The sequence below is a fragment of the Coenobita brevimanus genome, chromosome 3 (genome assembly GCF_032717465.1).
Source record: "Coenobita brevimanus isolate Jiangsu-jjx chromosome 3, ASM3271746v2, whole genome shotgun sequence".
Taxonomy (NCBI): Eukaryota; Metazoa; Arthropoda; class Malacostraca; order Decapoda; family Coenobitidae; genus Coenobita; species Coenobita brevimanus.
Window position 1 is genome coordinate 10,469,245 of NC_136956.1, and position 72,089 is coordinate 10,541,333.

A 72,089-nucleotide genomic window follows, 5' to 3' on the forward strand; every position below is an offset into this window, starting at 1 on the left:
CATCGATTTGAGTGTTTGATGATATCTCTCCAACGCTCCTTGGGTCTGGGGATGGTAAGCTGAAGACGTGATCTGGGTGATGCCCAACTCTTTCAGAGACTGCTTGAAAACGTTTGACATGAAATTACTTCCCCGGTCGGACTGTACCTCCTTGGGCAGACCAAACTTTGTGAAGAACCCTAGCATTTCCTTAACCACGTTCTTTGCTGAGATATTTCTAAGTGGAATGGCTTCAGGATAACGAGTAGCCATATCAATCAGGGTCAACACATAAGAAAATCCTGAAGAAGTCTTAGGAAGAGGGCCCACAATATCCACCAACACACGGGTGAAAGGCGCCTCAAAAGGAGGAATGGGAACTAGAGGTGCAACCTTTTCGGTCTGATTACACTTCCCCACAACTTGACAGGTGTGACAAGACTTACAATACCAGGAAACATCCCTGAAGATACCTGGCCAGTAGAAGTGTTTCAAAATGCGTGCCACAGTCTTCCTCACTCCAAGGTGTCCTGCCAAACTGGAATCATGAGCCACTCTAATGATATCCTGCCTACAAACACGAGGGATGACAACTTGATGTACAACCTCCCATTCACAGTCGGCTGATGCTGTTGGGGGTCTCCACTTCCTCATAAGTACTCCTGACTTTACATAATAACAAGTAGAAGCACCGGCTGACTCTTCTTCACTGTAAGCAGAGTTAGCTAGACCTTTCAACTCAGGGTCAGCAACCTGCAACTCAACCAACTCTTGACGAGACAAACTATCAACACTACGGGGTACTGCCTCATCTGGTGAGTGGTCCAAATTAGCAAGAAAAGTGTCAGCTAGGATAACATCATCATCATCATTATCCTCTAAATCACCAGTAACTTTAGACTTAGCCCTAGTGACAGCACATACAGGGAACACATCAGGGTCATCACAATCCTGGGCCGCAGCCACTGGCTCACTAGACAACTGAGGAGCTGGACTCACTTGACTTCCACCAATATCATTTCCAAGTAAGAAAGTTACACCTGACATTGGGAGTGTCTCAACCAACCCAACCATAACAGAACCATTAACAAAACCAGACTCTAAATTCACTCTGCACAGAGGGACAGAGAAGTAATTATTCCCTACACCTTGTAAGATTACAGTTTCATCAGAGGAATTAACATTAGAGCCTAGAACACTGGTCAGCATAAGGGATTGGCAAGCACCTGTATCACGATATATTTTAACTGATTTCCTGTCATTACTGTCCAGAGGACTGACAAAACCATCAGACAGGAAATTAGCACATGAACTCTTGAGAGTGTCACCCACGTTACTGCTCAAAAGAGGAGCTCCATCATGAGAATTTAAGTTACCCCTCAAAGCAGGTTCAGTTAACTCAGTTAAAGAATTCTGGGAACTCTCAAGAGTGGACACTAGACCAATTGACTGAATATTTAAAGACTCCTTTTTGTTCACATCACGCTGTCTCCTGAAACATCTCTCCGTAGTATGACCAAGCTTACTACAATAAGTACATTTACTTTTCTGAAATCTAGAGGTGAAGCTGGTATTTACTTCCTGAGAAACATCATCTTTGTTCTCTTTCCTGTTACCTGTACTCTGAGTAGAGGCAACGTACTTACGCTCAGCTTTCCCTTTTTCTTTAGAATATCTCTTGTGAGTGAGAACATATTCATCAGCTAAAACTGCAGCATCAGACAAATTATCTATTCTTTTCTCATCAAGATATAGGCTTACATCTTTATAAATACACCTTTTGAAGTCCTCCAGCAAAATCATCTGCTTAAATTTGTCAAAATCAGAATCCACATTCTTAGAATTTAACCACTGCTCTAACAGATCTTCTTTGATTTTTGCATACTCAACATGGGATTGCTTATCTTGCTTATAAGTTGTCCTAAATTTTACTCTATAGGCTTCAGGAACAAGCTCGTAGGCCTTAAGAATCAAGCTCTTAACAACATCATAATTATCACATTGATCCTGAGGCAAAGATGCATAAGTTACTTGAGCTTTACTGGTGAGAACAGTTTGAAGGAGAACTGGCCAATACTTTTTTGGCCAATTAAAACCTGTAGCTACCCTCTCAAACAACTGAAAATACTTTGTTAAATCAGATTCATTAAAAGGAGGGACAAGTTTAACATTTTTAGCCACATCAAAATCTTCAGAGCTAGATGATCCAGTTCCACCTTGTTTCATGCGATACTCATGGTCTGCCTGAATCCTAGCAAGTTCAATTTGTGCCTGAGCCTGTACCTGTGCCTCTTGGATACGAGCATTTGCCTGAAATTCAGCCTCCTTAGCTTTTGCCTCCTGCAGGGCTAGCTGTAACTTAGCTAATTCAATCTGCGATTGCTCATTTGGAGAAGTTACATTAAACAAGCTTTCATTAATCATGTCAACAATTTGATCTTTAGAATGATGAGAGCGAACAGCAATTCCCAATTGTTGAGCAACAAGCTTAAGTTCATTCTTTGTTCTGTTCTCTACATCACACACTGTTTGCACATTTGGCAAAAAATCTTTGGCTTCATTCAAGTGTAGTAATAGTAGACATCATGAATAAATCACAGTCACAAAATATCAAGCAATATCCTTATGATAATATCCTGAATATCCTGATATGAGGTCGCCAAATTTATGTTACGGAACAGAGAAAGATAACGTACACTTTAAGTGAGAATACTAAGAGTCACTACTGTCCCGTAAAGTTCCAGGTTCAAAACAAAAGAGTTAGGTAAAATTACAAGTTAAAGTTTAATGCTCAAACTAACAACAAAACATTCAGGACTCATAAGGATAATGTAATGGCAAATAAACAGGTTAAATATATGGTTAACTGCAATAGCCTCTATTAACACGAAATTAGCAAGGGTAAATTTATCTAAGTCAGTCCTGATAAAATGAAAATACACCAGGTAATGCTCAGTTAATGCAAGATAAATTATTACAGATACAAAATAATATTAAAACTGATGGACATAAAGATCCCTACATGAATTACAAAAACTTCACTAGGCCTACAAGTTAAACTTATGCTACACAGTACAAGAAAAAATGCAACAACACTCATACTCAAATCACACAGCTGCTAGATGGTTGGAGACTTCCTGAGAAATTCACAATATTAATAACTGTACAGGGGAGGACAGAGATGTGAACAAAATGAGGAGCAGATCTAAGTGGCAATGATGCAGAGACTGAGCTCATTATATAGGGGCCGGCAGAGCTTGATACAACTTGTAAGAAGGACGCGCAAATGAAGCGATGGGGACAAACAGTTGACAATCCCGCACTGAATAACAGAAAGGACGACTTACTCTACTATAACGGTAGAAGGGGGGGACTGAGGCAGAACACGCTCGTGATCAAACATGCAGCATACTGTGCGTTAAAATTACACAAAGGATGATGAAATCATAGGCTATGTAACACCTCCCCACAAAGAAAAGGAAATTTCTTATTACTCTAAAACAATCTGTCTAAAGTCTAGATAAGCAATCTGCAATAACATTTTCTTTCCCCTTGACATGTTGTATGTCTAATGAATACTCCTGAAGAAGTAGACTCCATCTTGTCAATCTCTGATTTTTATCTTTAAACTTACTAAGGAATTTCAGTGGGTTATGATCGGTATAAATGACTATGGGGTCAAAACCAGAACACAAATAAAATGAAAAATGCTGTAAACCCAAAATCAAGGCCAAAAGCTCTTTCTCAATAGTTGAGTAGTTCTTTTGAGGTGGAGTGAACTTCTTACTGTAATAAGATACAGGATGTTCAATACCCTGATCATCCTCTTGCAGCAAAACAGCCCCAGCTCCTGTATCACTTGCGTCAACAGCCATCTTAAAAGGCTTAGCAAAATTTGGAGTAGCGAGCACTGGCTGACTTAATAGAATAGCTTTAAGTTTGTTGAAAGAGGATTCACAGTTATCGGTCCAGACAAATTTAACTCCCTTTTTCAGTAGGTCTGTAAGTGGTGACACAAGAATAACATTGTTAAGAACAAATCTCCTGTAATAACCTACCATTCCCAAAAATCTTTGTAGCTCCTTCCTACTTTTAGGTCTGGGAAGATCACTTATAACCTGAACCTTAGCTCCTGGTGGTGCAACATGTCCATCACCAATTACATACCCAAGGTACTGAACTTTAGCTTGACCAAACTCACACTTTGATAAATTAGCTACAAGATTAGCCTGAACCAAACGCTCAAGAAATTTACTGACATGGCATAGGTGATCTTTCCAGTTGTCACTGAAGATTAATACATCATCAATATAAACAACACACCCTGCCAAACCCTCTGTTACAACATTCATGAACTTCTGAAATGTGGCTGGTGCATTCTTCATACCATACGGCATTACAGAACATGCAAAAGCCTTTCCTAGTGTTACAAAACATGAGATCTCCCTAGCACGTTCAGTCATAGGTACTTGCCAGTATCCCTTTAACAAATCAAACTTACTTATGTACCTAGCCTTTCCGATCTTGTCTATGCAATCCTCCACGCGAGGGAGAGGGTAAGTGTCTGTTTTGGTTATCTGATTAACACGTCTGTAGTCGATGCAAAGCCGCTGTGACCCACCCGGCTTAGGGACCAGAGTGACAGGAGAACTCCACTCGCTCTGACAGGGCTCAATCATCTTGTGGTCCAACAGGTAGCCAAGCTCCTTCTGGATGAGAGGAACTTTCACTGGGTTCACACAGTAAGGAGGCAGTTTAATTGGCTTTGCGTCTCCAACATCGACATCATGCATCAACACAGTGGTTCTTCCTGGAGTGGCACGGAACACTTGCGGGTACTCCTGCAGTAATGCCGAAAACTCCTGCCTTTCCTTGGGAGGTAGATGAGAAAGCTTAGTCTGGAGATCATTCATGATATCAGGATTCTTCCCCAAACTATCATTCAGGCTCATACTGCATGGGAGAGCTTCACTTGCAGACTCGGGTGGAACAGCTACAGTGCAGACTGGATTATTTTCGTCCCGCCTGTGATATAACTTTAGCATGTTGATGTGACATAGTTGCTTGCTCTTTCTACGATCTGGTGTGGTGATGACATACCTGACATCACTGAGTTTCTTCTCCACGAAATAAGGGCCACTAAACTTGGCTTGAAGAGGTTGCCCATGAACTGGTAGCAGAATCAAAACCTGATCTCCTGGCTGAAAGTGGCGTAACCTGGACTTCTTATCATACCAAGTCTTCATCTTTTCCTGAGCAGCTCCTAAATTCTCTCTCGCCAGCTGTAAAGCAGTGGACAGCCGTTCTTTGAACTTCATCACATACTCCAGCAGGTTGACGTCATCTTCCTCCGACAGCCAGCATTCCTTGAGTAACTTAAGGGGTCCTCTTACTTCATGGCCAAACAGTAGTTCAAAAGGTGAGAAGCCCAGTGATTCATTTGGAGATTCTCTTGCGGCAAATACAACAAATGGAAGACCTTTGTCCCAGTCTTTCTGATGTTCCAAACAGTATTTCTTGAGCATCGATTTGAGTGTTTGATGATATCTCTCCAACGCTCCTTGGGTCTGGGGATGGTAAGCTGAAGACGTGATCTGGGTGATGCCCAACTCTTTCAGAGACTGCTTGAAAACGTTTGACATGAAATTACTTCCCCAGTCGGACTGTACCTCCTTGGGCAGACCAAACTTTGTGAAGAACCCTAGCATTTCCTTAACCACGTTCTTTGCTGAGATATTTCTAAGTGGAATGGCTTCAGGATAACGAGTAGCCATATCAATCAGGGTCAACACATAAGAAAATCCTGAAGAAGTCTTAGGAAGAGGGCCCACAATATCCACCAACACACGGGTGAAAGGCGCCTCAAAAGGAGGAATGGGAACTAGAGGTGCAACCTTTTCGGTCTGATTACACTTCCCCACAACTTGACAGGTGTGACAAGACTTACAATACCAGGAAACATCCCTGAAGATACCTGGCCAGTAGAAGTGTTTCAAAATGCGTGCCACAGTCTTCCTCACTCCAAGGTGTCCTGCCAAACTGGAATCATGAGCCACTCTAATGATATCCTGCCTACAAACACGAGGGATGACAACTTGATGTACAACCTCCCATTCACAGTCGGCTGATGCTGTTGGGGGTCTCCACTTCCTCATAAGTACTCCTGACTTTACATAATAACAAGTAGAAGCACCGGCTGACTCTTCTTCACTGTAAGCAGAGTTAGCTAGACCTTTCAACTCAGGGTCAGCAACCTGCAACTCAACCAACTCTTGACGAGACAAACTATCAACACTACGGGGTACTGCCTCATCTGGTGAGTGGTCCAAATTAGCAAGAAAAGTGTCAGCTAGGATAACATCATCATCATCATTATCCTCTAAATCACCAGTAACTTTAGACTTAGCCCTAGTGACAGCACATACAGGGAACACATCAGGGACATCACAATCCTGGGCCGCAGCCACTGGCTCACTAGACAACTGAGGAGCTGGACTCACTTGACTTCCACCAATATCATTTCCAAGTAAGAAAGTTACACCTGACATTGGGAGTGTCTCAACCAACCCAACCATAACAGAACCATTAACAAAACCAGACTCTAAATTCACTCTGCACAGAGGGACAGAGAAGTAATTATTCCCTACACCTTGTAAGATTACAGTTTCATCAGAGGAATTAACATTAGAGCCTAGAACACTGGTCAGCATAAGGGATTGGCAAGCACCTGTATCACGATATATTTTAACTGATTTCCTGTCATTACTGTCCAGAGGACTGACAAAACCATCAGACAGGAAATTAGCACATGAACTCTTGAGAGTGTCACCCACGTTACTGCTCAAAAGAGGAGCTCCATCATGAGAATTTAAGTTACCCCTCAAAGCAGGTTCAGTTAACTCAGTTAAAGAATTCTGGGAACTCTCAAGAGTGGACACTAGACCAATTGACTGAATATTTAAAGACTCCTTTTTGTTCACATCACGCTGTCTCCTGAAACATCTCTCCGTAGTATGACCAAGCTTACTACAATAAGTACATTTACTTTTCTGAAATCTAGAGGTGAAGCTGGTATTTACTTCCTGAGAAACATCATCTTTGTTCTCTTTCCTGTTACCTGTACTCTGAGTAGAGGCAACGTACTTACGCTCAGCTTTCCTTTTTCTTTAGAATATCTCTTGTGAGTGAGAACATATTCATCAGCTAAAACTGCAGCATCAGACAAATTATCTATTCTTTTCTCATCAAGATATAGGCTTACATCTTTATAAATACACCTTTTGAAGTCCTCCAGCAAAATCATCTGCTTAAATTTGTCAAAATCAGAATCCACATTCTTAGAATTTAACCACTGCTCTAACAGATCTTCTTTGATTTTTGCATACTCAACATGGGATTGCTTATCTTGCTTATAAGTTGTCCTAAATTTTACTCTATAGGCTTCAGGAACAAGCTCGTAGGCCTTAAGAATCAAGCTCTTAACAACATCATAATTATCACATTGATCCTGAGGCAAAGATGCATAAGTTACTTGAGCTTTACTGGTGAGAACAGTTTGAAGGAGAACTGGCCAATACTTTTTTGGCCAATTAAAACCTGTAGCTACCCTCTCAAACAACTGAAAATACTTTGTTAAATCAGATTCATTAAAAGGAGGGACAAGTTTAACATTTTTAGCCACATCAAAATCTTCAGAGCTAGATGATCCAGTTCCACCTTGTTTCATGCGATACTCATGGTCTGCCTGAATCCTAGCAAGTTCAATTTGTGCCTGAGCCTGTACCTGTGCCTCTTGGATACGAGCATTTGCCTGAAATTCAGCCTCCTTAGCTTTTGCCTCCTGCAGGGCTAGCTGTAACTTAGCTAATTCAATCTGCGATTGCTCATTTGGAGAAGTTACATTAAACAAGCTTTCATTAATCATGTCAACAATTTGATCTTTAGAATGATGAGAGCGAACAGCAATTCCCAATTGTTGAGCAACAAGCTTAAGTTCATTCTTTGTTCTGTTCTCTACATCACACACTGTTTGCACATTTGGCAAAAAATCTTTGGCTTCATTCAAGTGTAGTAATAGTAGACATCATGAATAAATCACAGTCACAAAATATCAAGCAATATCCTTATGATAATATCCTGAATATCCTGATATGAGGTCGCCAAATTTATGTTACGGAACAGAGAAAGATAACGTACACTTTAAGTGAGAATACTAAGAGTCACTACTGTCCCGTAAAGTTCCAGGTTCAAAACAAAAGAGTTAGGTAAAATTACAAGTTAAAGTTTAATGCTCAAACTAACAACAAAACATTCAGGACTCATAAGGATAATGTAATGGCAAATAAACAGGTTAAATATATGGTTAACTGCAATAGCCTCTATTAACACGAAATTAGCAAGGGTAAATTTATCTAAGTCAGTCCTGATAAAATGAAAATACACCAGGTAATGCTCAGTTAATGCAAGATAAATTATTACAGATACAAAATAATATTAAAACTGATGGACATAAAGATCCCTACATGAATTACAAAAACTTCACTAGGCCTACAAGTTAAACTTATGCTACACAGTACAAGAAAAAATGCAACAACACTCATACTCAAATCACACAGCTGCTAGATGGTTGGAGACTTCCTGAGAAATTCACAATATTAATAACTGTACAGGGGAGGACAGAGATGTGAACAAAATGAGGAGCAGATCTAAGTGGCAATGATGCAGAGACTGAGCTCATTATATAGGGGCCGGCAGAGCTTGATACAACTTGTAAGAAGGACGCGCAAATGAAGCGATGGGGACAAACAGTTGACAATCCCGCACTGAATAACAGAAAGGACGACTTACTCTACTATAACGGTAGAAGGGGGGGACTGAGGCAGAACACGCTCGTGATCAAACATGCAGCATACTGTGCGTTAAAATTACACAAAGGATGATGAAATCATAGGCTATGTAACACCTCCCCACAAAGAAAAGGAAATTTCTTATTACTCTAAAACAATCTGTCTAAAGTCTAGATAAGCAATCTGCAATAACATTTTCTTTCCCCTTGACATGTTGTATGTCTAATGAATACTCCTGAAGAAGTAGACTCCATCTTGTCAATCTCTGATTTTTATCTTTAAACTTACTAAGGAATTTCAGTGGGTTATGATCGGTATAAATGACTATGGGGTCAAAACCAGAACACAAATAAAATGAAAAATGCTGTAAACCCAAAATCAAGGCCAAAAGCTCTTTCTCAATAGTTGAGTAGTTCTTTTGAGGTGGAGTGAACTTCTTACTGTAATAAGATACAGGATGTTCAATACCCTGATCATCCTCTTGCAGCAAAACAGCCCCAGCTCCTGTATCACTTGCGTCAACAGCCATCTTAAAAGGCTTAGCAAAATTTGGAGTAGCGAGCACTGGCTGACTTAATAGAATAGCTTTAAGTTTGTTGAAAGAGGATTCACAGTTATCGGTCCAGACAAATTTAACTCCCTTTTTCAGTAGGTCTGTAAGTGGTGACACAAGAATAAAAAAGTTAAGAACAAATCTCCTGTAATAACCTACCATTCCCAAAAATCTTTGTAGCTCCTTCCTACTTTTAGGTCTGGGAAGATCACTTATAACCTGAACCTTAGCTCCTGGTGGTGCAACATGTCCATCACCAATTACATACCCAAGGTACTGAACTTTAGCTTGACCAAACTCACACTTTGATAAATTAGCTACAAGATTAGCCTGAACCAAACGCTCAAGAAATTTACTGACATGGCATAGGTGATCTTTCCAGTTGTCACTGAAGATTAATACATCATCAATATAAACAACACACCCTGCCAAACCCTCTGTTACAACATTCATGAACTTCTGAAATGTGGCTGGTGCATTCTTCATACCATACGGCATTACAGAACATGCAAAAGCCTTTCCTAGTGTTACAAAACATGAGATCTCCCTAGCACGTTCAGTCATAGGTACTTGCCAGTATCCCTTTAACAAATCAAACTTACTTATGTACCTAGCCTTTCCGATCTTGTCTATGCAATCCTCCACGCGAGGGAGAGGGTAAGTGTCTGTTTTGGTTATCTGATTAACACGTCTGTAGTCGATGCAAAGCCGCTGTGACCCACCCGGCTTAGGGACCAGAGTGACAGGAGAACTCCACTCGCTCTGACAGGGCTCAATCATCTTGTGGTCCAACAGGTAGCCAAGCTCCTTCTGGATGAGAGGAACTTTCACTGGGTTCACACGGTAAGGAGGCAGTTTAATTGGCTTTGCGTCTCCAACATCGACATCATGCATCAACACAGTGGTTCTTCCTGGAGTGGCACGGAACACTTGCGGGTACTCCTGCAGTAATGCCGAAAACTCCTGCCTTTCCTTGGGAGGTAGATGAGAAAGCTTAGTCTGGAGATCATTCATGATATCAGGATTCTTCCCCAAACTATCATTCAGGCTCATACTGCATGGGAGAGCTTCACTTGCAGACTCGGGTGGAACAGCTACAGTGCAGACTGGATTATTTTCGTCCCGCCTGTGATATAACTTTAGCATGTTGATGTGACATAGTTGCTTGCTCTTTCTACGATCTGGTGTGGTGATGACATACCTGACATCACTGAGTTTCTTCTCCACGAAATAAGGGCCACTAAACTTGGCTTGAAGAGGTTGCCCATGAACTGGTAGCAGAATCAAAACCTGATCTCCTGGCTGAAAGTGGCGTAACCTGGACTTCTTATCATACCAAGTCTTCATCTTTTCCTGAGCAGCTCCTAAATTCTCTCTCGCCAGCTGTAAAGCAGTGGACAGCCGTTCTTTGAACTTCATCACATACTCCAGCAGGTTGACGTCATCTTCCTCCGACAGCCAGCATTCCTTGAGTAACTTAAGGGGTCCTCTTACTTCATGGCCAAACAGTAGTTCAAAAGGTGAGAAGCCCAGTGATTCATTTGGAGATTCTCTTGCGGCAAATACAACAAATGGAAGACCTTTGTCCCAGTCTTTCTGATGTTCCAAACAGTATTTCTTGAGCATCGATTTGAGTGTTTGATGATATCTCTCCAACGCTCCTTGGGTCTGGGGATGGTAAGCTGAAGACGTGATCTGGGTGATGCCCAACTCTTTCAGAGACTGCTTGAAAACGTTTGACATGAAATTACTTCCCGGTCGGACTGTACCTCCTTGGGCAGACCAAACTTTGTGAAGAACCCTAGCATTTCCTTAACCACGTTCTTTGCTGAGATATTTCTAAGTGGAATGGCTTCAGGATAACGAGTAGCCATATCAATCAGGGTCAACACATAAGAAAATCCTGAAGAAGTCTTAGGAAGAGGGCCCACAATATCCACCAACACACGGGTGAAAGGCGCCTCAAAAGGAGGAATGGGAACTAGAGGTGCAACCTTTTCGGTCTGATTACACTTCCCCACAACTTGACAGGTGTGACAAGACTTACAATACCAGGAAACATCCCTGAAGATACCTGGCCAGTAGAAGTGTTTCAAAATGCGTGCCACAGTCTTCCTCACTCCAAGGTGTCCTGCCAAACTGGAATCATGAGCCACTCTAATGATATCCTGCCTACAAACACGAGGGATGACAACTTGATGTACAACCTCCCATTCACAGTCGGCTGATGCTGTTGGGGGTCTCCACTTCCTCATAAGTACTCCTGACTTTACATAATAACAAGTAGAAGCACCGGCTGACTCTTCTTCACTGTAAGCAGAGTTAGCTAGACCTTTCAACTCAGGGTCAGCAACCTGCAACTCAACCAACTCTTGACGAGACAAACTATCAACACTACGGGGTACTGCCTCATCTGGTGAGTGGTCCAAATTAGCAAGAAAAGTGTCAGCTAGGATAACATCATCATCATCATTATCCTCTAAATCACCAGTAACTTTAGACTTAGCCCTAGTGACAGCACATACAGGGAACACATCAGGGACATCACAATCCTGGGCCGCAGCCACTGGCTCACTAGACAACTGAGGAGCTGGACTCACTTGACTTCCACCAATATCATTTCCAAGTAAGAAAGTTACACCTGACATTGGGAGTGTCTCAACCAACCCAACCATAACAGAACCATTAACAAAACCAGACTCTAAATTCACTCTGCACAGAGGGACAGAGAAGTAATTATTCCCTACACCTTGTAAGATTACAGTTTCATCAGAGGAATTAACATTAGAGCCTAGAACACTGGTCAGCATAAGGGATTGGCAAGCACCTGTATCACGATATATTTTAACTGATTTCCTGTCATTACTGTCCAGAGGACTGACAAAACCATCAGACAGGAAATTAGCACATGAACTCTTGAGAGTGTCACCCACGTTACTGCTCAAAAGAGGAGCTCCATCATGAGAATTTAAGTTACCCCTCAAAGCAGGTTCAGTTAACTCAGTTAAAGAATTCTGGGAACTCTCAAGAGTGGACACTAGACCAATTGACTGAATATTTAAAGACTCCTTTTTGTTCACATCACGCTGTCTCCTGAAACATCTCTCCGTAGTATGACCAAGCTTACTACAATAAGTACATTTACTTTTCTGAAATCTAGAGGTGAAGCTGGTATTTACTTCCTGAGAAACATCATCTTTGTTCTCTTTCCTGTTACCTGTACTCTGAGTAGAGGCAACGTACTTACGCTCAGCTTTCCCTTTTTCTTTAGAATATCTCTTGTGAGTGAGAACATATTCATCAGCTAAAACTGCAGCATCAGACAAATTATCTATTCTTTTCTCATCAAGATATAGGCTTACATCTTTATAAATACACCTTTTGAAGTCCTCCAGCAAAATCATCTGCTTAAATTTGTCAAAATCAGAATCCACATTCTTAGAATTTAACCACTGCTCTAACAGATCTTCTTTGATTTTTGCATACTCAACATGGGATTGCTTATCTTGCTTATAAGTTGTCCTAAATTTTACTCTATAGGCTTCAGGAACAAGCTCGTAGGCCTTAAGAATCAAGCTCTTAACAACATCATAATTATCACATTGATCCTGAGGCAAAGATGCATAAGTTACTTGAGCTTTACTGGTGAGAACAGTTTGAAGGAGAACTGGCCAATACTTTTTGGCCAATTAAAACCTGTAGCTACCCTCTCAAACAACTGAAAATACTTTGTTAAATCAGATTCATTAAAAGGAGGGACAAGTTTAACATTTTTAGCCACATCAAAATCTTCAGAGCTAGATGATCCAGTTCCACCTTGTTTCATGCGATACTCATGGTCTGCCTGAATCCTAGCAAGTTCAATTTGTGCCTGAGCCTGTACCTGTGCCTCTTGGATACGAGCATTTGCCTGAAATTCAGCCTCCTTAGCTTTTGCCTCCTGCAGGGCTAGCTGTAACTTAGCTAATTCAATCTGCGATTGCTCATTTGGAGAAGTTACATTAAACAAGCTTTCATTAATCATGTCAACAATTTGATCTTTAGAATGATGAGAGCGAACAGCAATTCCCAATTGTTGAGCAACAAGCTTAAGTTCATTCTTTGTTCTGTTCTCTACATCACACACTGTTTGCACATTTGGCAAAAAATCTTTGGCTTCATTCAAGTGTAGTAATAGTAGACATCATGAATAAATCACAGTCACAAAATATCAAGCAATATCCTTATGATAATATCCTGAATATCCTGATATGAGGTCGCCAAATTTATGTTACGGAACAGAGAAAGATAACGTACACTTTAAGTGAGAATACTAAGAGTCACTACTGTCCCGTAAAGTTCCAGGTTCAAAACAAAAGAGTTAGGTAAAATTACAAGTTAAAGTTTAATGCTCAAACTAACAACAAAACATTCAGGACTCATAAGGATAATGTAATGGCAAATAAACAGGTTAAATATATGGTTAACTGCAATAGCCTCTATTAACACGAAATTAGCAAGGGTAAATTTATCTAAGTCAGTCCTGATAAAATGAAAATACACCAGGTAATGCTCAGTTAATGCAAGATAAATTATTACAGATACAAAATAATATTAAAACTGATGGACATAAAGATCCCTACATGAATTACAAAAACTTCACTAGGCCTACAAGTTAAACTTATGCTACACAGTACAAGAAAAAATGCAACAACACTCATACTCAAATCACACAGCTGCTAGATGGTTGGAGACTTCCTGAGAAATTCACAATATTAATAACTGTACAGGGGAGGACAGAGATGTGAACAAAATGAGGAGCAGATCTAAGTGGCAATGATGCAGAGACTGAGCTCATTATATAGGGGCCGGCAGAGCTTGATACAACTTGTAAGAAGGACGCGCAAATGAAGCGATGGGGACAAACAGTTGACAATCCCGCACTGAATAACAGAAAGGACGACTTACTCTACTATAACGGTAGAAGGGGGGGACTGAGGCAGAACACGCTCGTGATCAAACATGCAGCATACTGTGCGTTAAAATTACACAAAGGATGATGAAATCATAGGCTATGTAACACCTCCCCACAAAGAAAAGGAAATTTCTTATTACTCTAAAACAATCTGTCTAAAGTCTAGATAAGCAATCTGCAATAACATTTTCTTTCCCCTTGACATGTTGTATGTCTAATGAATACTCCTGAAGAAGTAGACTCCATCTTGTCAATCTCTGATTTTTATCTTTAAACTTACTAAGGAATTTCAGTGGGTTATGATCGGTATAAATGACTATGGGGTCAAAACCAGAACACAAATAAAATGAAAAATGCTGTAAACCCAAAATCAAGGCCAAAAGCTCTTTCTCAATAGTTGAGTAGTTCTTTTGAGGTGGAGTGAACTTCTTACTGTAATAAGATACAGGATGTTCAATACCCTGATCATCCTCTTGCAGCAAAACAGCCCCAGCTCCTGTATCACTTGCGTCAACAGCCATCTTAAAAGGCTTAGCAAAATTTGGAGTAGCGAGCACTGGCTGACTTAATAGAATAGCTTTAAGTTTGTTGAAAGAGGATTCACAGTTATCGGTCCAGACAAATTTAACTCCCTTTTTCAGTAGGTCTGTAAGTGGTGACACAAGAATAAAAAAGTTAAGAACAAATCTCGTGTAATAACCTACCATTCCCAAAAATCTTTGTAGCTCCTTCCTACTTTTAGGTCTGGGAAGATCACTTATAACCTGAACCTTAGCTCCTGGTGGTGCAACATGTCCATCACCAATTACATACCCAAGGTACTGAACTTTAGCTTGACCAAACTCACACTTTGATAAATTAGCTACAAGATTAGCCTGAACCAAACGCTCAAGAAATTTACTGACATGGCATAGGTGATCTTTCCAGTTGTCACTGAAGATTAATACATCATCAATATAAACAACACACCCTGCCAAACCCTCTGTTACAACATTCATGAGCTTCTGAAATGTGGCTGGTGCATTCTTCATACCATACGGCATTACAGAACATGCAAAAGCCTTTCCTAGTGTTACAAAACATGAGATCTCCCTAGCACGTTCAGTCATAGGTACTTGCCAGTATCCCTTTAACAAATCAAACTTACTTATGTACCTAGCCTTTCCGATCTTGTCTATGCAATCCTCCACGCGAGGGAGAGGGTAAGTGTCTGTTTTGGTTATCTGATTAACACGTCTGTAGTCGATGCAAAGCCGCTGTGACCCACCCGGCTTAGGGACCAGAGTGACAGGAGAACTCCACTCGCTCTGACAGGGCTCAATCATCTTGTGGTCCAACAGGTAGCCAAGCTCCTTCTGGATGAGAGGAACTTTCACTGGGTTCACACGGTAAGGAGGCAGTTTAATTGGCTTTGCGTCTCCAACATCGACATCATGCATCAACACAGTGGTTCTTCCTGGAGTGGCACGGAACACTTGCGGGTACTCCTGCAGTAATGCCGAAAACTCCTGCCTTTCCTTGGGAGGTAGATGAGAAAGCTTAGTCTGGAGATCATTCATGATATCAGGATTCTTCCCCAAACTATCATTCAGGCTCATACTGCATGGGAGAGCTTCACTTGCAGACTCGGGTGGAACAGCTACAGTGCAGACTGGATTATTTTCGTCCCGCCTGTGATATAACTTTAGCATGTTGATGTGACATAGTTGCTTGCTCTTTCTACGATCTGGTGTGGTGATGACATACCTGACATCACTGAGTTTCTTCTCCACGAAATAAGGGCCACTAAACTTGGCTTGAAGAGGTTGCCCATGAACTGGTAGCAGAATCAAAACCTGATCTCCTGGCTGAAAGTGGCGTAACCTGGACTTCTTATCATACCAAGTCTTCATCTTTTCCTGAGCAGCTCCTAAATTCTCTCTCGCTAGCTGTAAAGCAGTGGACAGCCGTTCTTTGAACTTCATCACATACTCCAGCAGGTTGACGTCATCTTCCTCCGACAGCCAGCATTCCTTGAGTAACTTAAGGGGTCCTCTTACTTCATGGCCAAACAGTAGTTCAAAAGGTGAGAAGCCCAGTGATTCATTTGGAGATTCTCTTGCGGCAAATACAACAAATGGAAGACCTTTGTCCCAGTCTTTCTGATGTTCCAAACAGTATTTCTTGAGCATCGATTTGAGTGTTTGATGATATCTCTCCAACGCTCCTTGGGTCTGGGGATGGTAAGCTGAAGACGTGATCTGGGTGATGCCCAACTCTTTCAGAGACTGCTTGAAAACGTTTGACATGAAATTACTTCCCCGGTCGGACTGTACCTCCTTGGGCAGACCAAACTTTGTGAAGAACCCTAGCATTTCCTTAACCACGTTCTTTGCTGAGATATTTCTAAGTGGAATGGCTTCAGGATAACGAGTAGCCATATCAATCAGGGTCAACACATAAGAAAATCCTGAAGAAGTCTTAGGAAGAGGGCCCACAATATCCACCAACACACGGGTGAAAGGCGCCTCAAAAGGAGGAATGGGAACTAGAGGTGCAACCTTTTCGGTCTGATTACACTTCCCACAACTTGACAGGTGTGACAAGACTTACAATACCAGGAAACATCCCTGAAGATACCTGGCCAGTAGAAGTGTTTCAAAATGCGTGCCACAGTCTTCCTCACTCCAAGGTGTCCTGCCAAACTGGAATCATGAGCCACTCTAATGATATCCTGCCTACAAACACGAGGGATGACAACTTGATGTACAACCTCCCATTCACAGTCGGCTGATGCTGTTGGGGGTCTCCACTTCCTCATAAGTACTCCTGACTTTACATAATAACAAGTAGAAGCACCGGCTGACTCTTCTTCACTGTAAGCAGAGTTAGCTAGACCTTTCAACTCAGGGTCAGCAACCTGCAACTCAACCAACTCTTGACGAGACAAACTATCAACACTACGGGGTACTGCCTCATCTGGTGAGTGGTCCAAATTAGCAAGAAAAGTGTCAGCTAGGATAACATCATCATCATCATTATCCTCTAAATCACCAGTAACTTTAGACTTAGCCCTAGTGACAGCACATACAGGGAACACATCAGGGACATCACAATCCTGGGCCGCAGCCACTGGCTCACTAGACAACTGAGGAGCTGGACTCACTTGACTTCCACCAATATCATTTCCAAGTAAGAAAGTTACACCTGACATTGGGAGTGTCTCAACCAACCCAACCATAACAGAACCATTAACAAAACCAGACTCTAAATTCACTCTGCACAGAGGGACAGAGAAGTAATTATTCCCTACACCTTGTAAGATTACAGTTTCATCAGAGGAATTAACATTAGAGCCTAGAACACTGGTCAGCATAAGGGATTGGCAAGCACCTGTATCACGATATATTTTAACTGATTTCCTGTCATTACTGTCCAGAGGACTGACAAAACCATCAGACAGGAAATTAGCACATGAACTCTTGAGAGTGTCACCCACGTTACTGCTCAAAAGAGGAGCTCCATCATGAGAATTTAAGTTACCCCTCAAAGCAGGTTCAGTTAACTCAGTTAAAGAATTCTGGGAACTCTCAAGAGTGGACACTAGACCAATTGACTGAATATTTAAAGACTCCTTTTTGTTCACATCACGCTGTCTCCTGAAACATCTCTCCGTAGTATGACCAAGCTTACTACAATAAGTACATTTACTTTTCTGAAATCTAGAGGTGAAGCTGGTATTTACTTCCTGAGAAACATCATCTTTGTTCTCTTTCCTGTTACCTGTACTCTGAGTAGAGGCAACGTACTTACTCTCAGCTTTCCCTTTTTCTTTAGAATATCTCTTGTGAGTGAGAACATATTCATCAGCTAAAACTGCAGCATCAGACAAATTATCTATTCTTTTCTCATCAAGATATAGGCTTACATCTTTATAAATACACCTTTTGAAGTCCTCCAGCAAAATCATCTGCTTAAATTTGTCAAAATCAGAATCCACATTCTTAGAATTTAACCACTGCTCTAACAGATCTTCTTTGATTTTTGCATACTCAACATGGGATTGCTTATCTTGCTTATAAGTTGTCCTAAATTTTACTCTATAGGCTTCAGGAACAAGCTCATAGGCCTTAAGAATCAAGCTCTTAACAACATCATAATTATCACATTGATCCTGAGGCAAAGATGCATAAGTTACTTGAGCTTTACCGGTGAGAACAGTTTGAAGGAGAACTGGCCAATACTTTTTTGGCCAATTAAAACCTGTAGCTACCCTCTCAAACAACTGAAAATACTTTGTTAAATCAGATTCATTAAAAGGAGGGACAAGTTTAACATTTTTAGCCACATCAAAATCTTCAGAGCTAGATGATCCAGTTCCACCTTGTTTCATGCGATACTCATGGTCTGCCTGAATCCTAGCAAGTTCAATTTGTGCCTGAGCCTGTACCTGTGCCTCTTGGATACGAGCATTTGCCTGAAATTCAGCCTCCTTAGCTTTTGCCTCCTGCAGGGCTAGCTGTAACTTAGCTAATTCAATCTGCGATTGCTCATTTGGAGGAGTTACATTAAACAAGCTTTCATTAATCATGTCAACAATTTGATCTTTAGAATGATGAGAGCGAACAGCAATTCCTAATTGTTGAGCAACAAGCTTAAGTTCATTCTTTGTTCTGTTCTCTACATCACACACTGTTTGCACATTTGACAAAAAATCTTTGGCTTCATTCAAGTGTAGTAATAGTAGACATCATGAATAAATCACAGTCACAAAATATCAAGCAATATCCTTATGATAATATCCTGAATATCCTGATATGAGGTCGCCAAATTTATGTTACGGAACAGAGAAAGATAACGTACACTTTAAGTGAGAATACTAAGAGTCACTACTGTCCCGTAAAGTTCCAGGTTCAAAACAAAAGAGTTAGGTAAAATTACAAGTTAAAGTTTAATGCTCAAACTAACAACAAAACATTCAGGACTCATAAGGATAATGTAATGGCAAATAAACAGGTTAAATATATGGTTAACTGCAATAGCCTCTATTAACACGAAATTAGCAAGAGTAAATTTATCTAAATCAGTCCTGATAAAATGAAAATACACCAGGTAATGCTCAGTTAATGCAAGATAAATTATTACAGATACAAAATAATATTAAAACTGATGGACATAAAGATCCCTACATGAATTACAAAAACTTCACTAGGCCTACAAATTAAACTTATGCTACACAGTACAAGAAAAAATGCAACAACACTCATACTCAAATCACACAGCTGCTAGATGGTTGGAGACTTCCTGAGAAATTCACAATATTAATAACTGTACAGGGGAGGACAGAGATGTGAACAAAATGAGGAGCAGATCTAAGTGGCAATGATGCAGAGACTGAGCTCATTATATAGGGGCCGGCAGAGCTTGATACAACTTGTAAGAAGGACGCGCAAATGAAGCGATGGGGACAAACAGTTGACAATCCCGCACTGAATAACAGAAAGGACGACTTACTCTACTATAACGGTAGAAGGGGGGGACTGAGGCAGAACACGCTCGTGATCAAACATGCAGCATACTGTGCGTTAAAATTACACAAAGGATGATGAAATCATAGCCTATGTGATAATATATATATATATATATATATATATATATATATATATATATATATGTGTGTGTGTGTGTGTGTGTGTGTGTGTGTGTGGAAAGAGGTGTGGAAATGTCGTAGTGAAAGCAGAAAGAAATGTGATGATGTGAAGGATGTAGGTGGTAGATTACTAACCCATGGAGATGAAGTAAGGACCAGATGGAAGGGATATTTTGAAAGCCTGATGAATGGGAATAGAGAGAGCAGAGCGGCTGTGAACATGATTGGTTTTAGGGGTGTGCAGAGAAGGAATTCAGTGCCAGGAGACGTGACACTCGCACAGGTGAAGAGTGATGTGAAGCAGCTGAAAAATGGGAAAGCAGCTGGGGTTGATAAGGTGTATCAGAGATGCTTAAGTGTAGTGGAGAGAGTGGAATGAAGTGCTTGTTGGAGATATGTAAGAAGGCATGGATGAGTGACTGTGCCTGCAGGGTGGAAAAAGGCTGTGATTGTACACCTGTAAAAAAATAAAGGTGAGCGAAATGAGTGCAAGAATTATCGTGGCATTAGTTTATTGAGTGTAGTAGGGAAGGTATATGAAAGAATTATTATACAGAGAAAGTAAGAGAGACATCAGAAGTCCTAGTGAGTGATGAACAGGGTGGCTTTAGGAGTGGCAGAGAATGTGTGGATCAAATATTTGCAGTGAGACAGATAGCAGAGAAGGCTTGTGAGAAGGACCATAAGGTGTTTATGGCATTCATGGATCTGGAAAATGCATACGACAAAGTAGACAGAGAGGGATTGTGGAAAGTTCTGGGCATGTACGGTGTAGATGGTAAGCTTGTTAGGTGCTGTCAAGAGTTTTTATGATGGTAGTGAAGCATGTGTAAGGGTTAATGGGCATCTGAGTGAATGGTTCACGATCGGTGTGGATGTGCGACAAAGTTATATGATGTCCCCATGGTTGTTCAGTATATATATATATATATATATATATATATATATATATATATATTATATATATATATATATATATATATATATATATATATTTTGAGTAGACTGTAGCACCAGTCGAACAGGGCAGTACTCTCGAGGTGGATGGCAAGCTGGTGATAGGGAGAGCTGGAGCTCCCGTTTCACCAGCCCTCGGGACTTGATCCTGACCATCCCCCTTTGCTGAATATTTTCAGTGCATTCATTTACACAGAGAGCAGGCCAGTATGCCCTCATAATACCTCTACCTTCAACTGTATACACCACACTACATGCGCATAACATATCACACCTTCTATTCACTGTCTTTAGTAATGGCTGCTGCAATGTTACTATCAAATGAGGTGGTACCTCGGATTGCCACCACCGGCAGGGTAGGGCTGGCGGCACAGGGTCCTCCCGGTCGCCATCAAGTGACTGTGCCGGCAGCGACTGTTGCTATTTCCGGGAATGCTCATCAGCGAAGAAGTGAAAGTGCGGCCTTATTCTTCACCAACATCCGCGGCCTAACCATAAATTTAAACTCAGCTCATTTTTTCCTTCAGTCCAAATCCCCTTTGGCCCTTTTCCTCACAGAACCACAAATCTCACCCTCTACCGATATATCTCCATTTTGTTTTCCCGGTTACCATCTCCTTACAAACTTCCGTAACAAGGGCGGCACCTGTTCTTATATCAAATCCCATTATGCAGTTGACACTATTTTAAACTTCACTTCATCCAGTTTTGATTACTTATTATATCAACTAAATTGTCAAAATATTACTAAATATATTTGTGTAGTTTATCATTCCCCCAATGATTCTTCGGAACCCAGTGTATTTGATTCCATATCCACACAGTTGAGTAACCATAACCTTGCCCTTAGCACCGAAATTACCATTTTGGGTGATTTTAACAAATATAATGTTGAATGGTTATTGCATTCTGCCAGGACTGACGACGCTAGTCTAGAGTGCGAGCTGTTTGCAGAATCGTTTAATCTCACTCAGCTGGTAAAGCAACCAACCAGAATACCTGATAATCCTGACCATAATGCCCATCTCTTGGATTTATTCTTGACAAGTAATCCAGATCAATACAAGATAGAGGTACTGTCACCACTTGGATCCTCTGACCACAATCTCATCAAAGCCTCATTAGTTAACCCTCCCACACCTCCCCGTTCTGAACCTGTCAGGGTGACCCGATGGCACTTTGATAGGGCAAACTGGGATGGATTTAGAATTATGTTGCTGACATTCCATGGCAGTCTTTCCTCTCTAGTGATCCCAATTCTACCCAGTCCCACATTTGCGACTTAATGCTAGCTGGTATGGATTTATTCATACCAAGTCAACAGTTCACTAAAAGATCGAACTCTCCAAAATGGTTTGATGGCAACTGTGCCAGAGCAACAGCCCAAAAGTCATTAGCATATAACTCTTACTTACAATCAAAAACATCTGAATCACTCTCCCAATTTAAAGTTGCTAGAAATCATGCAAAAGCTGTATTAAATCTAGCCAAACCAAACTTTCTTCAAAAGCAAGCATCAAAACTACTTAACAACCCTAATGACAATAGAATATTCTGGTCAACTCTTAATTCATTCAATAATAACTTTAACAAGTCATCTTCCATTCCCCCACTAAAATCTGCAGATGGCAACATTACAAATGACCCTCGTGGGAAAGTGGTTATTTTTGCCAGTACATTTGCCAGGAACTCTACCACAGACGATACAAGCCAGAATGTCCCAGTACTAGATCTTGCTTCTCCCAAAATTGCCCCACTTAAAACACAGACAAGATACGTAAAATCCATCCTAGACAATTTACCTACCAACAAAGCTCCAGGCCCAGTTGGAATTTCGCCAGTTGTTTTGAAAAAGTGTAGCTAAATTATTCAGACTATGCATACGTACTTCTTTATTCCCAAATTCATGGAAGGAAGCCAATATCCACCCAATTCCGAAGAAAGGAAGTTCGTCTGACCCCTCTGATTACAGACCAATAGCTGTCACATCGTCTCTTGGTAAGGTATTTGAAACTTTAATTAATAAGCTCAATGTTAAACATCTTAAATCCAACAACTTAATTAGTGATAGACAATATGGTTTTGCCACGAAAGATCCACCATTGACATACTCAATCTCCTAACTCATACCATCCATCAACCAATTGATCTACATGGAGAAACTCATGCAGTAGCTCTTGATATTTCTAAAGTTTTCGACAGAGTATGGCATCGTTCCCTGCTGTCCAAACTCCCTTGCTATGGACTAACGTCTTTTGTTCCTTTGATTTCTTCATATCTTAGTGACAGGAAAATCAGAGTAAAAGTAGATAATGTATATTCCAATTTCCACTCAATTAACGTCGGCGTGCTGCAGGGATCAGTTCTGGTGCCAACCCTTATTCATAATAATGATCTCTTATCCGTCACCCACAATCCCATTCACTCATACACAGATGACTCAACACTACATAGTTCATTCACATCAGACACCCATTTACAAAGTCTAATATCTCTACCTCTCAACTCAGTACAGCCATCTCCATAAATCAAGACCTATCTACGATCAGTGAATGGGGACAAAACAACCTTGTCTCTTTTAATGCTAGTAAAACTAAATATATACAATTTACTAATAGACAGATATTGCCAGATTCGTACATTACCTTCGGTGCTACTAATATTCCCATCTCCAAAAGTATTGAAATTCATGGTGTCTCACTTAACAATGCCCTCAGCTGGACCTCTCATGTCAGATCACTTGCTTAAACCGCCTCAAAGAACCTTGGATTATTGTACAGAGTCCACAACTTCTTCGCTGATGAGCAGTTAGCTATAATTTATAAGAGTCATGTGCGCTCCCAGCTTGAATATTGCTCACCTTTGTGGAATGGATGTGGAGAGGTTGCATTAAAACAACTAGACAAAATTCAGAACAAAGCTGTTAGAATTATTAACAACCCTGCCATTAAAATAAACTACCTCCCCTGCAAGTAAGAAGGAATGTTGCCTCCCTTGCATTATTTTACAGATACTTTTTTGGCAAATGCTCAGACAAAGTTATGTCCCTGGTGCCACCTCTCCATGCCTTCCCTCGTGCTACACGGGCATCTGGTAGTGCTCATGACTGGAATGTCACTCTGCCATATTGCAGAACTTCTGCCTATTGGACTTCTTTCATTCCCCGAACTGCATCGCTCTGGAACTTGCATCCCCAGAGTTGTTTCCCTCCAAATTTCAACCCACAGCTGTTTAAGTCTAACTGTTACAGATACTTTATAAACAGAGGTCACCAGTAATCTGGCGTACAGATTATTATTTTTATTCATTTGTTTTTCCTTCCTCCGTTCTGTTATTAACCCATCACATCCTGAGCTATTTCACACCTCCGATCTCCCCCAATCCTGAAGTATTTTCGAAAAAAAAAATTTTGGCTAAAACCTTCGCTTTTGGTGAGAAACATCGAAAATTTATAGAGAAATCGCTCACCTGAGGTTTAAAATACTCGATACAGGTAGCAGTACCTCCTTACCTTACTGAGTTTTCTAACAGGCTGGCACCAAAGAAAACGAGTTCTTTGGGAGGGAAACTGTTTCACAGCACTCCTAAACGGTATTTATTTATTTATTTGGTATGAATTTATATGTAGTATGAGAGTACATTGGTTTTCAAACAGTAATATAGGCATTATACGCATTGTTTCACTCACTAAATCATCACCATACCAGACCTTTTTTGGCAACATTACCTGATCATCACTTCTGACTGTTCTTCCTCTAATGCTATGTAAACTTTGTCCTCCACATTGTCATCGATTGGGGAAACACTCTGGCCCTGAATGTCTTTTTTGGTGAGGTCACTGGTAACAGGTGAATTGCCGAGACAATGGCGTGCAGGGGGGGGGAGGTTATGCGGTGTAAGGCATTGTCCCTGCCTGGCATCTTGCAGAGGAATAGAGGAAGGTGTCCCGTGTATACGTACAAAAAATCATGCGTGAAAATTGAAAATTATGCAAATTTTGAACCTTGCAATTGCCGACGTACCAGTACGTCAACAGGACTAATTGTGACAAAATGTTGTGACATACCCATACATTGATGGGATGCTTTGGGTTAATATATATATATATATATGGGGTGATGAGAATAGTAAAAACATGAGTAATGGAGAGAGGGATGGCGTTGGTAATGAATGGTGATGGATGTAATATCTCAAATTTGTTGTAAGCTGATGATGCAGTACTGCTTGGAAGTACTGGACAAGAACTTGGTAGGCTAGTGCAGAGTTTTGCTGATGTCTGTGAGCATCGTGCCTTGAGAGTATATGTAGAAAAGAGTAAAGTGATGGTTATTGAGAGAGAGGGTGACTCCCAGTGTGATGTTACAGTGAATGGAGAGAGACTGGAAATGGTGAGAGAGTTCAAGTACCTGGATACAGTGATAGAAAAGAAAGGAAAATGTGCAAAACAAGTGGAAAGTAGAGTGATACAAGGAAGAAAAGTAGCTGGTGCAATGAAGGCCTTGATAAGAAACAGAGGCTCGAGTGTTGCAGCTGCACGAGGCTTACATGAGGGAGTGTTGGTGCCAACGTTAACATACGGATGTGAGACTATGGTGTGGCATGAAAATGAAAAGTCAAGAGTAAGAACAGTGGAGATGGGGCTGCTGAGGAATGTATGTGGAGTACAGAGGGTGGATACGATACGAAATAATGTGATTCGTAAAACATGTGGAGTGAGGAAGTCTATGGACCAGAATCGAAGAGAGTGTACTGAGATGGTATGGTCATGTGGAGAGAATGGATAACAATAGAGTGGTGAAAAAGGTATATCTAAGCGAATTTGAAGGAGGGAGGAGGCGAGGTAGGCCAAGGAGAAAGTGGAGAGATATGGTGGATGAGTGTGTGAGAAAGAGAGGTTTGGAAGTTGGTGAGGTTAGGGAACTGACAAGAGATTGAGCTGCCTGGATGAATGTTGTGAGAAGTGCATGATCAGGGATTTTGGCACCCCTTTTTAACGTGGCAGCTTCCGGATTGACTCAACTGGATACGTTTATGTGAAGCTGCAGAATGTGGTGAATGATTTTGGCGTATCCGATGGAGCCAGGATTCCGGGGGCTGGAATGATGAGTGAATGGAAGCGTGGCCCATTGGATTGGGCAAATTTGGGCTGTCTGGACATTGCTACTCCTAACCCTGCCCTTGGGTGGGAAAGGAGGTCCGGATGATGATATATAAATATAAATATATATATATATATATATATATATATATATAGATAGATAGATAGATAGATAGATATATATATATATATATATATATATATATATATATATATATATATATATATATATATATGTGTGTGTGTGTGTGTGTGTGCTGCATTGTTTGTTTGTTTGTTTGCTTGTCCTTTAATCACGCCCAAACCATGGGCCAGAGACCCCAGACCCATATATATTCTGAATCAGGGTGACCCAAGGATGAATACAGGGGGATCAAAATTCAGATCTGGGTCATTTGAGGTCAGCAGTCGAGTGTTTGCCTTTTTGGCCTGGCCAATGCCAGGTACCCCTGCAGCCCAATTTTTGGCATGGAGACTCACATGATCTTCAGTTCGGATATAAGCCATGTGGGGTTGACGTCCGAGGTCATTTGATATCACTGGTCGGTCATTTGAGTTCACCAGTAATAGTAAACAAGTGCACACAAATACTGTGCGTTAGTCTGCAAAAGTTGAAATAGAAAATTCCTGGACCTCTTATAATCCCTCTTCAAAAGCATGACAGGTACAGTACATGGTCTTTCAGGAGTAGAAAGAAAGATTCAACTAGAACAAAAAGGATTAGAGTGTTCGCCTTTTTGGCTCGGCAACGCCGGGTACCCCTGCTAGTATATATATTAGATAGATAGATAGATAGATATTATGGTGGTCATTGAATTTCACTTTGGAAAAAGTTATGCTTGTACAATGCTAATCTGTTAATATTCATGTGAAAACTCTTGTGTGTAAATATCAGTGAAATCCATAAACATTTACCCATTGCACATCAGGTCATAAGAGTCCACCCCATTGACGCACACAGATCCCCCTCGCAATGGAGTATTAGCTGCTCAGTGGTGGGGTTTCATGGTTATAGGCCACTCATTGTTGCCCAGTTCCTACCAGGGTTGACTTTCATATGTCCCAGAATCGGCAGCAGTGGTCCTCGCCCACTTGTAGGTGGAACTGGACTTGTTCCTCATTCTTGGTCAAGGTGCCACTGTACTCTTGGACTAGTGCCACACCTCACTCGGCATGATCGTTTGTGACATGGAGTTGCTGGACTGTCTCAACTGCCTTCATTATGTCTTCTTCCTCCTTCTTAGTCTCCCGTGGCCATTCTTATTTCCAGTCGATTCTCATGTGTTCAAAGAACTTGGTGTTTGCTATCACAAAGTCTTACAAGGAGACTCCAGCTGTCATGTGCTGTAAGACTGTGGCTTGATCAGTGGGTCATCAGCTCCAGGGCTGGCCTTCATTGCCTCGACCATATGCTGCTTGGTTTCAGTGGGAACTCTTTCATTGAAAAAAGCCAAGGCGACAGCCTCCTCTCCTCCAGGAGATACCTCAGATGATATGCAGATTTGGAAAATGCAGCCTTCCCAACAGCTGCAGCGACTTTACTATAGCTGTTCAATTTCTGGAGCATCTGATGATCATTCCGAGGTGCGCAGGCGGCGAGGAGAGATCCAGTCCAGGTTTTGGTGTAGACACAGACCGTTAACACAGCCATGCTCCAAAGGCCCTTCTCTTTTGATGTTAGCTGGAATTGTCCATGGAACATCCAAACTAAGTATGTAAATCACCTTGGCAATCCATCAGGCCTGGGACATTGGACCCAGAGCATGGAACCAGATTCATCATGGAGGAATGCCACCAAGGAACATAACTATTAGTTCCAGCAACTCTTGATAGTTGTCCCTTGCAAAATTCTTCTTCTTCAGTGAAAGTAGACCAGATCAGCATTATGTCCTTGACGTCCATGAGGACTTGTGCCACCTTAGGGTCCATGACACCACTTTGGAAGTTTTGTTGGTCAACAGACTTCCATTGGGCCTAGAATCATTTGAAAATTTCAATTTCAGGACTAGATATAGGGCTCATTCCTGTCGTTAACACTGCCTGAATGAAGAACTCCACGACATGATGGTGCTTGGCGAAGTGGACCAGGTCCTTCCCAAACTCTTGTTTGAGGAGGACACAAGCCTAAGATTTCTGGATGGTGTTGGATGCTGTCATGTCGAATCCCAACTTTACAATTCTCTTGGTGAGGCCACATTCTTCCACAACTTTGGCAACGGCTTTTGCAGTTTTGCAACCAGTTCCCTTTGGCAGTTTAGTGACGTGGAGCATCCACAAGAAGCCACCTCTAGATGCAATGATTGGAAGGCAATCGATGTGCTCTTTGGTTGTCAGATCCTGTATGAGTTTGCCATCCCAGCAGACAACAAGTGGCCCCTCTGGCTTGAACTCCTCTTTCAAAATTCGGAAACTCCTCGTCGTCATGGCCAAGGGCACGTGCTACATCCGTAAGAATATAGGCAGCGTCTTGGTCAGTGACTCTAATGCGGTCAAGAGAAGCAACAACATCGGGCGTGACAAATGTCTTTGTTCCTTTCTTCACCCGCATTAGAAGACTTCCACTACCGAAGCTGTCATAACTGCCCTCAGTGCTGGTAGATGCAGCCGCTGATCGAGTAGGACTGCTTTCTCCGCAACGTTGTTGGACTCCAACTGGACAGTGGCTGAAGACGTTGATGCCTCCTCTTGCCAGTGACGAAATTGTTCCTCGAGTCGCTGCTGCCTCTCTGCGCTCGTTTGAGCTGCAAGTTCAGAGTCCACTAAATCCAACTAACCACGTAGACCCAGCTCATGCCGAGCAAGGATGAAGGCTTTGTCCTCAGTGTTGGTCATCATGTGGATGGCGTCTGTGTGAGTGATATCGAACAAATCCTTCAGCTGACCCAAAAAAAATTTTTATCGATGTATTTGGGTCTCTGATCATCACGTCCTGCCTTTCTTCTGCGGTTTATAATCCATGTAGAGCTTCTCCACCATGGTGATAACGCTGTCCTTGCGTGAGGTGGGGATCCGGGTCAGTTCCCATACTCTATCATCACATTCATCACTGATGCTCTGTCGTGGCATATCGTCGTTTGGGGAAGAGATAGTTGCTGAAGCATGACGCCAAGAACATTTCCTTGAGAAGGGAGTTTGGAAAAAGTGATCTTGAACAATGGGGCCACAAGAAAGCCCTTTTTCTATTTTGTCAACCTCGACATTGATCGATTCTGGGAAAGAAAAAAAACGGATAATTAGTGGTCAGATAACTAATAACATTATATTCGAACAGTAAAGGAGTGCATGATACCAGAAATGTATTGTCTATGAGTTGTGTGTGCATGCGCGCTTGGTTAATTTTCTGCCCAATGTGCAATGGTTAGATGTTGACCGATTATGCTGAAAATTCGGTTGAAATATATTTCCTGGAGGAGTAATCGATTCTCTGTGTAGGTACAAGAAAATCTGCGAATGTAAATTTCCCCCAGGAGCTGAGAACCACCATATATATATATATATATATATATATATATATATATATATATATATATATATACGGTATTCATATTTCATGGTTGTGATTCAGCCTAGGAAGCAATTGTTTCTAACAGACATATTTAAAGGGACAGAAGGGCTTCGTAGCACCACCTCTTTGGTTATATATTTTACATGTTACACCTCTGTGCCCTAATGTAAGTTACGGATTCACCCTCTTTTGATATTAACACTATAAACAACATAAAAGAGAATATTAAGGTGTAATGAGCAAAATAAATCGCACAGGAGGAGATGTTGCCAGGCTTCCTTTGCCACTTAGAATTCGGCCTAGTATCCGATTGATGAGTAGATCTCTCTCTCTCTCTCTCTCTCTCTCTCTCTCTCTCTCTCTCTCTCTCTCTCTCTCTCTCTCTCTCTCTCTCTCTCTCTCTCTCTCTCTCTCTCGACCGTCTAGAGCCAAAGTTATATATATTAATAAATCTAGTACCGAAAGATGACCACACCCAAATTTCTGAGGTCTGCATATCATCAAATGCCGCTGTGAACTGGCTTGGTTTTCGTTACCCAGTCAACACACAAGTCCAGCGTTGTGTCCGTCTGCATGATTCATTTTCTAGGTTGCAGCTACCTCAACTATGCCATTTCCATCCTAACTTGCCCTACATTTTCGTCTACATGTAGCTTGTTTCATGTACGTCACTGGCAGAAAAAAGACAGTACCACGGCTCTGCTGTACTCTTCTCCATTGCACTTCTTCGTGACTTGTATCATGTTCTAATGTTACTCTCCTGTTACAACACAGCTTTCAGTATGGAGAGATGGTAATATGAGGCAAAGTTAAAGTGAATAGAGTGTAAGAAGTCTGATATCAAATGGTGAGCCACATCCGATTATTTTTTTATTTTATTTTTTATTTTTTTTAGTTTGAATACTGGCTGTGATCTGGCTTGGTTTTCATTTTCCAGTCAATAGACAAGACCAGCCTTCTGTGTGTGTGTGTGTGTGTGTGTGTGTGTGTGTGTGTGTGTGTGTGTGTGTGTGTGTGTTTGCAAGCCTCCCAGCATGGCATAAAATAAAAAATTCATAAGATTTGGCTCAAAATTGGCAACAAGCATTAAATAGTATAACAAAAAGAAAAACGATAAAATTCATAAAAATTTATTGCAAACAGTGTAAACCCACAATGGTGAAAGCAAAGAGCGATCTTGCAGTTTAGCGTCCCAAACTCCAGGTGTCACACCGCTTGATATGGTAGCATTGGCGACGATTATGGCGTACTACAACGATTACTTCCATATGAATACTGATATTTCTTTAAATTCTCCTGGATTTCCTTAGAAATATTGGTTGTGGAACAGATAGCCGTAAACCAGTGTTCTGGACAAACGGTCCAACGGTGGGGAAGGGGACCATGATAACAAGGACACACTTTACACAACACATCCAGATCAATTCACAGAGGGGACGCTTATTACAAGGGGACATGCACACTACATAATCGCTGCTGACCCATAGTTTTAACGTGGAAAAAATTCACCGACGATTGAGATGACTGCTCTCACGTTTTATTCGGCTCACAAAACAAACTTGTCTTTTGAGAAGAAACTGATTGTTAATCTGGAAGATAGTTGCAGAACAAAACTTCTGCAGCTTGGATCCCGTTCACTTCATGTTCATAATGCATTCAAAAAATTACTCACAAAGTTGGATATATACTATCGTGGACCTAAGTCCTGACGCAGGTGTTGAAAACAAGAGTTAGGTCTCTATTAGTAACACTGTAATTCCCCACATCTCCTCTTCCCTCCCCCTCTTGCACTCGTCCCTCGCCACCAGAAACCCCTCCCCTTGTTAGTGGAGTCACCCCCGCCCCCAACTCTCTGTCTGTCTGTCTGTCTGTCTGTCTGTCTGTCTCTCTCTCTCTCTCTCTCTCTCTCTCTCTCTCTCTCTCTCTCTCTCTCAAGTAAGAATTGCAGAGTAAACTATTCTGGAAAGGGATATCGTTACGGAACAGGATAATTTCTAAATCGCACAGGAGAGGCCCGGAGTCGATCCTCAGCTAGGCCATGAACGGGGATTATTTATAGCCACCTCATAATCGCAGCGGATTATTCGATGAACAGATTCGTTCCCACACCATTAAACTTAACACCAACCAATGAGACAATTCAAGGAACTAACATCTTAATGGATCATTAGGTAAGGTATAGATGTAATGGCTAAGGAACATCGTAAATATTTAATATAAAGGGAATCATCAAATACGAGCAATTTAATGTTGTCCATTATAACTGAGAACTTTAATATAGCATTATTGTATGGGAATTTTCACCACACCACCTTTCACCCAAACAGTCCATAAGACAAAAACTTGAAAGATCGTATATATTTTTGGAACAAGGTTGTCTTCCAAAGAGATTAGATTTACACTTTTGGACACTGGTATGGTAGAGCTGTGTTAAACATGCAGCTGAAAGGTTCCAGGTTCGATTATTCCCTTGTGCGGCAGTGCGATGATATTTTTGGTTTACTCTTTAACATACGCTAAATCTAAGGGCACTATAGACATAACCGTATGAATAAACGTTGGCATATATTTCTGGCAAGCTTTTTTGTTCCTAAATATTATTATATCTATTTTGCATTAGTATGCTCCTTTATCAATTGGCTAATTATATTTCTCGACACCCTTACATGCTGTGAATATGGTATGCAAATGCTGGAGTTTGTTACATATTATCGAATCCTCCATTCTTTCTCTGATGAGAGTACGATAACAGCTCGGTTAAATCAAGCTTTGGGATTCACCCCCCCCCCCCTCCCACACCATCCCACCCCACTATAACTCCCAAACAATCGTTCGGGTAGCATTGTTTCAGCTTTGTCTTGTTCAGGGTCATCAGTTTCTACAGTAACGTTTAACCCATCATCTGATAATGCACAATTTGTCTTCTCAAGACGAAAGAAAACTTATTCTACATAAAATCGTATGGCGGTAACGGTAAATAACGAATTTGCGGTAATGGTATATGCTGTGTTTATTACCTTCGCCAAGGAGGTTATGTTTTCACCCCTGTCCGTTTGTTAGTTGGTTTGTGAGCAAGATTACGCAAATACTACCGGACGGATTTCCACGAAATTTGGTAGAAGAATGGGCCTTGGCCCAGAATACACAGCATTAAAATTTGGTGCGGATCAGGATAAAGGTGTGGATCCAGATTTTTTTTTTTTTTTCACTTTCTTTAACATTGCGAGATTGGGCGTTTTTCGACATTTTCGTAAATTTTCCAGTGAATATTACATGGATCTTGATGAAAAAAAAAAAATCAGGTATATTTATAATGTTGGTATCTACGAATGTGTACTGTTTGGCAAGGATCCATATAAAATTCCGGATCTAGCGGATTGAAATAGGCCTATGCTTTTATAGGGGGGTAGTCTTTTTCCATATTGGATTACACTTGACTGAATTAAAAAGGAACTGCATGTTGGGCCCTGGCGGAGGTATGCGCTCTACTGAGTGCCATTCTATTTATAATTAGTATTATTTTTAATATTTTTGTATTATTTATTTATTTATTTAATATTTTCATTTTTATATTATTATTATTATTATTATTGTTATTATCATTATCATTATTATTATTATTGTTATTATTATCATCATCATCATTATCATCATTAACAGTAGTGAAAGTAGTTGTAGTAGTAGTAGTACTAATAGTGGTAGTAGTAGTACTTGTTGTTGTTGATACAGTAGTATCATTATTCAATTCTGCCTCCCTTTAACGATTATTCGGGCACACATCATTATACAGAGGCAAGGAAACTTGCCAGTTATGTAATACATTTGTTTCATAAACATGGGCACCTAGATTATTCCTCCGTATTCTGCTGATTGTCGTAGAGTTGTTCTTTCCTTTCATCCTTCGTCTGGTTTTGTCTTACAGATTTCTGATGCCTCATGTTCTTTTATTTAATAATTCCCTTCCACTGTCCTGTTAAAATACCCCAGTTTCATGCTGGATTAGTCTTTTCACCCACGTCATCACCAACATTTATGTTGTTATGCTATCACAAAGCTGAATTGATTTTGTTGTAATTGTAATATATTCAATCCAACAATTATTACCTTTTATTGAAATGCAGTTCCGTACTTCCTTTTTTTTTTTTTCTTTTAATTATCAAATTGTAACACAAACTGGCTTGGGGATAAAGTATATGGTGAATGAAAGAAGGAAATGAGTGATGTCAGGGGAACATTAAAAAAAAAAAAAAAAAAAAAAAAAAAAACACTGGCTGACGACTCCATCTCTATAGCCATAAATTTTGGTGTATTTTTACAGTACCTGTAAATAGTAATCTTGGGGTAAACGAAACCCCGGTGACGATAACCATTTTTTTATTGCTGTTACACGACAGGTTCAGCCCTACTTGGACCCTCTTCGCGTGTGTATACGAAAGCGTGAGAAGTGTGTGTGTGTGTGTGTGTGTGTGTGTGTGTAATTCACCGGGTCGGTCAGGATCACTTGATGGTCGTGATCGTCAGCTTTTACCCTCCCGGAAGGGAGCTGGGAGCTCATATAGTACGATCTAAGGGCAAGGCTGTGACCTCCACACACGCACACACCCGTCCCCTTGCTCAAGGGGGACAGTAACCACCCACTTCGTCAGTGAAACTTTTTCGCAACCTGAGCGAAGGCGCGAACTCCCGTCCACCAGTTGGCAAGCGAGAGCGTTACCACTGCACCAGCGAGCGGTGTGTGTTCTTACCTAATTGTTTTTACCTAATTGTATCTTTACAGGAATGAGTCAAGCTCGTACTGTCCCGTGTCTTAAACCATATTTATCGTACCATCCATCAATCAATTGATCTTTTTGGAGAAACTCATGCAGTAGCTCTTGATATCTCTAAAGCTTTCGACAGAGTATGGCACCGTTCCCTGCTGTCCAAACTCCCTTGCTATGGACTAACGTCTTTTGTTCCTTTGATTTCTTCTTATCTTAGTGACAGGAAAATAAGAGTAAAAGTAGATGATGTATATTCGAATTTCCACTCAATTAACGCCGGCGTGCCACAGGGATCAGTTCTGGCGCCAATCCTATTTCTGGTTCATATTAATGATCTCTTATCTGTCACTCACAATCCCATTCACTCATATGCAGATGACTCAACACTACATAGTTCATTCACACTCAGACATCCATTTACAAAGTCTAATATCTCTACCTCTCAACTCAATACAGCCATCTCCATAAATCAAGATCTATCTACAATCAGTGAATGGGGACAAAACAACCTTGTCTCTTTTAATGCTAGTAAAACTAAATATATACAGTTTACTAATAGACAGATATTGCCAGATTCGTACATTACCTTCAGTGCTACTAATATTCCCATCTCCAAAAGTATTGAAATTCTTGGTGTCTCACTTAACAGTGCCCTCAGCTGGACCTCTCATGTCAGATCACTTGCTACAACCGCCTCAAAGAAACTTGGATTATTGTACAGAGTCCGTAACTTCTTCGCCGATGAGCAGTTAGCTATAATTTATAAGAGTCATGTGCGCTCTCAGCTTGAATATTGCTCACCCTTGTGGAATGGTTGTGGAGAGGTTGCATTAAGACAACTAGACAAAATTCAGAATAAAGCTGTTAGAATCATTAACAACCCTGCCATTACATATAAACTACCTCCCTGCAAGTAAGAAGGAATGTTGCCTCCCTTGCATTATTTTACAGATGTTTTTTGGCAAATGCTCAGACGAAGTTGCGTCCATGGTGCCACCTCTCCATGCCTTCCCTCGTGCTACACGGGCATCTGGTAACGCTCATGACTGGAATGTCACTCAACCACATTGCAGAACTTCTGCCTATCAGAATTCTTTCATTCCCCGAACTGCATCTCTCTGGAACTCGCTTCCCCAGAGTTGTTTTCCTCCAAATTTCAACCTACAACTGTTCAAGTCTAATTCTTACAGATATTTTATGAACAGAGGACACCAGTAATCTGGTGTATGGATTTTTTTTTTTTCTCCATTTGTTTTTCCTTCCTCCGTTCTGTTATTATAAAAAAAAAAAAAAAAAAAAAAAAAAAACATATCCTTAAATTTGTGAATTGTTTTGGCACACACTATTTCATTCGGTAGTGCATTCCATTCATCAATTGCTCTGTTTGGGAAAAAGAATTTCCTTACGTCTTCATCACCTCTCTTCTTATGCAGTTTTTTGCAGTGTCCTCTTGCTGATGCTTCTCCATATGTTAAGTAATCATTTATGTCTACTTTCTCCTTTCCTGATATGCATTTATATAACATTATCATGTCACCTCTTTTCCTTCTCTCCTGTAGTGTTGGTAGATTCAGTTTATTTAGTCTTTCTTCGTAGCTTAGGTCCCTTAAGCTTGGTATCCATCTTGTAGCGGCCCTTTGATCTTTTTCAATCTTGTCTATATTCTTTTTGAGATGAGGACTCCAGACTACTGATGCATACTCCAGGGTTGGTCTAATGAATGTGTGTGTGTGTGTGTGTACATATACAGTATCTCTCTCTCTCTCTCTCTCTCTCTCTCTCTCTAACAAATTAGGCTTTTGGACTGCGGGTTTACAGTAGATTTTACAATATACTGGCTCATATCATTATTACTGCATTGAGATATGAAATTACATAAGTATAGTTAAGTCTGAACTGAATTTGACTTTGGTAATATAATATTTGGTAAACATTCATCTTCGAACTGATTATGAAACTTTATATTCTTCTAGGTTTTAGCAGAATGACAAAATATGTAAACGTGAAAAATGTAACATACTTCTAATTTAACGGTACGATATTTCATTTTTAAGAAAAGGCTTTGGCAAAAACTCATAAAAGATACACTACATTCGATAAGAGAGAGAGAGAGAGAGAGAGAGAAAGGGGGGGGGCGGGTTATGGTGTAACTTGTGGCCTCGTGGGGGGCTAAACTATGGAAGCGGCTTATATAGCGTGGGAGGAACATGTCATAAAACACAAGAATCGTGCACTTTGTGACACCTTTTTGAAATTTGGCATGATGATAGGACAGATCATGAGATTTCAAAAACCACTGGCTACTAGTTGGCGCACCCCCTGGTGGCCGGTAGCTGCAAAATTCAAAATGGCCACCAGCAGGTACGAAACGGAGAATATCTCAGCTTCTACTGATCGTATATCTAAGTGTAATACCACTTTTCTCATGTTTCCGAGTACACAGAATCCATTTTTAGAGAGTATTTTAAGATTTGAGGTGAAGTTAAAAGTTGCTAGTTTGTATTCCAAAACGTTTTTCGCTGATGTATATGGTTATGTGAAATTCTTATGTTGCGTTTTTTGTCTCATGTTGTCTTACGTAATGTTCTTTGCAATGTGATTCAGTCTGTTAATAATTCTATTTCTGTTTCAGACCACAGTCTATGAAGATGAATACTCATCCACTCGAGTTGAGGAAGAAAACGGATTGGTCACTTTGTTGCTTCTGTCAGTCTGAAACATCTGAGAAGCTGAAACATCCGTATTAAATAACGGTTATCATCAAGATTATGAAACTATTGAAAAAGATGTTATTGTTTTATTGATAATAACGTGCCGCTTCCACATGGTATGACACGGAAGTGTCTTATAGCAGATGGTGAAGAATGCACTTCAGAGTCAATCTTAACAAGGAAGCAGTGTATCGTAAGTATCATAAGACATGTCGTGACAAGATACGACCTCACATTGTTCAGCCCGTATTGAAAAAAAGGGCTAGTGATGAGATGGAGGCTTCTTGCTCCACATTTAGCCCAAAGAAAACGTGAAAAAGTTTCCTTGCAAACTCTGATAGGAAGCGGCCACAGTGCGTTTATTGCATTTGCCACTAGTTCCAGGAAGACAACAGTGAGTATATCTGCAAAGCTGTGACTGATAGTGTCAGTGATAAATTGAAAGTGATGGCAGAGGAAGCTCAAAACTGGGCAGTTTATGCCCGAGTAAATGAAGCATTTGATGCTAACGCTGGTGATGTATACTATCACAAATCTTGCTACCGCAAGCTGGCTAATGAAGCCAGGCTGCCAAGTTGAAAACGTCAAAGGCGACTACAACTTCAACTCTACCATATGATCCACTTGTTACAGCAGAACTCATAGCATATATGCAAAGCAATGAAAGTGTGATGAAGTTATCAGACCTTAGGAAGCTCTACAGCCAACGGCTGCAGCAGGTTGGGTCTGATTGGCTCAAGGTGGAAATACACCCAACTAGATTTAAAGAAAATGGGTGGTGAATGGCAGGCCTTCACAAAAGGTAGAGACGTGCTGCTGTCAACTAAAGCAAAAACAGGTTCACTGTTGTCAGAATCTGTGGCCCAGGATATCTCCGAAGATGAAGCAAAGAAGATAGTGGATGTTGGGCTTCTCTTGCGAAAGCACGTACTTTCATCTCAGTCCCCTTTTATGGGATCACTCTCCTCTACATGCTTGAGTGAGCTAGTGCCCAAGTCCCTGTTGACTCTTCTGCAAATCTTGCTCAGTATCCAAAATACAGAAGACTATTAATGCCAGGACATGTGTGGCTTGCACTATTTGCCACCTGATGTTACGTAATTTAGTAAAACGCACTACCAAAGCACAGATGCTCTATCAGACGCGAGAAAGAGAAACACCATTGCCTCTATATATGGGTTTAAAGCTACATGCTCCTGATCGCTTGAAAGGTCTTATCAAGGAGTTCTATCAACTGGGTCTTACAGTTTCCTATGATCGCATTATGGATGTTAGAAGATTTGCACAGACAGTGTCAAAGAGGTTCAAAGATGAGGGTGTTGTTTTCTCTACAAACTGCAAACGTGACGTTTTCTCAACAGCAACTGTCGACAATATTGATGTCTCTGGAAGGAGGTATATGCATGGTACACCCATCACACTGATTGGTCATTTGAGCGAGGACAATACTGGAACTGATCCTCTACTGCTAACTTTGGATGTTAAAGAGGACACTCCAACTGAACTATCCGATGAATCTGCAATGGTTCCTTTTGTTGAGGACCTTGGGGAAAATATAATACTTGAATCTGTTTAAGAAGGTGGTGGACTTCCAAATAAAACCGCACGTGTGGGTGTGCAGGAGGAAGAATGGTTGAACCATGTGTTAAGCATTAACAAGAATGATAGGGCTGACGACAAATGGCAGCTGGATGAAGTACCTGTCACATTTTCAGGCTTCTTTTCAAAACACCAGGACCCAGCAGATGTCACGCCCCATTCAGTTATTGGGGTATTCCCTGTATTCAGCAAGGAAAAAGCCGACAGACTGAGTATGCAGAAACATGGCATGTTTGTCGTCAAGAAGGCTTTTGGTTTTGTAATTCCTGGACAAATACCAGTAGCCTACTCCAAGGTGACTGCCCATTGTATGCCCGGCAGAATACATGTCAGATGCTTTTCCCAGAAGAGATAGGCGAGCAACACATGGTCTGCATGTTTGGCTTTCTGCACCTAGAAATGTGCACACAAGAAGCTGGAGGCAAATTGTAAGGAGGTTCTGGCTGAGAGCGCATGTTCCACCTGGCAAAGATATTTACTTGTGGAGTGGCAGCGTCTCTGCTTGGTGGAAAACATGTGAAAAGGACACATCGGGCATACCTTCTTACATTGGCTATGACAAGTAATGTCAACAACCCCTATGAGTTATTTGAAATGTGGGAGCATAGGCTTCTTTCAACCTTTCCAACAGCATGTTATTGGGATAAAACTTTCCGGGATTTTCTCTTGACAATGTGCCGATTTATGTTCGCAACCACCGTCTTGGACACTGATCTGGTACACTGGATGCTATTGATGATCTGTGCCCATACTTCTTCGCTTTAGGTCACACAAATTATTCTCGCTGGGTCCCCGTATTTCTGAGGGATATGTCTCAGCTTCCTAATCACCGTCCAGCTGTCCATGCTAAATTCATGGAGGGCCACTTTGTGGTCCAGTGAAGTGAGAAAAAGTTCAGTCTCATAGGTCTGGACCTAAGCCAGGAGCACAGCATCAGAATGCTCAAAGAAGACAGTGGTCCCAAAGGTCTTTATGGTCAAACTGAAGAGAAATTGGTCACTGAGCTCTCAAGGGCTGAAGTTCTGCACGTCAATACTGAGTTGGAATGTGCAAGCATCCATACAACACAAGCGGAGACCACTGAACATCCCGAGAGTTGTGTATCTGAACAGCAACGGTTTCTCAACCAACTCAACTAGTTCCTTTGCCTAGTGGATCAGGAAGTCATCATCAACCCTTACGAAGTGACAGACCGTCATCTGATGACACTGGACACAGGTGAATATATGGATCCTGAAGTGAGCAAATGCCTTCAGGAGTTGCCGACCACTGGGAAAGCGATGTATTCAGAATTTATAAAGGAGTGAACTGAGGACTGTACCACACCACTGTCTGATGTCATCCCTTAGCCAAACCTCTGTACCTTCCTTCATCCACCCCCAGTGAACAAAGATAAGGCACAGACAAACTGGCATGACGTAAAGCATCTGCAGCCATTGTGACACAAATGTTTGTTTCTCTACAAGCTCGCCCTGATTCAAACATGGATAAGTTTTTCATGCACGAAAGTGCAAGAAAGCCACCTTCTCTATCCAGGAAAGGTAAGCTGAGAACAGGTATTAAATCCCAGATCCTTGGATGCTTGCCTGGTATGCCTGCACGTGGAAGAAATCCAGCAGTCAAACAAACTTCAGTAGTCATCGCAGACATACCCGCTGTAGTTCATGTCGTGAAACCACAGCGAGTCAATGTGTATAGAGAATATGCGACAATGCCTTTCATAGAGAATCAAATGAACACCTCTTCCACAAGAAATGATACAGTCTGGGATCGAGATCCTCAGGATAGTCTAAAAGATCAAGCACGAATGAAACGCCTTGGCAAGGCAGCTGTAAGAAGAATAAAAGTATTAGAAAAGATCCCAATCCCTAAAGGAAACGACTGGGAGGCATTCCTGAAAGCTAGTGAGAACAAAGACCAACTCTTCAAGTTTCTCTCTGATGAGCTCGTAGAGGCAAACTCCACGTCTGAATACCACCTACTGACAACAAACGGGGAACTTGTGCTGTCCTACAATACAGTCGAACTAACTGACATCACCCCATCTGACCAAGAGGAGGCAGACACCCATATGATGCTGCACTTGCGTCATGCCGTCATGGATGGCCATAGCATTCATCCGTACAGTTGACTCTTATGTCATCGTGCTGTCTGTTCACTTCTTCACAACATTCCAAAATGTTGGGCTTAGCGAGCTGTGGATTGGTTCCGGGAGTGGGAAAGCATACACAGATATTCCAGTTCATGAAGTTTCATTGCAACTGGGACCTGACAAATGTAAAGCACTCCCATTCCTCCATGCCTTTACAGGTTGTGCCCTTACATCTAGCATGCTAAGCATTGGGAAGAAGTCAGGATGGAAGGCTTAGATGAAGTTTCCCGATGTAATTGAAACAATGATCAGTTTGGTTGAAAATCCACACGAGCTGACAAAGGATTCTCTCCGCATGCAGCACATTGAGCAACTGACAGTGCTCATTACAGCAATAACTGCTCCAGTATTACTGTAAATGAAGCATGGCGGCTTATGTTCACTCAAAGTCTAAGGTCTCTAGAGAGCATCCCACCCACAAAGGCAGCCTTATACCAGCATGTCAAGAGAACTGTTCTTGTATCAGCTTTCATTTGGCATCGGAGATTGAAGAGACAACTGTGTCTGCCAGATCCAACTCATTATGGTTGGGAATGGAATGGACACCTGGAGACATTGGTCTCATACTGGACAGATTTGGGTGATGCAAGTGCTGCCTGTGCACTTATGCACCACTGCACACGTGTTAGAGCTTGCAAAGGAAACTGTGAGTGTTTTAAAGCTGCAGTTAGGTGTACACCATTGTGCAAATATCAAAGTGGTTGCTGCAACAGTATTGAGTGATGTGACTGAGCAGGAAAACAATATCATGTCGATGTGATTCAGGATGACAGTTCCATTACTTTCTGTTCCATTTAATGTGTGTCTTCGTTCACTGATTATTTTTTTTTTTTTAGTTCTCACATAATCGCGGGATTTCTGTTTCTTGTATCTTGTATTATGATGAAAAGTCTAAAAATGGCACAAATAAATTTTACAAATTTCATATTATTTGACCTCAGTGACTTTCAAATTGACCTCAGATCTTAAATACTCTTTAAAAAAAAGTGGATTCTATTTACTCAGAAACATGGGAAAAGTGGTATTACACTTAGATATACGATCAGGAGAAGCTGAGGTAATGTCCGTTTCGTACCAACTGGTGGCCATTTTTTATTTTGCAGCTACCGGCCACCAGGGGGTGCGCCAACTTGCAGCTAGTGGTTTTTGAAAATCTCATGACCTACCCTATCATCATGCCAAATCTCAAAAAGGTGTCACACGATTCCGACATGCTCCTCTCCCGCTATATAGACGCGACACCAGAAAGAAAGAGGAAGGGAGAGAGAGGAGAGGGGCGTGACTTGAGAGAGGGAGGAAGGGGGAGCAACAGTGTTACTAACATATTCACGATTCTCTGTCAGGTGGGTGCACCGATGCCTTTGTCCACGATAGTACATTGACCAGTTTGCCTGTCACACTCATTCATTCTTTAAACTGTCTAGTGCCAGACAAAAAGGTTACCTACCCTTGGAAGAAGTCACTCATTGTACAGCCTGGCATGCGCTACGCCATGTGACCTCAAGCTGGTAAACTCTGAAGCCAGTTGTACTTCTAATCTTGGAGGAGCGGAAGATTCTACAGGAATACTTCCTTCATTTCTTACCAAAGCAATAGAACTTCAAGAAGGAGACTGAGTCAACTGCAAGGTACAAACAATTTCAGATATACTGAACTCAGACCTTCCCCAGCTTACCTCACATTTGTTGCCTTCATTGTTCAGGATTTTGAGGGCTTCATATTGAAATTTCAGAAGAAGGATCCCATGTATCCACATATTATATGACTGAATGAGCCAACTACTGACTCACCTGTTGACAAAATTTGTCCCAGAGAAGGTCCTCATGCACTTCCCAGAGTCACCTCAACAAAAGTTGAAATAAGTTGCCACTTTGGCTTCCCTAGATCGTACCAAACTTGAAAATCACAAGAGCCTGAAGGCTGTAGACGTTGGGACACATGCCAAGGCTATTTCAGTTCAACAGGGCAGCAGATACGAAAGGGGACACAGCTTCAGAGAGAACTGTTTGAAGTGTTACACAACTCCTGTATCTTACCTACAGAAAAATCTCTTATTTGATGAGCCTGTCCTGGAGGAAGCCTATGTTCTACACCCAGAAAAGAGACTTGACCCATTCTCATTGGCAAGCATCTCTAAATTAACGCTCAACATTGCAGAAGTTCTCAATAACACAGGGCCCGATAATGTTTTGCCAACCATGTTTCAGACAGACCCATCAACAACACCAGCAGATCTGTGTGACTTGGCGAGAAAGCAGTGGAAGTTTTATCAGAGAGAATACAGGAAATGTACGTTAAAACAGTCACTCCCCAAACTAGAAATAGATGGATAGACATAGATGGATAAAAGGATAGAAAAAGATGGATATACACAGACTGATATACATATGACGTCTGAATGAAAAGTATCCAGCCTTTAGCTTAAAAAATAAAAAAAAAATAAAAAAATTCTGAGTTCAGACTTTAATCCCTATCAAGGTATGCCCCTTGGGACTCGACACAGCCCAGTGCGCCGTCCCTTGCTGGGAACATTTTACAAAGTCAGTTGGGGGGATTGGCAACATAATCTTTGTTGTATTTGTTTTATTTCATTTGTGTTCTCAAATTTCGAAGCCTTTAGCGGCATCTTCAGTTTAGGAAAAAGCCAAAAGTCACAGGAGCCATGTAAGGAGGGCAGAGAACCTGCTAGATCTGTGTGATCCTGTGTTTGGCCAAAACACACTGGATGAGATGGGATGAGTGAGTGAGCATTGTCATGGTGGAGCTGCCAGTCCTCCACCTCCTACAACTCTCGTCTCGTGCGACGCACTACATTCTGTAGGCAACAGAGAACTCCCAGGCAATGCTCTTTATTGATTATTTGGCTTTCTGGAGCGTCCTCGTAATGAGCAACGACCTGGTAGTGAAAAAAAAAAAAATGTCTGCATGAGCTTCTTCTTGCTCCGAACTTGCTGTGCCTTCTTTGGTCTTGATGATTCCAGGACTTCCATTGTGACGACTGAGATTTCATTTCTGGGTTGTATCCATTCACCCAAGACTCATTGCCAGCTACTATCTTCTTCATCATTTTCGATTTCTAATTAGCAAAGCTCAGTATGTCCTTAGTAATACAAAGGTGAAGATCTTACTGCTCGGCTGTCAGCAGCTTTAGCACAAACTGTGCAGCAACCCAGGGCATGCCCAAATCTTTGAGTGCGCAGTTTCTCAATAATTCCGATTTTCTGCTAGTGGAAAGCCTGCCGGAACGTTTGTCGCTTTCCACTGACGTTCCGTCTTTTTCCAAGTGATTGTACCAGTGCTTAATTTGAGTAACACCCATAGTTTCATTTTTTAATGCAAAAAAGAAGGAACCAAAGGCCAGGGGCCCGCAAACCGTTCCTTCCAAGAAAACAAAACAAAAACAATACAAAGGAGAGCCAAAAGCAAGATCCAATCATTTCGAGCTGCCTGGACACACTGCGTTTGAAAGACTGGAGATCAGAGGAAGTAGGAAATAGACAGAGGGAGACAGTTCCAGAGTTGACCTGTTGAATAAATGAAGGACTGGGAGTAACGGTTAACTCCTGCATTAGAGAGATGGACAGAAAAGGGATGAGAGTTTGTTGCTAGACGAGTGCTACACGCCCGTCGTAGACGTGGAGGGATGCAAGCAGACAGTTCAGAGGAGTAGTGACCATTGAAGTAATGACAGAAAATAGATAAAGATGCAACAGTGCGGGGAAGAGACAGAGGTCGAAGGGAGCCAGTAAGAGAAGGAGAGCTGATGAGATTAAAGGCCTTTGACTCCACCCTGTTGAGAAGAGCTTTACGTGGGGAGTCTCCCCACACAGGAGAGTTGTACTCTAAACAGGGGCGAATAAAACCCGTGTATAAAGTCAACAACTGTGCAGAGGTAAAGAAGGTATGGAGTCGGCTAAGCACACTTAATCTCTTGGAAGTAGATTTTACAAGAGATGAAATATCTTACCAAGATAAGTCCCGAGTGAATGAAACCCCAGGCATGTTCAAGAATGATGCAGGATTGAGTTGGATATCATTAAACATTAGTGGGTACTCCTGTGGAAGATTGTGTCAGGTTCATAGGTGTAGAAACTGAGTTTTTGATGAATTAAAAACAATAAGATTATTTTTTCCCCAGTCAGAGATACGAACCAAGTCAGACATTAGGTTTGCTATAGCCTCATCCCTTGTCTGTTGAAGCAACTGCTGAGATGGACGTTGCAGGAACCGAATGGAAAGGTGAAGGGTGCAATCATCAGCGTACGAGTGGATAGGGTTAGATGTACAGTTTAGAAGGTCATTGATGAATAGAAGGAAGAGAGTTGGTGATAGGACAGAGCCCTGAGGAACACCACTGTTGATAGATCTAGGAGAAGAACGATGGCCATCTACAACAGCGGCTATAGAACGACCAGAAAGGAAGCTATAGACGAGGGCACAGACAGAAGGATAGAAACCGTAAGAGGGCATTTTGGAATTGAAAGATTTATGCCAGACTCGATCGAAATCCTTTGAGATGTCAAGTGCGATTGCAAAGCTTTCGCCAAAGTCCCGAAAGAAGGATGACCAGGAGTCTGAAAGGTAGGTGAGAAGATCGCCAGTGGAGCGTCTCTGACAGAACCCATACTGACGATCAGAAAGAAGGTTGTGATAGGAAAAGAGACTTTAAAATTTTTCTGTTAAATAGACTCGAAAACTTTTGAGACACAGGCTGTTTAAGCAATTGGACGACAGTTAGAGGACTGGGAATGGTGACCTTTCTTTGGGACTGGCTGAATGAGAGCAAACTTCTAGCAAGAAGGAATGGTACAAGTTGACAGACAAAGGCAAAAGAGTTTACCAAGGTAGAGTGTAAACATAGAAGCACAGTTCTTGAGGACAACAGGAGGGACTCCATCAGGCCCTTATGCCTTGTTAGTATTAAGGCCAGTGATAGCAGAAAATACATCAGCTGAAGAAATTTTAATGTCAGCCATGAGGAAGTCAGAGAGGGGAAGTGATGGAGGAACAGCACCGGAATCGTCTAAGGTGGAACTGGGGGAGAAAGTCTGAGTGAAGAGATCTGCTTTATCAGTAGAAGAAATAGCTACAGAGCCATCAGAATAGAAAAAAGGAGGGAAGGATGATGAGGTAAAGTTGTTAGAAAGGTTTTTGGCAAGGTGCCAGAAGGAGCGGGAAGAATTCGAGTTGGAGAGGTGAGAACATTTAGTACAGATGAAATTATTTTTAGCAGAGCGAAGAACAGACTTAGCACGATTCCGGGCAGAAACATAAGCAAGATGTGATTCAGGGGTGGGTTGGTTCTGGTACTGTTTATAGGCCCTCTCCTTGTTGCGGACAGCATTAAAACAAGCGTAATTAAACCAAGGCTTTCTTGCAATAGTCAAAGGATACTGAATCTTCTTCATTTTTTTCAGACTGAGTATTACGAAGCTTTTTTCAATATTTTATGCAATAACGTTGCTCAGTTCCCTCGGTCATCGCGACACAAAACGAAAATGCCACGAGCAAGAAGAACACACCGTCAAACACACGCTGCTTGGCAGCGAGTGGGCTGAACGGCCGTGCTGACCATATTCGAGCATGTGTTCAACCATTCAAGGTCATGCTGTACTGAGTCTCATTCCCTTGCTCGTACTGGTTTCCCAGAAAAAAAAAAATGTTGTAGGATGCCTTTTGAGACGTTGTAGTTGTACATGCACACATGCATACATACTTACATATACAGTAGACTGACCAAACGATGACGACCAAGGACCGGACAAAGGACATGGTAATTGGAACTTGGAATGTAAGGGGAGCGAATGATGAGGTGAAAGAGAGAGATTGTCCAGGTGCTTGAGGGTGCGAAAGTGGATGTATGTGGAATAACTGAAACAAAATGGAGAGGAGAAAGTGTGAGAGAATGGGAGTATGGATGGGGTATATGTGCAGGAGTAGGTGAGAATGAGAGGGCAAAGGAAGGAGTATGTATAGTTGTGAGTAAAAGATGGAAGAGGAGCATAAGACAGTATGGATCAGTTGGGTAAAGGATTGTGTGGGTAAAGTTGAAAGTTGGAATACAAATGTGGGCGATTGTGTGTGTGTATGCACCAACGCAAGATCGTGCCAGAAGAGTGAGAGAAGAGTTCTGGACAAATGTAGAAGTGTGCATGGAAAAGTTTGGAAGGAATGAGAGAGTGTTTTTGATTGGTGATATGAATGGTAAAGTTGGGAATGTGAAGGTGGATGGAATAGTTGGTGAGTGGGGTGTGCCTGCTGAGATAGATGAGAATGGGAGTGCGTTAGTGGACATTTGTGCTGGGAGGGGGTTGGTGATAGCCAATACTCTCTTCAGGCATAAAATGATCCACAGGTATACATGGCGAGTGATGAGAAGGGTGGGTGGTGAACTGAATGAAAGGAAGGCAATGATTGATTATGTGTGTGTAGATGAAAGGATGCGATGATGTGTAAAGGATGCAAGAATGTATAGAGGTTGGGGGAGTGGACTTTCTGACCACTACTTGGTGGTGGCCAGAATTAGAATGCAAGTAAGATGGAGGAATAGAAGAAGGGAAAGACGAGAGGAAGGAGTAGTTGCAAGGAGAGTGGAAAGGTTACAAGAGGATGAGAAAAAGGCAGAGTATAAGAGAGAAGTGGAGGAACGATTGGGCAAATATGAATTGGAGCAGATGAGAGACGTGGAAGGTGTGTGTAAGATATTTACTGAAGAAATATGTGCAGCATGTGATGTGGTGTGTGGAAGGAAGAGAAGACGGAGGGGGGTGCAAGGAACAGCGTGGTGGACTGAAGAGGTGAAACAGGCTGTGGCACAAAAGAAGAAAGCATACAATGAATGGATGAGAAATAGGGGCGTGGAAGAAGTTGAGAGGCGGAAGAGAGAGTTATATGTGGAAAGAAAGAGAGAGGTGAAAAGATTAGTAAGAGAGAGTAAGAAGAGACTGGATGAGGAATTTGGAAGGAATTTGAGTGTAAAGTGGAGGGACTGTAAGAAAATGTTCTGGAGAGAGGTGAAAAGAGTAAGACAGGGTGGAAGTGAAGTTAGCAGGGGAGTGAAAGATAAAAATGGTAGATTACTAGTGGAGAAGGGAGAAAAAGTGAGCAGATGGAGAGAACACTTTAAGGAATTGTTGAACGTAGAGGATGGAAGTAATGCGAGTATAAGTGGCTGGGGAATGGCTGGGAGAAGGAGGGAGGTGAGAAGACAGGAAGAAATCAGTAGGATAGAAGTTGTGGAAGCAATGAAGAAAGTTAAATCGGGGAAAGCCCCAGGAATTGATGGAGTGTGTGGTGAAATGCTGAAGCATGGGGGAGAGATAGTAGTAGAATGGAAGTAGAAGATGTGCAGATTGGCCTGGGAGGAAGGTAGAGTCCCGGAGGATTGGAAGTCAGGTATAATTATTCCCTTGTACCAAGGAAAAGGGGAAAAAGAAGTGTGTGGTAATCATAGGGGCATTTGTCTTCTTAGTATAATAGGAAAAGTGTATGGTAGGAAACTTATAGACAGAGTTAGAGAAAGAACAGAGAAATTAGTTGGAGAAGAACAGGGAGGCTTTAGGAAGGGAAGAGGTTGTGTAGATCAGATATTCATTCCTAGATCTTTAGTGGAAAAGTTTCTAGAGAAGGAAAAGAAGTTGTATGCGGCTTTCATGGATTTGGAGAAAGCATGTGACAGGGTGGATAGACAAGGATTGTGGAAAGTGTTAAGAATATATGGAGTAGATGGGAAGTTGTTGAATGCTGTGAAGAGTATGTACGATGGTGCGAAGGCTGCAGTGCGTGTGGATGGTGGACTAAGTGAATTTTTCTCTTTGAAAGTTGGTTTGAAACAGGGATGTGTCATGTCTCCATGGTTGTTCAATCTGTACATGGATGGGGTAATAAAAGAGGTACAAGGTAGGGTAGTGGATGTTGGAGTGGCCCTGGTGAGAGAGGATAGTGTTTGGAACCTCCCTGTACTGTTGTTTGCAGCTGATACTGTGTTGTTGAGTGAAGACGAAGGGGAGCTGCAAGGCTTGGTGGATGAGTTTGAGAGAGTATGTAAGAAACGGAATCTAAAGGTGAATGTAGGGAAGAGTAAAGTGATGGTCTTTGAGAGAGATGAAGATAGTGAATGTACAGCGAGGTTGGATGGTGAGGAATTGGAAAATGTGAGAACGTTTAAGTACTTGGGTAGTGTGATGAGTAAGGATGGAGGTTTGGAGGGTGAAGTGCTTGAAAGGGTATAGCAGGGAAGAAAGGTTGCTGGTTCTTTGAAAGCAGTGATAAGAAACAGGGAAGTGAGCATGGAAGTGAAAAAGTTACTACATGACAGTATTGTGATACCAACTCTAACGTACGGAAGTGAAGCTTGGACATTGTTGGAAGGACACAAGTCAAGAGTGAAAGCAGTGGAAATGAGTTATTTAACCCGCCCCATCCCGTCGACGTATACGTTGCAACGATTTGCATTTGCCAGTCCCGGCGACGTACCAGTACGTCGTGCAATTGCAATGTCCCTAATTTGCACAATTTTCAATTTTCGCACGTGATTTTTCGTATGTATACACGGGACACCTTCCTCTATTCCTGTACAAGATACCAAGCAGGGACAATGCCTTACACTGCATAACTTCCCCCCTCCCCCCCTCATGACATTGTCTTGGCAAAGGACCTGTTACCAGTGACCTGGCTAGTAAAGTTATTCAGGGCCAGAGTGATTCCCCAATCGATGACAATGTGGAGGACAATGTTTACATAGCATTAGAAGAAGAAACAGCCAGAAATAATGATCAGGTAGTGTGGCAAAAATAGGTCAGGTATGGTGATTAGTTAGTGAGTGAAACAATGCTTATAATGCCTTTATTACTGCTTGAAAACCAATATACTGTCATACTACATATACATTCGTACCAAGTAAATAAATAAATAAATACCGTTTATGAGTGGATAAAATAGTTACCCTCCCATAGAACTCGTTTTCTTTGGTGCCAGCATGTTAGAAAACCCACTCAGGTAAGGAGGAACTCCTACCTGGATTGGGCACTTTAAACCTCAGGTGAGCAATTTCTCTATGAATTTTCGATGTTTCTCACCAAAAGCGAAGGTTTTAGCCAAAAAAAAAAATTCGAAAATACCTCGGGACTGGGGGATGTCGGAGGTGCGGAAAACCTCGGGACGTGACGGGTTAAGAGGAGCCTGTGGAGTCACGTGGAGAGACAGGCTGACGAATGAGGATATAAAGGAGAGTTGTGGTGTTGATGTGGATGTGATAGGAAGCGTTATGAGGAACACACTGAGGTGGTTTGGCCATGTGGAGAGGATGGAGGGTGAAAGACTGACGAAGAGAGTGTATGTGAGTGAGGTGGAGGGGGGGAAGAGGGAGGGGGAGGCCGAGGATGAGATGGAGGGATGGGGTGGAGAGGTATTTGAGAGAGGGGGGTGTGAGTTGGGAGCAGGGCAGTGAAATGGCGGGGGACAGGGCGACTTGGAGGCGATTTGTTTGTAGCCACCCCAAACGGGATTGAGGCATCTGGCAATATAGATAGATAGATAGATAGATAGATAGGTAGGACGATCTCCATAGACCAGGGGTTCCCAACCTGGGGTAAATTACCCCAAGTGGGGTAATTTGGTCTTTTGTGAAGGGTAATGGGGGAGGTAACAAAAAAAAAAAAAAAAATCTAAAAATCATACCAGTTATGATAGACTTTCAGACCTATACTAAAATTCAGAGATGAATGTTTAAAGTCATGTTTATTTGGTATCAGTGTTAATAATAAAAATAAATTACTCCTTGCAATAACTCTCTTGGTTTTAGCCTAACCTTTAATTAAGTCCTACATTCAAACTAAAATCTAGGCATCAAAATGTTAAGCAGCTAAAATGCAATTGTGGAAACATAAGCAATGAGTGGTAATGAGTGAAGGGAGGTGTGGAAAATGGGGTAATGGGTAAATAAAGGTTGGGAACCCCTGCCATAGACAGATAGACAGAACTGATATTTACTGACTGGTTCAAAATATTTTCGTGCTCACAAAAGATTAAATGGCTCTTATCTTAAAAGTATACCTAAAGCAAAAGTCTGTTGTCGGCTGTATGTATTAAGTGGCATATTTTTGTAAGGTAAATATTTGGTTATCATGACGGTACTTAATGGTAGTTTTGTGTTCAGATATCAGCAAGAAATATTCACATGAGGGATCTGTAGAAATGTTTAGTTTCCACACAAAGCATTATCAGCAGGGAAGCATAAGCTATATGTGATAGGATTATGATGGACTGTGAACCGCGTCGTTTCAGAATATCCAATGCACCATTGTAAGTTGTCATCTAGATATATAAGAAAGCCGCATTGTTTGTTTGTTGGTTGGTTGGGTGGTTGGTTGGTTTGTCCTTCAATCACGTCCAAACCAAGGGCCAGAGACCCCCAAACCCATATATATTCTGGATCAGGGTGACCCAAGGATAGTTTTAGGAGGATCAAAATTCAGAACCGGCTCCTCAGCCGAGGAGGAGGTCAGTGGGCCCTCCCCTCCTCCGACGGTGGAGGGTACCCCATCACGCCCTCCCATCATCGACCTCAAGGATTGGCTAGATGTAGCCTCCTATAGACACTTCCTTGCCCTCAGCGCCCACACCTGGTCGTACCAGCTTGGAGCACGACATTTTCCACCCTCTGTGATCTGCTGCGGGCTGCCGACCAGGGTGAGGAGATCAGACCAGTGCTGATCGTCAGGGGGGAGGAGGTGCATCTAGCTGATCTGCGAGCCTTCTACCACATGCTCTCTCCTCGATTGGTCCCCTAGATAGACGGTTTTGTACGGTGAAGGAGTTGCATGGCGACCTTCATACACACGAGGCTGGCCTAATACCCCTCCATGTGGGTGATGGCCATTAAGCACCCCCCCCCCAAAAAAAAAAAAATACACCAGTCCCGTATGGGAGAACCCTAGCATGTATTCAATATGAACGGTGGGTATTAGCACTGAAGTAATGAGATATGGAGCTGTATGGTAGGTGTTAGGACAGCTGGAATTCAGGGAACGGGCTCTTAAGCCTATGCTCAAAGTCGAACTCATTAAAAAAAAAAAAAAAGCATCATAAATTTAAGACAGGCTGGAATGTAGCTACGTAAAGAGGATATATAACGTTCCATTTCCACTCCGCCAGGCTATGTCTTGTGTGTTGTGGGGACGGCTCAGTTATCAGTATCTCCCTTGCATCATTAAATTTTATTGTTTTCTTACACCAAATGCCAAACCACGCCCACACTAGCAGACTGAGCCGTCCCTGAAGCACACAAGATACTGCCAGGTGAGTTTCCAGTGGAGAGATATTTACGGGTCACCTTGTACATTGACTGGCAGTGTGTGGGTCGTCATGTGCAACAGGAGAGTTTGTCGACCGTGTGGCCTGTGTCCCACTGTAAAACTGTCAAGGCAGGTGGGGGGCGGGGGACAAATGGAAGTGGCATGCAAAGGCTTGGGTGGGATGGACTGAAAGTTTTTTGGGCCGTGAGACTATGTAAGGAAAGCCTGCCCTGTGAAAAAGGCTGTTGTAGGATCAGTGGTTGGAATGCAGTGAGGGTTTATTTCAATGTACCCTCCACGAGTGAATGTTTGGAGCGGGTGGGGAATAAAGAAACTGGTGTGGTGGGACAAAGAAATGGGTAGGATGGTCAGGAATTGTGATGGGGTAGGTGGGTGGATACCCATGTTGGTGGATGATGCAGGGTTAATGATCTGAGTGAACTGAAGATTTATTTAAGAGTTTTCTCCATGAATAAGAAAAAAAACTGGTATTGCTCTCACTTCCCTGACGCCTTCAGACTCTGAGAAGTACAGTACATTACGTATCCCCAGGTATATTACTATAGCAATCTATCTATTGCCAGACGCCTTAATCCAGTGAGGATTGGCCATAGGCATATCACTTCCATGTCGCCCTGTCCTCTGCCACTTGGCTACCCGCGCTCCAGTTCACATCCCCTTTCATATATCTCTACATTCCATCCCTCCGTCTCATCCTTGGTCTCATCCCTCCCCCTCTTCCCTTCCACTGTCCTAATATACGCTCGACTTGCAAGTCCTCTTCTTTATACTCTCCACAAGGCCAACAGTTTCAAAGTACTCTATCTCTGAACACCTTCAATCCCATCCTCATCAACACCACAGCGCACCTTTACTTATTATTATTATTAGTAGTAGTAGTAGTAGTATTTTGTTCAGTTAACCATATCTTTCTTAATATCTGATTGACACACACACACACACACACACACACACACACACACACACACACGTTATTCTTTCACCATGAACCCATATCTAGGGTTTTATAATGAATGACAAAGTATAATAGTGCTATGGTAATGTCTGAAACAACGCGGTACACAGTTCATCATAATTCTATCACAAACTGCTTATGCTTCCTGACTGATAATTCTTTGTGCAGATACTAAACATTTCTACAGATACCTCACGTGAATATTTCTTGTTGATAATTTAGCGTAAATCCATAATTAGCAAATATCATTATAGTCGAACATTTTTCTTGCTAAACCAAGTCACTAACACAGACGACAACAGACACTGGCTTCAGCTATCCCTGTATGGTAAGAGCCTGTTCATCTATTGCGTGCACGAAATTATTTTTAAGTCAGTAAGTAGCAATTAATTTCTGTCCATCCCCTTGTGTATCTCTCTGTCTATCTGTCTGTCTCTAAGTAAGTCTACCTGCTTATTTTTCTCTATATTTATGTGTGTATGTTCGTATGTAGGTTGTGTATGTATGTTTATATCTATATCTATCTATCTATTCATCTATATCTCTGTTTATTCATCTATATTTCTATCTATTTATCGATACGTATTTAATTCACACCCATCACCTCTCCCATACAGTGTTACCAAATCACAGTCATATAATATCATACAGGGAAAGCTGAATCGAATTTCTGCTATCAACTATACCTTGTTGCTTTGCAGGTAAATTATATTCTGTAATGACTTCATATTTAACCACGATTCATTTTTATTTATTTATTTATTTTTTATTTTTTTGGTCCGTGATAATATACTGAGTCGGTCATTTTGCAGATCTACAGTAACCTCATATTCTTCTGACCGTAATTGCTTTCAAAGACCCGGCCGTGGGAGGAAACCCTTGTCCCGCCGTTCATGTAATTGTATCCACATCCTTCTAGAGATCTTATCAATTGGCAGCCGAAAGTCTCAATAAACGACCTCCAAATGTCTTTCCAGATCACCCTAAACAACTGCACTTAACATTTTGTACTTTAAACTTTAAGCTATACAAGATGGTTCGTGTATAATGCTCCACTTCTTTACCGTACGATTTCACAAGTGTTGTTGGGGCGGCTCAATTAGTGTTACCAACATCTACCTTGCATCATGTATCCATTTCCTGCTCCCATTGCCATATCCACACCCACAGTTGACAAGTTAAGCCATGCCCGCAACACCTAAAATATAGCCACGGGAATTTCTAGTAGATTTACGGGTCACCCTGTAAATCCAGCACACCAGGTAATGCGTCACGCTGTGCTGCTCCAAAGACACTGTGGTAGGGATCCAGGCGTCACTGTTTGGAGTCCGTACACTGTGAAACAGAGGGTGTGAGAACGACGGTCTCTGTCACTTTTTACCGTCAGCCACGCTGGGGTACAATATTCCTCCTCCACCTCAGGGGTGGGGTATATAGTTACCACCCAAGGTAATAAATTATTTTCTGAGATTCAAGAAGCCACTATTTTTTTTCCTTTATTGCAAGGATAAAGGAAGCAAAGACTATAAGCCAGCAAAATTATTTCCCCCATAAATAAATAAATATATCAATAATGGAGCCAAACTGAAGATTTTGTCCACAGTGTAGTGTCCATGGTGGTAGCACTACATTCAGTGGGTGAATGGCAAGTTCCCACACCTATCCCTCTTTCTGAAATGTAATTGTGAAGCGCATACGTGTAGAAATGTGTGCCTGTTAGGTAGACTTAGGCTTCTAGGGGCCTGATTGTTGAGTGAATGAGAGAGTGTTTCATCTCAACTGTTCATGCTGTTAATGAGTTCTCCCACGACCGTGCTATTTTACTGGTTTCTGGACCCTACCTCATCCCAGCTGTAGGGTGGTCCACAGTCCATAGGCAAAACATGACTAAAAAGTACTGTTCCACAAGGCTGCCCCTGCACCGTTTGGCGAAGAGACATCACAGGCAAAATTTTAGCTCATTTTAACAAATTTTAGACGTTTCACAAAAAGTTAGATTTTCTGTCATATATATGAAATTCTGACTGTGTGGTTATTTGAGTAGCCTACTAAAGTTTTATCAATGAGTTTATGCTTTTTTTTTTTTACTAGATATGTTTAAATTGATTTAAAATAAGCCTCTGCAAATGCAGTGTTACGTTGCAACCTGTCCAGCTTTCCAGCTTTTAGACTGCTTCTGTGGTCTATGCATCATACTTTCAAATCCTGTAAACTAGAGGTCTTTACTACTACAGCTTCAAATACAGGTATGCGGTCAGGTGCCTGTACACTAACAGAGGCATCCTTTGGAAAGGAACTTATATGGTTAGCCTATTGTCGAGACATATCTGAAATGGTTTTATCAGATGTTTGGCTGAAGCCTTTGAACCATCATCTGGTCCAGAAATGGAGCTTTTTAAACGTTTTCAGAAATGCTGGAGTCAGATCAGTCAAGAAACCTTTCAGCCAGAAAATGGTGATATGTTTAGTTCCACTTAAGAATCTCTGTGTAGGAAAATGATAAGATACTATACACATGCAATAAAAGAAGAACATCTATGTGAAAACTACGAGGAATTTCTGGAACTGTGTCTCATACTTCTAGACAGTACACCATATGAAGAATACAGATTTTGTGATCCTGGTGCCATAAACTATGCTCGCTGGATGATGAAAGGAATATGTGATTTGATAATATGACTTTTGAGATCAGTTTCAGCACACTGCTCATGAATTAATAGGCTTTCTGAAAGTTGGACTGTTTATCTCTTTGATATACGAGTATGCTAGGTTCTGGCATAAAGCTCCGATCCCACAAAGGTCCCCTTTCAACTCTTTAAGGTTGATTGACATGCTTCAATCATGCCCGGATGTTCGTATTAAAGAGAAAGACTTGAAAGCAGTCAAGCGACATCTTTGATATTTGTCTGAACACCTAACACCATTGGCTGTCTTTGACAACTCTGTAACCGATGAAACAGAGGCTTCAGTGGTTGCAAATTTAATGAGACCAACAAAACCAGACTGTGCACATCGTATCCCTGCCACAGATGTTACACTAGTCATCCAGTAGAAGCACACATTACAAGCAGGTCAATGAAACTCTTTAACCTGGTAACTGTACACAGTGAAGGGTTGGAATATTTAGAAAATGACCCTGCTACCTGGCTAACAGATGACACTTAACTTGCCACAGAGAAGAAAGTCTGTGGGGTAAAAGTGGTGAATGATTACACTGGAAGCATTAGTCTCATTGAGCCGTACAAGAGTGCACTGACAAAACATGAAGGCCAGAAGCAGTTTTTGGCAATTTTGCCACAATAAAGTAGTTACACCTTTCACTGAACTCAACTTACCTAAACCTTTTTTATTTTATTGTATAATAAGTAAAAGATGTATGTGCATACCTAATAAATATGGAAATATTCAGAAAGTTACACCATCATTACACAACACTTAGGTATAACGATCTGACAATCATTTACACATTTTTCTTTTATACAGAGTTGAAAATTGATCTTAATTTGCTAATACTGACCTCACATTTATACATTTTCGTTTTACGCATTTGTAACAATTGTTAAAACTCTAACACATTCGGTTTAAACAGTGTTGGAAGATATACTCGTCCCCTCCCAGGAAGGGCTCGGGAACGTGTGTTGTTTTCACTCGGTTTGTCTGTTTGTTTGTTTGTCTGTCCATCTGTCTGTCTGTTAACAACTTTATGCGAAAACTACTGGTGCGATTTTGACTAAAATTACAAGGATGATGGACTATGACCTTTTGATCACCTGATTAAATTTTGGACCAAAACGGGCCATGTCCCAGGCTGTAGGGCCAGAAAATGTAAAAAATAACGGAGATGGGTAATAATCGTTTTTTCGCCATAACTCTTTTCAAATTCGTCATATTGACATGAAATCAAAACCTAAAGGTGCATCTTTCAAATCTGCATCCTATACAATGCCTCATTACATCAGGGGGGTCACCCCCCAGTTAGCAGTTGGGGGGGTCAATGTCAGGTGGGTCGGGCCTAAAATTTAAAGTGGGCATAAAATCGTCAATTTTCACCCAATTTATGCCAAATTTGATAGGTGACATCTTTGACTAGATATCCTGTTGTGTTCATACGTCAGCACTAAAATGACTGCCGGGGACGGGTTGCTGTGCCTTCGCACTGCTTCTTGTTCGAATTTTGTTCACTTTCCGCCAGGTATCCCAGAAAAGCCTTCATTTTGTACAAACTCTAAATATTGTTCATAACTGATGCATTTTTTTTCAGAAACATATCTTGTCAGTAGGAACAGGGGCGACCTTGCTGATCAGCAAAAATCTTAAGTTAATTTTTTTTTACCACCTTACCTAGCTGTTAACCCGCCCCATCCCGACCACTTTTCCACCACTGACTCCCCCCAATCCCGACCATTTTTGGCTCAAACCTCCGCTTTTGGTGAGAAACATCAAAAATTCATAGAGAAATCGCTCGCCTGAGGCTTAAACTACTCGATACAGGTAGGAGTACCTCCTTACCTTACTTTTTCTAACAGGCTGGCACCAAAGAAAACGAATTCTATGGGAGGATAACTATTTCACACCACTCATAAACGGTATTTATTTATTTACTTGGTACGAATTAATATGTAGTACGAGAGTATATTGGTTTTCAAGCAGTAATATAGGCATTATAAGCATTGTTTCACTCACTAACTCATCACTATACCTGACCTTTTTTTGCCACATTACCTGATCATCATTTCTGACTGTTTCTTCCTCTAATGCTATGTAAAGTTGTCCTCCACATTGTCATTGATTGGGGAATCACTCTGGCCCTGAATTTCATACCGTGGCATGACATGGCTTTACTGGCCAGGTCATTGATAACAGGTGAATTCCTGAGACAATGGCGTGCAGGGGGGGAAGGAGGTCATCCTGGGTAAGGCATTGTCCTGCATGGCATCTTGTAGAGGAAGGTGTCACGTGTATATGTACCAAAAATCACTTACGAAAATTGCAAATTTTGCAAAATAGAAACCTTGCAATTGATTCGCGTTTATGTACGTCGACGGGATTGACAGTGACAAAACGTGTGGACATTAAAGAACGTCGACGGGACGCTGTGGGTTAATGGATGATGTTTATGTGTTAGAGATTTGCAATCTAATCCCAGTTATCTTGATTCCACCATAAACGATTATACTCTGGCCCCAACCCCCACGTACTCCACCCTAGGATTGATGGTCTTACCTTTGGAGTGGCACAGACGAATAGGTTGTGAGAGGCAGAGTGGAACATCATGTCGAAGGCAAGCGTACATGTAGTACTTTCATTCTTTCCACTGCGAGGGAGATGAGTTGGTAAATGGAGGTGGCGAACACGACTCCAAGGAGACGCATTGTGTACTGCCTGCTCTGTGTTCTTACCTAATTGTTCTTACCTAATTGTATCTTTACAGAAATGAGTCAAGCTCGTACTGTCCCATGTCTTAAACCATATTTATCGTACATATCCTTAAATTTGTGAATTGTTTTGGCACACACTATTTCATTCGGTAGTGCAATCCATTGATCAATTGCTCTGTTTGGGAAACTAAATTTCCTTACGTCTTTATCACCTCTCTTCTTATGCAGTTTTTTGCAGTGTCCTCTTGCTGATGCTTCTCCATATGTTAAGTAATCATTTATGTCTATTTTCTCCTTTCCTGATATGCACTTATATAGCATTATCATGTCACCTCTTTTCCTTCTCTCCTGTAGTGTTGGTAGATTCAGTTTATTTAGTCTTTCTTCATAGCTTAGGTCCCTTAAGCTTGGTATCCATCTTGTAGCGGCCCTTTGAACTTTTTCAATCTTGTCTATATGCTTTTTGAGATGAGGACTCCAGACTACTGATGCATATTCCAGGGTTGGTCTAATGAATGATGTTATTATCCTTCTTAGCATGTCTTCATTTATGTATGTGAATGCTATTCTCATATTTGCAAGCAGTGTATACATGTTCCGTACCTTCTCGCTGATGTGGTCAGCCGGAGATAGTCTGTTATTGATAATCACACCTAGGTCTTTCTCTCTTTCTGATGTGTATAGGGTTTTATTTCCTAACTTATAATCCCAATCAGGTCTTTTTCCACTTTTACCAAACTTGATTACATGACACTTGTCCACACTGAATTCCATTTGCCATGTACTACATTCATGAAGTTTGTTTAATTTTTCTTGTAGCTCCCTACAAGAGTCTGTGTTAATAATTCTCCTTTGTATTTTTGCATCATCTGCAAACATGTTCATATAGCTCTCATTTTCAGTGTTACTGTTTATATCATTTATATACACTAAAAACATGATTGGTGCCAGCACTGAACCCTGTGGTACTCCACTAGTCACTTCTTTCCATGATGAGTAGTTTCCTCTAAGTACTGTCCTCATTTCTCTTTTTATGAGAAAGTCTTGCATCCAACAAAACAGTTTGCCTCGAATTCCTCCTTGATGGTACAGTTTCCATAAAAGTCTTTGGTGTGGTACTGTGTCAAAAGCTTTCTTGAAATCTAAATGGATACTGTCCACCCATCCTTCCCTCTCCTGTATTGTGTTTGTTACTCTGCCATAGTAGCTCAACAGATTAGTAACACATGATTTTCCTTTTCTGAAACCAAACTGTCTTTCTGTTATCATACTGTGTTCTTCGAGATGATTTACCCAAGCTTTTCTTATAAGTTTTTCTAATACCTTGCTTACAACACTGGTCAGTGATACTGGTCGGTAGTTGAGTGGATTTTGTCTATTTCCTTTCTCGAATAAGGGGACAATATTTGCTTTTTTCCAAATATCGGGTAGTTTACCTTGACTCAAGGATTTCTTGAAAATTAAAAATAATGGTTTACTTAACTCCTTTGCACATTCTCGTAATACCCAACATGAAATTTCATCAGGACCACTTGCTTTTCCTCTGTCTAATCCACTCAACTCCTCCTGTATTACTTTTTCTGCTATTTGTATATCTGGTAGTATGTGTGGACATTCATGTTCCACATAGTCCCTCTCAAAATTTTTTTCTTCCGTAAAAACTAATTGGAAATTCTTATTTAGTGCTTCACAAATATCTTTCTCTTGTGTATAAGTGATTCCCTCGTCCGTAATGGATTGTATTATATCTTTTACTTTGGTTTTGCTTCTGATATAGCTGTAAAACAGCTTTGGTTGATCACTACTTTTATTTATTATATCCTCCTCAAACTGTTTTTGGGTTTATCTCCTTATTCTTGTATAGTCGTTTCTTGCCTGTTTGTAATTATTATACGCCCTTTCACTATTGTGTCTTCTGTATCTATTCCACAACAAATCTCTTCTTTCTTTTGATTTTTTACATTCTGTATTGAACCATTTCTGTATTTTCTTATCTGCTTCTTTGTGCTGTGGGATGTACCTCTGGACTCCTATTTCATAAAATGCACAAATTTTTTTATATACAGCATTTAAATCTTGTCCTCTAAGCTCATTTTCCCAATCAACTTCTAAGAAATACTTCTTTAGGTCTTGATAATTTCCCTTTTTATAGTTTAGGCTCTTTTTGTAACTGTCATTGCTGTTTACTATGTCATATGCTATCCTGAAGTTATAATTTAGTACTGCATGATCGCTTTTGCCGAGTGGAGAGTGATATATTAAACTGTCAGTATCATTTTCTTGCCTAGTAAATATTAGATCTAGCACTGAAGGTACATCGTCCTCTTTTTCTGGTGGTTTCCTTCACATGTTGCGTTAAGAAAAACTCTTGTACGAGTTCCAGGAGCTTTTGGTCCCAACATTTTCTTGGCTATTTATATCTAGAGTATTCCAATTTATATTTGTATTGAAGTCCCCAGTTAGTATAATTCTTTCCGATTTCTCTTCCATTTTATGTAGCAAGGATCTTATACTCTGAATTGTACTCTCTGCTAGGTCCTCATATTCGTCTCTTTCCCATGTGTTTGATCTGGGTGGCATGTACAAATTGGCTACAATTACTTTACCTTCAGATGTGTCGATCTCTACTGCAATCAGTTCTACTTGTGATGGTATATCTAGGTTTATTTCCTTGACTTTTAGATTTTTCTTAGTTAATATTATAATTCCTCCTCCTTTTTTTAAATTTGTCTCTTCTCCATATATTGTATTCCTCTAAGTTTAGTATGTCATTGGATATCCTTGGTGTTAATTTTGTTTCAGTTAGGCTTATTATTTGTGGTTCATTTTCTCTGACATAATCATTCATCTCTAGTAATTTAGATACCATTCCATCCACATTTGAGTACATCAACTTTATCATCTTGTTTATATACTTGTCATGACATGGTTCTACTACCTTCCTCCTTTTTCTTCCATCCTGTTTGTGTACCACTTTCGTACCTGCAATCCTATTACTTTGTAAAAAAATTTCTTCTTCTCCTCTTCTGATCTTCCCTCATTTTTTGTTTTTGCTTCCTCCCTTTTCTCTTTCAGTAATTCCAGTTCCTCTTGTGTTAGGCATCTTTTTATCCATGCATTTTTGAACTTCTCTTTTTCCATAAGATTCTTTGCATTTTTTAGTATCTCTTCCACAGTGTTTACACTCTGGAAAGTCACCTTTAGAGGTCTTGTCTTGCTTTTCTCGTATTTCCCTAACCTTTTGTGTTCCTCTATGTCTTTACTACAGATTTCCTCTGATACTTCTTTCAGTAATTTCATTACATTTGTCATCTCCTTTTTGTCTCTTGTGATCTTGTTTTTAAGTTCTTCCTCTTCTATATCAGTGATTACTATTGATTTGTTTATCTCTACTGAATCTCTGACTAACTTTGGATTGTTTTGGATTATTCTTTTCACCTCCTTTTTAATGCTTTTTTCCTCCACCCTTGTTTCTAAGTCTTTCTTTACTTTCACCATTTCAGCATACGTGGTTTCTACATCATTTTTGTAGCTTTGCACAGCTTCATTCACTTGTGTTATCTTCTCCTCAATGTCACTGCTCTGGTCAATGAGACTGCTAACTTGCCTAACTGTCTCTGTGTCATTTTTGAACTCTTCCATAACACTCTCGTGATTGACTACTGTACTTGCCATTTCACTCATTTTCTTCCTAAGTGTACTCAATTCCACTGTTATTTCACTGATAGTTGCGTCTTTCTTATTGGCATCCCTTCCTAGTTTTTCTATTTCTTCCTTTTGCAAGTGCATCTGCTTCTTTATTTCATCAATTTCATTTTTGAAGCCATTTCTAGTTTGTTTACACGTTCAACCAGTCTATTGTGGGTCTCTACTTCAACCAGTTCTTGGTAGAAATCATCATTTTGCTTTTTACCTTTATCCCTTTTCTTTTCCAAATTTGCTTTACTAAAGTATGTATCCATTTTGCAATACTTAAAGTTGAAAGCATATACTTACAATCTCCGTGTTGTAGTCTAAACAAACCTCAGAGATGACTCAGAGTATTCTTTCGTCTTGGTTCTATTTCCTGTTTGAACAAGTCTTTGTTTAAACTTATTATTTTTTTCCTTTTAATAATGAACAATCATTTAGTCTAACCTGGTACTGAGCCTGACTCATACAAAGATACAAATTTAGGTAATGCCACTGGCCGTGATGATTTGGTACGGAGCGCCGGCGTCACACGTCCGTCCAGCTTGAATCCCTGTGTGTGTGTGTGTGTGTGTGTGTTCCTCCCTCCTTTCGTCCTTGATTTCTTCCTTCTGGTATTCCTTCTCCCCTCACTCCTTCCATCCTTCTATATTTCCATGTTGATTCTCTTTCTTCCTTCCAGCCTTCTTCAATCCTTCTCTTCGCATCCCTTTATGTTCCTTCTTGACAGTATTTTTTTTTTTTTTTCCTTTTGTTCCTTGCTTCCTTCCTTGCCTCTCTCTCTCTCTCTCTCTCTCTCTCTCTCTCTCTCTCTCTCTCTCTCTCCCTCTCTCTTTCGTGCGCATTAATGCCTTTTATCGTTAGTCTTGTGACTCCTACTACCACCACCATCATCATCATTATCCTACGTACTGTAAGTGTGTACGTAAGACGCTAAGGGACTGTGAAGTAGTACAGTTTTCTCAAACTATTTTGATCTGATTTCAAACAAATTCGTGAAAGGGCTGAGTGTAGCCCAAGGGGCTGACCTATAGCTTTAGAAAATAGGTCAAATGGTCAAGGTCACGTGGCAAGGTGTGAACTTGTACAGTTTTTATTCGAATTATACGAAGCTTGGTGGAAGGATTAAAGGTAAGGCAAGAACGAAGGCAGCCGAATTTAAGAACAGTCAAGCGTCAAGGTCATAGGGCAAGGTCAAAGTTAAAACTCGAGAGTCTGTGTGTGACAAAGATCGCTAAAAACATTTTGGTCTGATTCATACCAAACTTGATGGAAGTCATGAGGGTAAACCAAAGGGTTCACATAGTGCTTTTTTTAACAACCGGTCAAACGCAAAGGTAACATGGCACGGTCAACCCAAACAATGCCAATCTGATTTAGACCAAATTTGATGGAAATGTTGAGGGTAAGCCAAGAATGAATTGAATCACTTTTGAGAACAACCAGTGTGAATTCAGGTTACAGGTCATAGTCAAACTGTGTCATTATGCACCGCCCATGGCTGCACTAGTATACTTGTACAGTAATGGCATTATTTTCACACGATTTTGGAAGGGTCTCTCATACTGAAAAAATTAATCCTTTCAACGCTATTGCGTATTTAGTGTTTTATCTTGCTTGCACCACACAATTTTGTTTAGCTTTTTTTTTTTAATTATTAATTAGATGTATGAGATGTAGACTTCACTCACTTCAGCAAGACGAAAGACCTGGCCAAAAATAAATTAGACTGGATGCAGCAAGAATGAAATACAACAGTACGTCATGGGAGTGAAGGGGTTAATGAGAGGCCTGTCCTAGGCTGAACAAAGTCGTGTGGGAGTAGCAACAACAGCCTCTACAATAACACTTCACGCTGAACGGAATAACCCCTTCATCCTGGCCCTCATCTGGAGCCTACGCAAAGTGACGCTATGTAAACTGGATGGAGCGAAGCAGCTGCGGCGTCTATCTATCTCGAGCCAAATCTCATATTCCCCTGTGCCTCACTATAGGGATGGACACTGTTATCATACTGGTGAGGCATCGTCTTCCAAAAAGGGGCACCGGATCTCTACCCGGAATTCTGCACTATACAGATCCCTCCACTGCCTCATATTATTGGCGGTCTTTAAGCTTGCATCAACGCAGCAACACTGCGTTCGCTTACACTCGTCAAGTCGTGCCACTCTCTCTCTCTCTCTCTCTCTCTCTCTCTCTCTCTCTCTCTCTCTCTCTCTCTCTCTCTCTCATTTTTTTTAGGAGGCACAAAAAATAATCGAAGCAATTACAAAGAAATTATACAACATTGTTTATGGATTTCAAGATTGCGTCTCTGTTTATAGTTTTCAAAAGAAATCCACGAAATAGATTGCTGGCAACTCAGTTATTTTGTTTATTATAAGGCAGTGCGGTGACTGACGTGTGAGGTGACGGTGGCGAGGCTTAAGGGGTGGGAGGAGCAAGCAGGAAGGAAAGTGTAGGCAGGTGTTGTCCTACACACACTAGTGTCTTGTCGGAATTCTAGCGATGCAATAAAGTCTCCGTTTCTATTCCTTAACTATCAGTTAATGCACAGATTAATACTGTTTACGTTATTAACAGTATTATTAATATATATATATATATATATATATATGTGTGTGTGTGTGTGTGTCCGACTCTGGGCATAGGCTTCGAAGCCTGCTATCAAGGACCAGCAGTCCTCCTACATACCATACCACTTCGGTGCTAACACCCACCGTCCATATTGAATACATTCTAGGGCTGTCTCATACAGGACTGGCGTATTTGTATTAGCGGGGGTATTTTTACATGTCGGCGGGTCTTCTAGTAGATCAGTAAAGCCTCATTTAACGAAATTCAAATCCTTAAACTGTTCCCTGTCCCAGCCGGGATTTGAACCTGGGTCCATTAGGACCGCAGGTCATCTCTCTACCGATTGAGCCACCGCCTCCCCTAAATTATATATATATATATATATATATATATATATATATATTAGAGAGAGAGAGAGAGAGAGAGTTTTAAATATATATATATATATATATATATATATATATATATATATATATATATATATATATATACTGTATATATATATATATATATATATATACTGTATATATAAAACTGTTGGATGCCACTCTTGATGCTCACAGCTAAGGCGCAAATTCATAATATGTATGTCAAATTTATTTTCAGTGTATTACTGATAACCTTCATTATATTTTCGCTCTTTTTAATTCTTTTTCGTATTTTTGTTACTATATTTTTCCATTGTTTTCTGTTTCCCTGTTCTTTTTTTTCTTTTTTTTTTCATTTTATAAACATTCACTCTCTCCAGCCCAGATAATCCTTATTTTCCTAACTTTCATCCTTCCTCTTTCACTCCCATATTTTCTATTATCCATATTCGCTATAGGTTTCTGGTAACATAAATTACTCAAACATTCTCTCTCTTTCGCATTATGTCCTTGGCGTACTTATGCTTTCACTCAATTTTTCACATAACTTTTCATTTATACGCTCTGGACCTATATACATAATTTCAGTAACTAATTCTGCTGTGTTTACAGCTATACCCAGGCTACTGGAAGTATTATTACTCTGTTTCCATTTTATTTTGTCTTCACAGATTTGAGTATTTTGTTATTTATATATATTAATTATTTACATATACTGTTTTTGCAATTTCGTGTACAACTCTGAAAGATCTTTGGAACCATGTATATTCTTTATATGCCATACTCTGTCAGTTGTTTGTATAATTCTGTTTCTTTTAGTTTTAGTCACGTTTTTATGGCTCGTTCATGCAGTTTTATCTTCATGAGGGATATTTTTTTTTCATTCTGTATCTGTTGTGTTTCTAGTGGCAGGTAGCTTATTTAAAGATCATTAGTATTGCTTTATTTATTGTTCTCTTAAATTTCAAAGCTTTCGTTTTGCTTCTTCAGTGTGATGGGATTCGTGGACATTCCAATACTGGGTTTGTTAACGACTTAATTAATTGGGTTTTTATATTGGTAATTCTTTCAATATAATGTTTTTCGATAGCGCTTCCTTTCTCCTGTGGACTCGACATTTCATGTGATTCAGAAATCCAGTTGTGGTTATCTTTTGGTCAAGAATAATTTCCCCCTCCTTTATATATTCAATAATTTCCCCGTCAGCTACTTTGTTTTCCTTTTTTTTTTTTTTTTTTTCTGTGCTAAGGCCATAGTCTTGAATCTATTCATGCTGCTCTTAATGATCCACTGTCACTCATATGTATTGGCACTTTTAATCTAAATGGCAACCTTAAGTGCCATTATTTGTCTGGATCAGCGCTGATATATAATAATATGTGTGATTTCATGTGCAAGTTTTTTTTTTTTTTTTTTTTTTTTTTGGCATCCTGGTGCTGCTACAACTGTGTCAAATGTGTACTCGTATAGTACATGTGGCATGGAGGACAAGCAGCTCCCCTGGGGGACTCCACACAGTTTAAATTCTTCTTCCACATAATCATTTATTTTAATTCTGGCTGACATGTCATCCACAAACTTACTTCAAAATTTCTCTTATAATTCAGACAGTCTTTTGTTTAGTAAAATATATTTTAATCCTTCATGTCATGTTTTCGTCACATCTCTTAATATAGCACTGTTCCTTGTTACCTAGTGCTTTTCTATTCTCTCTGAATCAGCACTTGTCTTTGTGGAATATGATTTAGTGTTCGAGGAAGGTATTTACCCCTTCACTCCCATGACGTACTTTAGTATTTCATTCTTGCTGCATCCAGACAGTCTAAGTCATCTTAGGACAGGCCTGTGGTATTGCAGAAGTGAGTGAAGTCTACGTCTCATACATCTAATTAATTTTAAGAAGCAGAGCTAAACAAAATTGTTCGGTGCGAGCAAGACAAAACACTAAATATGCAATGGTGTTGAAGGGATTAAAGCTTTCACTCACTACTTTTTCAAGCTTTTTCCCAGGCATTTTCAAAAACAAAATACACCCGGTAAGATCAGTTAAGGATGTACACTCTTTAGGCATAAATTTTCTTACAATAATTTAAGTGATCTGCAAAGTATCCTGTTGACATTGCTGAGCTAAATAAATTATTTAATATTTGCAAGGCTAGGTATATTAGGTTTTCTAACACTGGCTTCTTAATTCAACTCTCTCCAGGACCATGATGTTAATAATTCTTTATTATCTTTTTTTATTTCATGGATGGTAATTTTCCTTGTGAGTGGGTTTTCTTCTAGTGACCTTAACTGTTTAGCAGTATTTTCTCTCCAAAAAAAAAAATAATAATAATATATTGCATTCTTCATTTCCTCATCTAATTCTTCGTTCTTCTCGTCTATTATGTAATGTATATCTTGGCAATGTTTTCTCATTATTTCTTCCTCCCCTATATTAGTATATACACTCTTTCCATCTGGCTTTGTCAGGGAGTTGTTCAAATAATCTGGAGAACTTAAATTCTGTTTATTCTTTCCCAGAATTATTTTGGATCTTCATATGCCCTAGATAGGTCTTCTGCTGAGTTTCCCCATCTTTCCGCTCGAGCTTTCCTGCATTCACCTCTTAGTTGTCGTCTTGAATTATTAAACCATCGATACTTTTGCCTCTCCCGTCTCATCGCAAAAGCCCCCTGCGATAGTTGTTTGTATTCTTCTTGAAGGTTTTTAATCACAGGTGTTTCATACATTATACTGACGGATTTCATTGTGCTCTGGGAAACAGATATCTTCATTGCTTCATTAATTGTCTACGAGTAGTAGCACCTGCTTTGTTCATCATCTGTTTCTTCTATTGTACATCCGTCCAGCCCCTCCTCCTGTCCAAGAAGTTCATCCACTTTATTTATTTATTTATTTTTATTTTTTATTTTTTATACTGAATTTTGGTGTGCATAGCGTTGATATTGGTGCAGCCGCTGTCGTTACAATTACTGGTAAACGATCCTCCATACCTTCCTGCCTACCTCCGTTACTGCCTCCTTACCTACTTACTTAAATGCCTACCTGCAATTCTCTGCCTCACAACCTACCTACATAGCTTCCTCCCTACCTGCCTGGCTACCTACCTACCTACTTACCTCTGTTCCTACATACCTACCTTACTCTCTGCCTACCTTCTTACATACCTACCTATACACCTCCCTCCCTGCCTACCTAAAAGCTGCCTACCTATCAATCCCCCTCCCTGCCTACCTAAAAGCCACCTACCTGCCAATCCTCCTGCCTACCTACCTACATTCCTACTTACTTCCACCACCTATCGAGGTACTAACACAGGCGCATATTTAAAGCTTTATGCAGTTTCCCAGTTTCCAGTGGGTTGTATCAAAACTGTGATAAGGACATAATTAGGTCATTTTGAGTGCCCTGCTCAGTGTTACCAGTTATGGGTATATTCCTGCAAATGAAGAAATCTGCTCTATGGCCTGATCTTTCTTGGTTCCAGTGACCTTGGGGCTGACCTAAGCATGTTGGCCACAACGACCAGGTGACACCGTCAGCTTGCGGGGATTCGTTTAACACGTCAATCGTCAAAATTAAATTGGGGTAGGAATGAACAACAGGACAAAAGAATAGAAAACTCGTTCTTTTCCTTCCTCCCGAGGCCCTTGACTTCGTCTTCAGGAAAAGTTTTAAACAATGTGAAAATGTAATTTTGAAGATTTAACTACTTCCTTATGATGGCTTGCAGTATTTTTCATAATATTCCTGCTAATCTTAGACTGTGTTACTTGGTTTATGAGAGACTTTTAGAACTGGATGAACTAGTTACAGCCTAGATAAGGCCTAACATGGCTATATTAAAAAAAAAAAAAAAAAGTCTTCCCATACCGGATAATTTATCATCTAACCTCTGGAGTAGTACAGACGAAAAGTTTTGAGGAAGGATGAATAGATTTATGGATATTAGATAAATTTCAAAATTTTAAAGATATACTACAATCCAGGTTTCTCGACTGTAACTTAGAAGATTATATTCTGTCCTAGTAAACCCCTCCTTCCCACATAAAGGAACTGATCATCTTACCTTTGGAGAAGCACAGACGAAAAGGTTGTGCGTTGGGGCGTAGAACATGATATCTAAGACTGGCGAGTCATTACCTTCCTTCATACCTTTGCAAGTCTTTTTCAGTCTAAGCTTTCTTTCCCTCATTCTTACCCCGACGGTTTCGTGCTGGGAGGGTTGGTGGACCTTCTCTGAGGTGGAGTTGGCGGTAAGTGGATTCTGTGGGTAGATGGAATTCCAGTGGAAGGAAGTGGCGCGGTATAAGAGAAGGAGTAGGTCAATGCATATGAAGATGATTATGGCTCTGAGGAGAAGCATTTTATACCTCATGATTGTGTGTGTGTGTGTGTGTGTGTGTGTGTGTGTGTGTGTGTGTGTGTGTGTGTGTGTTCCTTCTTGACTATATTAATTCTTTCCTTCCTTCTTGACTTTTTGCCGTGTTTTCTGGTTCAGTTTCTGATGCTCTCTTCCTTCCTTCCTTCCTTTTTTTTATTATTTTCCTTTTCCTTCCTTTCTCTAGTTCTATCCTTTCATGTTTTTCGTTCCGTCTTGACTGTTTTACCTTCCTCTCTTCCTTCCAATCTTGCACCTCACTTTCTTCCCTGCTTTTTTTCTCTACTTTCCTTCTTGGTTTTCTTTTTCTTTCTTGTTCACTGTCTTACTTCCTTCCTTCTTCCTTCCTTCCTTCCTTCTTCACTGTGTTTCTTCTTTTTCGTCTTTTCCCTTCTTCTGCACTCTCTATTCCTTCTTTTTTACTGTATTACTAAGCTTCTTTCCTTTATTCTTTCTTTCCTTGTTTGCTGTCTCTGTCTTTCTTCCTTCCTTCATACCTTTTTCTCCTATTTCTCTATACTTCTTCCCTTCATTTCTTTTTCCAGTCTCCTTTTTCGTCTTCCCTACTTTGTTTCTCCTGACAGACTGATCGATCGCTTGCTGGTACATTTGTTCTTTACCTCCCCTCTTTGTGTAATTCACAATGCATTGATAAACTTGATTTTATCTGTGTTAGCTTTCATTAATGCCTCTTATATCTTATCATTGCTCTCCTCCTACCATTCTCCTCTTCCTCATTATCATCATCATCATCATCGCTGTTTTCGTCATCATCGACAACATCATTGCTGTCTTCGTCATTATCATCACCATCGCTGTCTTCAGCATCATCACTGTTGTCTTCATCAGCATCAGCAGCATTTAAACCATCATCTACAATAAAATCATTGTCACCGTCACCGCCATCATGACCTTCCACTTCCTCCTTGTCATCATCATCATCATGATCATCATTACATTCACCATGATTATCAATTTCTACCTCATAATCCCCATCTCCATCACTATAATCGTCACCCAGATAGACAGACGGATAAGATACATAGACATACAAGTAGATAAATAGATAGATAGATGGATAGACAGATAGAAAGGTAGAACGTGATATAGCAGTAAAAACATTGACAAAAAAAAAAAAACTCATTCGGAATACTGTAGTCAGCCGCAACAGTTCGTTCACGTCTCCTGCCTCTCCTTGGCGGCTGGTTTCAATAACAGGTGAATGTGACGTATTGTGCTGTGGTGCATATTGTCATCCATCTGTGGGTGATAATATACACCTTCGTCCCTAGCTAATGGTTCAGGCATCTATGACTCCAGTGATAAAAGACAGGGGAGGAGACTTATGTGGCTGACTTTACTTATAAATGGTGCACAGTTGACTATGGTGCTGGAGAGGGACGCCTTCAGGTAGTGGCACCAATATAACCAGGCGGCTGACCTGCCAGGTTATACAAACGTCCCTCTAATTCCTTCTAGCCCGTAAGGAGGATGGTGGACAGCTTCAGCCTGCAGTCCACTGCGTTCACAGTTCAGACGAACCTATAACAACTACTACTACTACTTCTACTTCTACTACTACTACTATTACTACTACTACTACTACTACTACTATGCTTCTTTTACACTAACTTGGCATATAACTGGCGCCTCTCCATGCTAAATGTTGGGTTTTAACAGAAGATTAAGATAAGAATATGATGCTAGTACAAGAAAGTGCTATGTAAAAAAGGAAGCGTTGGCTTATTATGCCACTGAGCTACGTGGAACAAACTTCATAGGGACGAAAATCTGGGTCGTCTGAGTAAAAATAGCACAAACATGTACTAAGGATAAAATGTTTAGCCAGAGCACCGTCATTTTCTGCCACTGAGCAACGTGAAATAAGGTTCAAAAGGACAAATTCCTTGGCCAAGTTAAGGCGAAAAGAGTATAATTAGTGATAATGCGAAAAAAAAAAAAAATAATAGTCACCAAGCTGTCATTGTGTGAGGCATTTCACTCTGTTTACACCTGACAAAGATCCGTGGCCTCCCTTCAGTTCAGTTAGATGGCAAGGTGTAGTCAGAGTGGAGTTTTGACTAGCATAGACTCATTCCTGCCTCATTACTAATGCTTGTAAGTGGCCGTGCACTGTCTTTCTCTGCCACGGACCTGCATGATGAGCTTCAAAAGGACAAAAACCTGGTCTGAGTAAACAGAATAGGCTCTAGTCACGAAGAAGTGCTATAGAATGAGTGTAGACTCGTAGTATTGCCTTTTTTTCAGCCATAGAGCTTCGTGAAATAAGCTTCAGAAGGACGAGTAATTGTGCCAAGCTAAGATGATTGTAGTTTATTTATTGCCCAGTCCGAACAAGACAAGGATAGACCCCAGGCGATACACTGCGTCCGGCATTTTATTTTAGTCTGTTTTTCATATACAGAAATACGTAACCCCTAATCAGTTCAACTGATGATCAGGTGTAGTCAGACTGGAGGATAAATCTGACTAGGAACCAAGGAGACTCATTGCTTCCTCAGTGGTGCAGTTCCCTTAGATGAAATCAAAGTGATTATAGTTAAATGCCCTAATGCTTTTTTAATTATATTTTTGTTCTCAAGGCGCATGGTGGTCTATATACGGTTTGTTTTGATCTCACGGAACCGGGCTACTTACACAGTTGAAAACTAA